General features: G+C 32.0%; 2 protein-coding genes and 1 long non-coding RNA gene across 6 annotated transcripts; 2 read left to right on the forward strand and 1 right to left on the reverse strand.

Annotated features, from left to right (window-relative positions):
* Positions 1-4181: 4181 nt before the first annotated feature.
* Positions 4182-32689, reverse strand: LOC132732399 (oxysterol-binding protein 1-like). Of its 4 annotated transcripts, none has more exons than XM_060718813.1 (13): positions 32477-32689; positions 30994-31229; positions 20382-20562; positions 18278-18374; positions 17835-17958; positions 17211-17234; positions 13518-13712; positions 12901-13146; positions 9897-10014; positions 8743-8942; positions 7736-7902; positions 7117-7337; positions 4182-4961 (listed from the first exon to the last, which is right to left on the reverse strand). In XM_060718813.1, exons 1-13 carry the CDS (start codon positions 32667-32669, stop codon positions 4816-4818), a joined length of 2148 nt encoding a protein of 715 aa, XP_060574796.1. In that variant the 5' UTR covers positions 32670-32689; the 3' UTR covers positions 4182-4815. The 4 variants fall into 4 exon arrangements, with proteins under 4 accessions (XP_060574796.1, XP_060574795.1, XP_060574799.1 ...); XM_060718812.1 differs by lacking the exon at positions 9897-10014 and adding an exon at positions 11174-11291 and having other exon boundaries at positions 4184-4961; XM_060718816.1 differs by lacking the exons at positions 9897-10014; positions 30994-31229; positions 32477-32689 and adding exons at positions 11174-11291; positions 26020-26132 and having other exon boundaries at positions 4184-4961.
* Positions 32690-43924: 11235 nt separating this feature from the next.
* Positions 43925-46385, forward strand: LOC132732400 (uncharacterized). Its single transcript, XR_009626030.1, has 3 exons — positions 43925-44075; positions 45812-45934; positions 46346-46385. It is a non-coding gene; the product is annotated as an uncharacterized LOC132732400 (long non-coding RNA).
* Positions 46386-50692: 4307 nt separating this feature from the next.
* LOC132732401 (carbonic anhydrase-related protein 10-like) lies at positions 50693-54889 on the forward strand (the record flags this gene model as incomplete). The annotated part of the gene is made up of 3 exons (XM_060718817.1): positions 50693-50834; positions 54171-54337; positions 54794-54889. Coding segments are annotated over exons 1-3 (405 nt in total), but the record flags the coding sequence as incomplete, so codon positions are not given.
* Positions 54890-57848: the final 2959 nt, after the last annotated feature.

Consider the following 57848-nt stretch of genomic DNA (forward strand, 5'->3'; position numbering starts at 1 on the left):
ATTTAAATTGTGTTTACAATCAAATCAATCGATCGATCGATCAACCAACCAACCAATCAATCACAGCATCATGTTAAATAACATAAAATCATTTACTCATGTTTATATAAGGATACATTTATATTATAATATACATTGTATATTAAAGCCATCTATGAGACCGCATGCAAACCACTTTTTTCTACAGTCCCCCAATTTGAAAATGAAAACTGTTTTCCAGGTATACCTTAATGCAAAAAAAAAAAAAAAAAAAAAATTTATAAACATAAAATTCTATGCTTAGAATAGGGGCATAACTTTTTACCAAAATGTTCCCTTTTTTGGATTACCTGCTGTTTAACACATAGTCTAGAAAGTCTACAGAAAAAAATCTTTGACACTTCTGTAAATTGAACCTTAACATAACTTAAATAAAATGCCGATGCAAATAAGGGGTTATGACAATAACGCAATCTCTTTTTCCAATTTTTTTAAACAGTCAAGCTAAAGCTGATATGAATTAGTCTGTCAACAAATTTTTACATAAACAGAGATGATCGTGCATATTAAATCACAAACTTGTTTGCATATGTTGCACCTACTGTATTTTATTTTAAAATGAAATTATGAATTTATACATCGAGATTGGTTTATCATGCATCCAAGCTCAAAAACTCCATGACAATATACATTAAATACAGACTTATTGACCCCTTACCTGCTATATTCTAATAATGGACTTGCCCCGTTTTGAATTTTGGACAGTCCAATAAAATTCAAAGGGATTTCAACAACAAAATACACAAAAAATTTACAAAATGTGCAGGCTGGCATGGCTCTTTTAGTAACTGTTGGCACAGGCTATCACTTTAATTCATGCAGGTTAAAGTCTAAAAAAGTGACTAGTTATGTAACAGTTTATTTTACCCCTTTTCACGCCTTTTTTGTGTCTCAAAAATATTTTTTTTTTAATGATATCAATATTTCATGTTCAATTTTTGGTACCAGTGAAGAAAAAAAGCTTGTTACAAGAGCCCCACAGAGGCTTTTTAAGTTTCAATGATAGCCAATTTCTCTACAAAGGGCACATAACTATGAGGATAGTTATCAAAAAATAAACTTGCCTTTTGTGCAAACCTAACATAACACTAAACATATTAAGTTTTTTGAAATTATTTTGCAGAAATAAATTGACTACATACAAAGCCGTACCAAATTACACTAAAAAAATTAGATCTATAACAAGGACAAAAGCTTTGCTTTAAAATCATTTTTTTTAACAAAAACAAAGTGTACATGTTTGTTTACAAAAAAGACAAGATATAAACATGTTAAAAGGGGAGATAATTCAATTTGTGAGCATTATTAAGACTATTAATATCATTAAGTCATAAACTTTGTTACAACACTAATATTACAAAACATTTATTTTCATTGGTCAAACTCTGAATTAGGAATTATAAACAAGCCAATCAGATCACTAGAATTCGAAGCCAGAATTTAAACCTGATTTTCAACAAAACCTGGGAACCTGAGCTCAACAGTAGAAAAATCATGTTTTGCATTGTAACAACCTTTCAAAATCAAAGCATTAGAAATACAATGCAAGTAAAAAAAAACTTGTTCTACACTTTATTACTTTTTACCTTCTGAATTTGTGTAATTGATTAGCCCAGCTTTTAATTTGGAACAGTCCATCCAATATTCAAGGGATTTCCATACAAAAATTCAGCTTCAAAACAGCATAGAGCCTGACCTGACTACATGGATGAGCACGCTGGCCTGGCTCTATACTGGTGGCAAAGGCATCTCACCTTCTGTTCCAGCAGGTAAAAGGTTAGATACAATTTAGAAGACATTCATTCTCAATTTGCATTGCTGTGATTAGGAAATATCGAACATCTTTCTAACTCTTATCTCCTGAAACCTAAAGTGATTAAGCCCTTACCATCATTATAGAGCCAGGCCAATGACTATCTCTTACTCTAAAGTTAATCAACCTCCGAGAAATTGTTATTTATTTAAATACTAATCGTTTCCAGAGCGAGTTGCAAAAATGGAAGCTGGAGAAAACCATTTCAGAAATGCAGCAGTTTTAGGGTTAAATGATGTTTTATAAAATAATACTGAGCATACTAATACAATCTGCAACTTCTTCATAGGTGTACATAAAGTACAAGTGATAAAATAACTTGCTCACAATTTCCTTAATCTGATTACTTGTTAACAATGTCTCTGCTCACAATTTCCTTACTGGAAGCCCAAAAGACCAACCAAAATTGCTTTAAACAGCTGTGAATACTGAAGAACTGATTTAAGATGTTGAACAAAGAAATCATCAACAAATATTTGCTCAATTATGGATTAAAGGGTGACTCTAAAGTTCTACTACCTGGGACAGGAAGGTAAAAATAAGTTGGCATAAATAAGCTAATGAAACGAAAACCCAAGGAAAATCATGTGTACATTATCTTCAACGGTATAGAATCAGCACTGTGAACCAAGAAATAAAGCTATTATATACAGAATACATTTCAAATATTTACAATTGAACATAAATCATCGTATTTCTAAATAAATACTAATTAACAATGCCAGTTAGGTACTTCAAATACAAAGTACAAACATTTTTTATTCACATGTGTGATTTTTTCAAGTGTAGCATTATGTTTTCTTGCCTGCCTTTACATAGCTCTGGTCTTCAGAATAAAATACTGTACTGTATGTCTATACTCTATTAATGTGTGCAATATAATGTTGTCAAAATTTCTTTCTTTTTTTTGCCTAAAAAGGGTTGTTGTTTATTATTCATATATTCATGGATTTGCATCCTCACGTTATTCAAAATTGTTGCAGAATAAAATAAAATTTAACCAATGTTACATATCTATTCAAGATAATTAGGAATTTGCTAAAGATGGATTCATGAATTTTTTTAGAAAAATTAAACTAACTAAAAATAATTGGGTCTACAATACAATTAGTCATGGTAAAATTACAAAAAACATAACAAATTTAATCACTAATTGCTCTGGAAAATCTAAAAAAGACACACGTGTAGAATAGATTTGGATATGTGATTATAAGTAACATTTCTTTTAAAATAATGATATAATTATGATATTGCTTTCAGGGTTCCTGATACTGATTAACATTTTTCTTTATTTAACTTTGTAAACTTTAACCGTTACCCTGCCGAAACTGAAATGTTTAGCTTTTGCCACAAGAATAGACTCAAGACCAGCCTGCACATCCATGCAGTTTGACCAGGCTCTATACTGTTGGCTATGTAACTTTTAAAAAGCTTTATAAATTTTTATCTTGATTTCCCCTAAATTGAAAATGGACATTTCCAAAGTAATGAAACCAGTTGGACAAGTCCATTTCAGCAGGTTAAAGATTAAAGTTAAAATGATAAAAATTTGTCTGAATATTTGTACATCAATATTCAAAACAATGCAACACTTAGTAACGGACAGCTATACATTACAATACATGCCTAAATCTTTGGTCATTCTGTAGTACAGTATAGTTCAAAATTCTCCAAACCCCTGTCATTTTATGAAACCAGGATCTAATCTTTTCTAAAGCTTTACAACAAAAGTTTAGTATAAACAACAGTTTCAAACCATATCATGTTATCAATTATACTGTATTTTGTTTCTGTCTACAATGAATATACTCTTCTCTGTGTTTTGGACCCAGGTTTGAAACAAAAATGACACAACAAATAAACCACATTTCCTCAACTTTAAAAGTAAGTTTTCTATAACAAAAACTTCTCTTAATTTACAAATTTCTTTCTTTTTCCCAAAACTTCCTGAAAGAATGATGATCTTCCTCAAGCCAAGTCAACAATATCTTGACATTCAAAAATTCTATATCTTGACATTTAAACTCCCTATAACTGTACCTTAACATTCATAAATATTATATCTTGGCATTCAAACTCTCTATAATCGTATCTTGACATTAAAAATCATTGATATCTTACACCTTAACTTTTATCTTGGCTTTTAAAAATGCAATAACTTTATCTTGACACTCAATGTGCACTTGTATTTTATGATATTTATGGTTGCATTTATAAACTAAAATTTAACCCTTTCACACCTTGACAATGACTAATGGATTTACCTTGCTCTGATTTTTGGGTAAGTCCATTGTTAGTTTTTAGGTATTTCAATGTCAGACCACTAAAAGTGATCAGACAACAGTATAAAATCTAACAATACTGCATTTGATGTACCAGCTGTCCTAACTATATAATGGTAGCATAGGTTAAACATTGTCAAACTAAGTATTCAGAATACAGAACTAAAGACTGTAAGTTTACATACCAAAATAAACAGTTTCACTGACTCAACACAGAAGAATCCAAGCAATTATCTATCAAAAGATCACAAATCTTTGTAGATTCAAAGTTTTAAAGATTAATTTTAACTGTATAATTTTATTCTCCATTTCAGACAAATATATGAATATTTATTTTCAAAGATTTAATTTTAGTTTACAAATGCAACCATGAAATTCTTAACAAACATTATCAATTCTGATATTCAAAATTTGAATCAACATAATTCTATAAATGTCCAAAGTGCAGTAATTACTTCTATATCATCGTGCTTGCATGAACAAGTGATCTTGTTCCTATCAAAAAAGGTCCTTCCAGCGTCCACACCTATCCTCCCCCTCCCACATATATATTGCCTGTACGCCCTTAAGAAAGAAGGCGGGAAAGGAGGGGATCGGAAAGGATTCGGGGGCTAACAAAATCACATAATAAATAACAAATCGCGTTCATAAGTTTATATCAGCATAGAGGAATCTGATTTATCACAGATATATATCCGGACATCCCGTCCATTCCGAGTTCTCTTTACACGTCCAGTATTTGTCCGTCGACTTAAATATCATTTCTCCTGTGATCTCGTCCTTCTCTCTCTTGAACCACATTGGTCTATGACAAGGTGGCTCTTCACCTATAACAAAAAACAAACCATTACAAATCATTGTAAACCTAAAACTCCATAAAATATTTATCAGCTGTTGGAGGGAAATAAATTAATATCTAGGTGTTTTATTGTTTTCTTTTTTGGTTGTGATTTACATCACACCAACACATTGTATATTATATTGATTCTTTCCCGCCTTTCCGATAATAAAGGGTCAAAGGTGCTCCTCTGTGCATTATTTCAGGCATAAATGGTCATCCAAGTAGAACAAGGGATGTTTCTTAGCTATCTGGACATCTTCCACCCATCAAAGAATCCAAAGTCCCTGTCGTGATTCAAACCCACAACAATAAATGGCAAATAGTTTGATGTTAATGACATTAACCAGACTGGCATGAACGCCCCCAGCTAGCCAGATGAAGCAATTTGCCAAAGCATTTAAATCTATTGTAAATAATGATAAATATTAAATCTTTTGACTAACAAGAGGGCCATGATGGCCCTGAGGTCGCTCACCTGTATATAGGCCCCCATAGCAGGGCAAGTTTAAACCCCAGGGCTTTTATTTGAACAAACTTGGAAGACACTCATTAGAAGATGTTTCACAATGTTAAGCTTTTACTACACACATGTAATGAAAAACAATGATCTCATCCCCCCCCCCCCCCCCAATTTTCACCCAAGGGCTTTTATTTGAACAAACTTGGTAGACATCCATAAGAAGATATTTCATGCTAAACATCTAAGCTCTAGTTCATTGGGTTTTTTAAAAGAAGATTTTTAAGTTTTTACTACACACATATAGTTAAAAACAATGACACCCCTGGGGCGGGGCCAGTTTTGACCCCGGGGTTTTTATTTGAACAAACTTTGTAGACACTTATTAGAAGATGTTTCATGCTTAATATCTAACTCTAGCTATTTGGGTTTTTTCAAAGAAGATTTTTTAAGTTTTTACTATATGCATATAGGGAAAATCAAGACCCCCCGGGGCGGGGCCAATTTTGACCCCAGGGCTATTATTTGAACAAACTTTGTAGACACTCACTAGAAGATGTTTCATGCTTAATATCTAAACTCTAGCTATTTGGGTTTTTTCAAAGAAGATTATTTAAGTTTTTGCTATACACATATAAGGAAAATCAATGACCCCCCGGGGCGGGGCCAATTTTGACCCCAGGGCTTTTATTTGAACAAACTTGGTAGACATTCATTAGAAGATGTTTCATGCTGAATATCTTAGCTCTAGCTCTTTGAGTTCTTTCAAAGAAGATTTTGTAAGTTTTTACTATATGCATATAGGGAAAATCAATGACCCCCTGGGGCGGGGCCAATTTTGACCCCAGGGCTTTTATTTGAACAAACTTGGTACACACTCATTAGAAGATGTTTCATGCTGAATATCTTAGCTCTAGCTCTTTGGGTTCTTTAAAAGAAGAATTTTTAAGTTTTAACTATATGCATATAGGGAAAATCAATGACCCCCTGGGGTGGGGCCAATTTTGACCCCAGGGCTTTTATTTGAACAAACTTGGTACACACTCATTAGAAGGTGTTTCATGCTGAAAATCTTAGCTCTAGCTCTTTGGGTTCTTTAAAAGAAGAATTATTAAGTTTTTACTATATGCATATAGGGAAAATCAATGACCCCCTTGGGCGGGGCCAATTTTGACCCCAGGGATTTTATTTAAACAAACTTGGTAGACACTCACTAGAAGATGTTCCATGCCAAATATCTAAGCTCTAGCTCTTAGGGTTTTTTAAAAGAAGATATTTAAAGTTTTTTCTTTCGGTTGCCATGGCAACCAGAGTTCTGCATGGAATTAAATTCTTTGAACAATTTTTAAAGGTGACCACCAAAGGAACATTCCTGTGAAGTTTGGATGAAATTGGCTTAGTGGTTTATGAGGAGATGTCATTTAAAGTAAAAGTTTACGGACGGACGACGGACGGACGACGGACGCCGGACGAAAAGCGATCACAAAAGCTCACCCTGTCACTTTGTGACAGGTGAGCTAATAAAACCATATGGCAGGTCGCTGAAAATACAGTTTAACTTGCACTAAACCCATTAATACACTACATCCCTTCACCCCTACCACAACCCTCTGCCCCTACCACATCCCTCTGCCCCCATTACAACTCTTCACCCCTACCACATCCCTCCACCCTCGGTACTGACCTCTCTTTAGACAATCCTCGGCCTCGGCCTCCATCTTTTTTCTCTTTGCTCTCTGTTTCTCCTCCAGTTGAACTTTGACCCTGTTAGCCTCGTCCCAGTTTCCGTCCTCCATGAGTCTCTCGTCGGGTCGTCTCCGTGAATCTGTCGGCGCTACATCGTCCTCTGGCTCGTTCAATTGTATTGCAAGTTGTGTAAAAAAGTACATCTTATCTGACCCTGGCCTGAGTTTAAAAAGAAAGGAAGATATGTGACCATGATTAGATATGTGTTTAATTATAAGAGACCTGACATCAATTATGATCCTGAATACATGTACAATATTTATTTTTACAGTGTAGAAATATTTCTTACCAATTTTGATCCAGAATTCCTGAATACATCTATATTTTTCACAGTGTAAAAATTTCAAGAAATATAATGTGTTGAAAATACAACACATGTTCATAACTAACAGAGGTATGGTGGATTTTCTAGGAGACAGACATATTTGCAAACTTGCTTAATGAACATTAAAAGTATATCACCTGTCCTGCTAATTTTTGGGGCATGAAAAGTAAAAGATCCGTTAGAAAATACTGTTAATTCAGAAGCATGAAAAATAAAGATCAATTATACTAACGGAGGTAACACCCGTGTCCATAAAACTCTTTTAGGGCCTGTTTGAAACACAGGTCTTTTAGATGACTCGTCGACTTGTAAAACTTGAGCAATTTCCATCTGTGTATCCCAAGTTCCTGTTATAACCCACTTAGCTGCATCACTAGAATCCGTTACCACTCCTGTTACCTGTAACACAATATTGTTACAAAGATTGAACATGTGTTACCTAAACAGAAGTTATGAAAATTGTTACCATTTTGAATGTGTTACTGCAAAAGCGTTTTTATTCATGGGGAACTAATATTCCAGGTTTTCGTGGCTAGGTCAACAAGAAGATCCAACGAAACTTCATTTCGTCTGCTGTAAAAATGATTTTGCATCCTATTATTTACATTTTACCTTTGGAGGAAAAAACCAACAGTCCACAAATTTAAGAACCCACGAAAATGTTCTTTGTGTCAAAACCACAAAATTTCATGCCCACGACAATATGTGAATTCACAGTAATTGTCACAGACAGTTTTAACAAATGTTTATGCTTATTTAAATTGTCACAAATACTGCATACAATGCCTTGAGCAGAAAGTTGCTACAAATACTAAATCATGTTTCCTTGAGGTAATTTTTTTCTACAAATATTGAACATTTATACTTAGGGAGACAAACACTCAATAAGACAACCCAGTATGATAAACAATCAGTATGATAAACGGTAAAACCAGTTCCATACCTTTCTTGGTTTATCTCAAAGTAGCTATTTGGCTAATACTTGAGGTAAACTTACTGAATATCTTCTCCATTACACAAAAACATTTATACTTAGAGAAATAAACAATTAGTATGATAAAACAGTATGACAAACAATCAGTATGATAAACCAATTTGATAAACACCCAGTATGATAAACCAATTTGATAAACACCCAGTATAATAAACCAATACAGAAACATTTATACTTAGAGAGATAAACAATTAGTATGATTAACCAGTATGATAAACACTCAGTATCATAAACCATTTTCGTACCTTTCTGGGTTTATCTCTGGAGAAGTAGCTATATGGGTAATACTTGAGGTGACAGTTATCACCAGTTTTATGATTTTTAATGTCCATTTCACCATGATGATCTACCCATAGTTTACCCACTATTATATTATGCACAGTTGTTGTCACTTTACGCCATGTGTAGTGATTACCAGATTTTTCAAAGACGAGATGTGCGATACCTGTTAACCAAAACAAAACAAAAAACATTTTTAATTTTAGATTATTTGTTTGTCTCTTGTTCTTTTACTCCAATTTTAAATTACTTTTTCCAATTTCTAGGCAACAATACACCATTGATGTAACATATTTTTTTCCATTTCTAGGCAGCCGATCCACCTAACCAGTTTTTTCTCTGGATAACTAACCAGTAATTACCAATTTCTCCTAAAATGACTATTAATCACAAATAATTTCTGAAGTGAAATTATATTATATTATCTAATATGCTTGTTTTCAGGAATAAGAATTAAGAAATAATATCTCCAAAACTTTGATTTTATTGCTCAATAAAATCACTGTTTGGAATTAGGATGCGTGGTATTTTAACACGAGGACGTGACCCGAGTGATATAATGATGCGCATCCGAACGAGAAACAGTGATTTTATCAAGCAATGAAATCAACGATTTGAATATATTATTTCGATTCTAACACGACATCAACAAATACATGCTGCCATACCTGATATTAAGCTAAATTGCGCCCGATTTGTTTCCGTACTTATTGTCAGCACGGCACATTTTTAGTGGTTACGTCACGTGTATAATGATTACATCACATGTCTAAATATAGAACATGAAACAATGATTTTATAGCATAATAACACACACATTCGGTTCTTCTACGTTCAATAGGGAAAATGCAGGTCGTGTTAGAATAAATGATATAACATAGTTAGTAATGGTCCGCTCTTTTGTCATTCACATAAACTCCTCATAAATTACTCAGTAAATAGTGGGAATAAAAGCCGACAGAGTATACTCAATTTAATTTGTGAACAAACAGTAATTAACATCATCACAACAAAAATATGAATGGGTAAACTAGTTCCTTTTGGAACCAGTTTATGTTTACAAACCATAACATTCATTGAATCCAATGTACAGGTAAAAGGGAGACAACTTAAATGTTACCTGTAGGGACAATATTGAGATAAGCTCCCCTGAATTTACTTCCCATAGTAAACTCCTGCCACAGTGTCCATTTCCTACCCTGTGTATGTACAGAGGTAGTGGGCGGGTGATGACTAACCTGCACATGTTAAGTTAGCTTGTCACTTTCTGATTTCACCATGACAATAAACATTATATGAACCGCACCATGACAAAACCAACATAATGGGTTTGCGACCAGCATGGATCCAGACCAGCCTGCGCATCTGCGCAGTCTGATCAGGATCCATGCTGTTCGCTTACATACTCTTTAACAAGTAGAGAAACTGATAGCGAACAGCATGGATCCTGATCAGACTGCGCGGATGCACAGGCTGGTCTGAATCCATGCTGGTCACAAATCCATTATGTTGGTTTTGTCATGGCACGGCTCATATATATTTATATACGATATAAATATTGGCAAATAACCATATATAACTAAAGAAAAGTAGTGATCTAAAAGAAAATGAGGAACCAATTTCAGGAACTCTTCCCCACCCCATCCCCTCCCACCTAATTTGTTTATCCCCCACTGATTGTGAAAAATGTATACAAAAGGTAGGATTTATATAGAGGTAAGAAATGGACACTATATGGAGGAATATATATTGAGGATGGTATAAAAGCAATCATAGAATATTCAAGCTCAATATAATAAAATTTTTCCACAAGACATTTTCATAATATACAAATTCATACAAATTCATACATAGTAAATATTATCAACTTGTGAGATATTTTTTTATTCTCAATCTATGACTTTTTAAGAAAAGATTTTTGTGGGGTTTTTCCTTTTCTAGTAACATAACAAAAGGATTTATTGCAGAATCTCTGTATATGAAAATGTCTGTAAAAAAGTAACAGTATTACACATGCATTATAAGACATATTTGTGACACCTAAAAATTTAAATGCTTCAATTTTTGCATCTTTTTTTAACCTATACATATGATTTTTTTAAAATAAACAAATGTTTTTTCCAAATCGTTTTAAATAAGCTCAACAATCATTTGTAATACAACGCTCCCTTAATTCATATTTGCTATAAAGTAGCTGACTTTCTTTACAAACTAAATTTGTACAAATATTTTTGTATAATTCTATAAAACAATTTTCTTTCATGGCAACAGATGAGCCTTTATACTCTATCCAAAAAACTAAAATTTCTTAATCTCTTGTCACAAATACATCTTCATCAGGTTTGACACCACTAAAATTGCCCACACATATCACTCAGTGACACTATAACCACATACCCGTAGGTATAATTTGAAGATATTTTCCTCTAAATTTACTGCCCATTGTGAATTCCTGCCACAATCTCCAGTTTTTACCCTCCGTACAGAGGGCAGCAGTAGGCGGATGGTGACTAACCTGTAAACAATACGTGTATCATGATTATATATATAGGTTGGCATGAATTGGGTGAAATATGAAAGGATTAATTAGGAAAATCAGTAATATGGGAATGTCTGGTTATCATTTTGGCATTATTTTGGAGAGTATGTGAAACTATATATTCTGTTGGAATCTTGTTGGCTGAATAATAAATGATACCATCATATAATTTTAGTCGTCAATCTTATCATATTTAACTTTCACTAAAAGACTGATCCCAAAAACAGTTTTAGATCTTTTACATCACCTTTTCAATCTTTCTAATCATGGCATACGTTGAATAATGGTGGCAAATGTTAAAAAATGGTAGCTACCATAAATAATGGTGGCATACCTAAAATAATGCTGGCATATCCTAAATGCCACTAATATAGACATTATTTCAGTCATAAAGTGGTCACAACAGTAAAATCAAAGATCATCTATAAGCTAAGTGGATGGCTACCTCACAATGTACATCTAATTTCCCTGGCAGGACTTGAATCCACATAAGTGACTAGAAAGTACTGGTAAGCCTGAAACTCTTAACTTCCTGAATTTGTGTACAGCTTTGCCCTACTTTTAATTTGGAACGGAAAAGGGTTATTTAAAAATATGACGATAGAGCTACTTAAAGTAATGAGCCTAGTCAGGCTACAGGGAAGTGCAGGCTGGCCTGGCTCTATACTGGTGGCATAGGCTAATCACTTTTGGTTCAAGCAGGTTTAGGGTTGAAAAAAGTAGCCACACAGGCTAATCTCTATAGAACAGTCTAGCAAAAATTCTGGTGGAGAAACGTGGATGTGCATTTAAGCTGGGAAAACAGGGGGGATAAATTCTCACAATATTTGCAAATGTAAAGTTGTAAACATGCAGGTACTTGTATGTTATACTGTTCTGCCCTGTCCCCCTACCCATCCAATGAGCATTTGAAACTCTACAGCATTAGTCAGCTCTCTTTCTTTTTATCATCTTAAAAGACTAAATATTGCCATTCTTAGACTTGTTATCCTGATAACTTTATCCTACTTAAGAAAAATTTAAAATTCTTTAACATTGTATGGCATATAAATTATCTAAGGTTTTTGAAAATGAATAAAATCTTTCCTAAAGTTTTGTTTTATTTTAACAGAAACAGCATATTTATGTAAATCTATTAATGATCACCTTTCATTTTTCTTTATTTAAATAACTTTTTAACAGGCAACAGGGAAAAAAAACATTGAATTTAATTTTAACTTCAACCTTACTCATTATCCCTTAACCTACAAATGTAATAACCTTGGCAACCAGTATAGAGCCTGGTCAGCCTGCACATCTGTACACTCTGACCAGGCTCTATACCATTGCTTTAAATTTCTATCTCCATATCCCTTAAAACTGATAATGAACAGTCCCAAAAAATGGAAGTTGGTACAGTCTATTTAAGAAATTAAGAGGGGTCAGTGTGAAACTTATAACTGCCTAATTTTAGTATATAACACAACGTTATTCAAATCCCTAAAATTAACACTGGACCTTACGAAATATCAAAACACGGCAAATTCATACAAAAAAATCAAAACTATAGAAGTTGAAAATCAAAATCAAAACGATTCATCGTTACCTGTTCCGCTAATGAACGCCAGCCTAAATCATCCGTTCTATCACATTCATATGTTTCACCGAGTAATGGATTAAAAGGTTTAGTAGTTCTATTTATAGTAGTTGAATATGAGGATATAGTAAACACTGTGACATATGCTAACTGTTCCGTGGAATCTTCGCACTCCGCCGCCTCGTCTAACAACGACGCGTACTCAAAATCTTCCGTAATTCTTTGTAACATGGATAAAGGTTCACTGAAATTCACCTGAAAAACAACAGATGAAATCGTGTAATATACTAGTACACCAGTGATAGATCTTTATGAACAAAACTAAACAATTCATGACATTCTGAACAAAAAAACCCATTGCTCTGTTATTTAACAAAGAAAAATTTCATCTCAACTTTACAACAGAATCCATTCAAAATTATCAGAATTTGATTAGCTAATAATATATTCCAGAATTTGAAAATTGACCAATACAAAACTCTCATTTTCTAGAATGGTCCTTTCCCTCTGTGTGTTTTTGTTTCCGATATCAGCACATTGATATAGAATTGAAACCCTCCCTACTGGCATTGAAATTTCACTTTGTGCAACATACTTTCATTAATATTTTACTAAGTATAACTTACTGGCATTGGAATTTTACTAAGTTCTTTTCCTATACAGTTTTTCATGATGCCCCACAAGTTAAGACTGTAATTAGGTTTTGGAGATATGATAAGACGCCTCTGTCGTTTAGGTATCAATGCTGTGCTAGCTGGTTTCTGTGCTTCCCGACTATTGTCTGAGTTATTTATTCGGGTAGCTTTCTTCTTCATCTTTTTCTGCAATTTAAAACGTATAACGCTATATGGAAAGAAATATCTTTATGAAATTCAAAATCAGTAAAATTATGTTGTTTTAGTAATCTTATGGTTGATTCTCTAAAGACTCATTACAATTACATAGAAGGACTCTTGTAATTTAACACATATGAATACAGGTCATAAACTGAAATACAGTTAAAACTGAGTTAAAAACCACCTCTAAATTAAGATCTGCTTAGGCATCATCACAGTCTCTCTTGCAGAATTAATGACTCCAACTTTGAAGCCATTGGCTGCAACTTTTTCTGACTAGCAAATTTGTTGGCACAAACTAAAATTGACCCAAAAGGAACCCTGGATCACCCCGTAAATTAAAAGACCTTTTTCCAACAACTGTTCATTGGTTTCATAGAACTGAGTAACCCCTATATAAAGACCATTTGTCTATAAAGGCTATGTTTGGATTTCCTCTTCAAGTGTCCTTTGTTCTCAGGTTTGACTGCAAAATGTTTAAGATTATTATGCTGCTTTTTAAGTTTGGGAAGCTGCAGTCCCTATATTTGGCAAAGTTGATATGGTTATTTCCTTTAAAAAAAACACGACACTTTGTATTCATACAGTGTAAACTTAGTGTACATAACATATCAACAAATCTTCTCTGTGTGTACTCCAAACTTGTTTATTTTACATTTAAATAGAAACTCAGCGTATAGCAATTCTCCGTATTTTCAAATGTCAAATTTGCGCATAATATATCTTTAATTAATATGATACTAGGATTTCATATTTCTTCCATGCTCTTTCAGTCAGAATGTCAGAAATAAACACCAGACTTGAAGTTTTTGCTGTCTTACATATTATGACAACTTTTAAGCATTTAGGTTTAGATTATTTTGATAATGTCATACATAATAAGCTTGACTGGTTTCATATACATATCTTTTAACCAGCACATGAGTTGTTTCACATTATATTCATAAAAGAATTGTTGCAGACGGCAGAAATTTACAGATTAGATATTAGGGTAGACACTATTATCAGCCATTGTTTAATATCAATCATACTACAAAATTCCAAAATGCATTCATATATTAAACACAGTTTCATTACATAAAGAATTAAAGGAACTCCACTGCGGTCGAAAAACCTAAAAACCTGAAATTTTAATAATTTCTTACAATTAGATCAGCTGGTGCACTCAAAACAGAAAGATATAATATATACAAAATAATAATAGATATTTTAAGAAATAACTTGAAAATTGTATTTTTGTGCTATTCTAAGTCAGATTTGAGTAGTTTTTACAATTGGAATAATTATTCTGGAAAAACAGATTGAGCAAATAATCTGAAATTTAGCAAACAAGTTATTAATCTAGACCTACATCAAATCGGACATTAATCCCGAAAAATTATTTCCAGTCTGATCATGTAAAAAAACCTAAGTGGAGTCCCTTTAATGCATAACAAAATAGTTAGAAATTAACTTTATAAAGATGTTAATATACACAGTTTTATTAACCCCTTTACATACTGGACATGAAAGTGAATGGCCATTGCCACCAGTATTGTCAAGCCAGACTTTACACCCCTGTAGTCTGACCAGACTCAATGCTGTTGGCAGAATTATTTTTTTATTCTGATAATGAAATTCTCCACTCATGGACTGTTTCATATACAAAGAAGGTAAAGTTCATTTTAAAATTTAGCATGGTAAGGTAAACTTCATTTTATAATTTAGTATGGCCAGATAAAGTTCATTATAAAATTTAGTATGGTAAGGTTAAAGTTTATTTCAAAATTTAGCATGATTAGGTAAAGTTCATTATAAAATTTAGCATGTTTGGGTAAAGTTCATTATAATATTTGGCATGGTAAGGTAAAGTTCATTTTAAAATTTAGCAAAAAGGTTTAGCTTAGGTTTAATTAATTATATTAATCTAAGTTTCCTGGATATTATCCATAATTTTGTCATAATTATGAAGAAGCTTGGTTGTGACCCAAGTAGGGCTCAAACCCATGATCCCTGGTTTGAGAGGTAGACACCTTAACCACAAGCTGCAACTAAATATACCCATGCCACCAGTGCAGACCAAGATCAGCTGACACACCCCTGCCATTTGATCATGGTCTGCACTGTTCCCTATTCAGTCAATACATGTCTTGAAATTTTCCCTAAAAATTATTAATGGTTTAGTCCAGATTGACAAGTCCATTTATAATATTTAGGTTGGTAAGGGTTAATTTTAATGATTAAACTTAAAAATCTCAATGTTTAAAATAATTATGATCTATTAAGTAAATTCAGTGGTTAAACATCATAAGAAAAATTCACATGATGACTACACAATATTATCTGCTTAAATTAGAATTTAATTGCTAATGAAATTTTCAACAATGAAAATTGCTTAAATTCTAAGACAAATCAATAAATTACTGAAACGTAATCTGCACACATAACACAATCTCATTCTTGACAAAGTAAAAACACAAAGTTAACACAAACTATCGCAAATTAACACAAATTATCAGTGAAAATTGAGAAACACTAGACAGACTTAACTTTGAACATAGACAAAAAAATGTCCACTTTTCCTGTTTGAAGGTAGCTCAAGTTTCAAAACGAAAAACAAAACACAATGATAAACAAAACAGTTGAAGAAAAAATAAAGCTTATTTTAAATTATAATCGGAATCACACGCAGACTGGCTCTATTTAGCCGTAACAACCACACCAGCTTGTATGTTTACGTAGCCTCACTAAGCTCTGTAACTGCTAGCTGGCGGTCTGACCAACGAGTAAAACGATATTGCACCTTCATTCAGAAAACAACAGACTGTTCAAATGTCAATGCAAAACATGCCTTTAGCCCTTACCAGCATGAATATAAAGCTATTAGCCCTCGCCACTACTATTGGCCAGCAATAAATAAGCCAGAAAGACATACTAGGCTGGCCTGCATGAGCGTGCAGTTTGACAAGGCTCTACCCTGCTGGTAACATTTTTTTCTTAAATATTTTACACTGAAATACTACAAACAAGCTGTTCCAAAATCAAAGCAGGGAAAATGTATTTTTTAAACCTCACGGTTAGTTCATTACGCACATTCACCAGGGTAAGTTTTCTTTGTTGTTTTTTTTTTGCACCAGTTTTAATAAAATTCTGGTTATACATTATCATGGATACATAACAGATGTTCTGGATTCTATTCCAGCATTAAAACCTGTTTCTCCACAAGTAAGTGGCAGATTCCCCACAAACATTATTCATGAATAGCAGAGGAGGAGGAAGATTGACATAAGACAGGGAAGTGTCTATCAAAACATCTGGGTAGAAAAAAAAAAAACATATGCTTTTAAGACTTATCCTATTAAGACGCGAACTTGGAAATTCAATGGCCAGCCAACCAGAGCTGTAAGGATGGATTTCTGTAGGTTAAGGGTTAAACAGGAAGTTCAGATGGTTTATGGTATGAGAAGAAACATTTAAAGCATGTTATTATAAAAACATTTATACCCAATGACATGCGGAATGCGAATGCTGAAATAAAAACTTGTTTGTGAATTCTAAATGCACATGAAAAAGCCTAAAATGATAAAACTTAAACAAAGAAAATATATAAACACAAATATTGATGCACAATGGAACATGTTCATACAATATTATTGGTAAATCATTTGGTTCTTGGATTAGGTTCATAAGGAGTTTTGACAGACGTAAAGATGTGAATTTGAAAAGTATTGAAACATCTGGTTTCATATGGAATAAATCCATCTAACTTTAACTGTGTATACAATTTGGCACTCTTAGTATTATTCTAAAATATAAATCTCTCCGATTCAGTGACTAAAGAAGACCATTTCTACTTATAGCTCACAAGGACGTTACTTGTACCGATAACTTTAAAATCGGTTTTATGCCTCATTGATACAGTTACTGTCATTTATTGACTGTCAAGTACAATGCATTTGGTTGACCTCAGGTGCACCTTCATGCACGACTGAACACGAATAAAACCGCCAACATTTCCGGATTCAAAAATTGCTTCAAGAATCTTTCATGCAATCAACAGCATACTGAACGCAATAAAATCATAAACATTATTTCAACAATATTAAACAGTTAAAACAGAGAACGTACAATTTTGGTCTGGTATAAACCGATTGTTTGTTCCGGTGCATCAGTATCATCTATGTCCGACTCTGTACTGTACTGCTCGCCATCATACAACTTCGTCTCAAAGCTAAGATCACTGTCTGTACGTCTGTAATTTTACATTAGAAAATTCTTTTAATTCAAATCAAGGTATCACATCACCAATGGCAACATTTCCTGCATGCTTGTTAAACAGGAACAAAGCAATTAGCTTGTACATCATTATCTGACTTTTTGACAACAGTTGCTGTTACATATTCTATTGAAATCATAGAAAATCAGAATTGTTCTTGTTTCTAGACTGTATGCGAAAGGACCTATTTTCCCTAAAACTTATTAATGGTTTTATCCAGAATAAAAGATGGGCAAGTCCATTTTAGATATTTAGTAAGGTAAGAGTTACAGGGAATATTGTAATATCCATTTACCTGTGCGACGGGGTCTGTGTTCCAGGAAATGTAATGACTTCCTGGTAATCTAGGGCATCTTCAAAATCATCTTCGTCTGACCCAGATACCACAGTACCTGTTATAAATATACAAGTATATTTCCATAATATCAATATTAATTACAAATTTGAAATACTGCCAGGTATACACAAAACATTGATTAGTTTTGCAGAGTTCTAAAATTGTACTTATTTGATCTGTCGTAATACAAATTTGTCAGTTTTACACAACACTGGAGCAGATGACACAACACTTCAAAATTCTAAAGTTACAATGTACAAAGTTTTCCACTGAAAATTGCTGTTTTATTGAATGATTATTACTTTGCTTAAAACAATTTCATAATAAAATAGAGTAAAACTCTTCTGCACTGGAATCTTCAATTAAATAACACAAGAAAGAACAGAAACAATTATTACACTTTCAAATTAACCAACTTAAACAGGCAATAAAACAAATGCTAAAGGAACGTCTCTCTTTGAAAAATACATAAAAATCACAAGTTACAGGCTCAGAAATTTTTACCATCAAAACCTGCACAATATGCAGATAAAACTGAGAATCCTTTTACAATTGATGATCATGTAGGAGAATAAATAAAACAGCTGCTTGATTTTGTAGAAGCCACAGTCCACCCCCCCACCCTCAAATTGAAGTCTTTTATTACCATGTCTTACATTACATAACTTAATTTTCATCTTCTGTGAAGATGTTTCTATGTTATACAAGTCAGTTTATACTGAGACTGTAATTCTGTACTCTGAGCACACACACATATATATACGAGAAAACTTAAAGGTACATTATGCCTCAGAAACAAATGAATGTTTACTTCGCTAGAAAGGGCAAAACATGTATTTTTATAATGTTTCAATATTGGTTTTAGAGATCTTTAAATGCTTGTTACATGAAGAAAGTGGCAATAAATGTGAAATAATTTGTTGTAAAAGTAGCAAAATGTAAACAAGGAAGTATTTTGACTTGCATAAACATTTACTATAGTTATACTTAATGCTGACAAGCAACAGATGAAAAAGATGGTTCAGGTAATTGGCCAATGAGTATCTTTCTGGATACTTTAAAAGTACACCAAAATTAAAAAGCTTTGTGATAAATAAAAATAAAAGCATTTCTGAGGCACAATGTACCTTTAATTGTTACAAAGTAAGTAATAGGGTGAAGGTCATAATTATGTCAACATTCAAGAATTTCAAGTGGTAAAAAGATTTCTGTTGTGCATCTTTCAGGACAAGTGGGATATCATCGTAGAATTATATAAACTGGCCTACATGTACCGAAAGTTATCTTGATAGCTTACTCAACACAAATTAAGTCAAAGATCTTAAAACTTGATTAACCAGGCTTAAATATGGCAAAAAACCAGGCTTAAATATGGCAAATACCAGGCTTTAATATGGCAAAAAAAGAAATGTTTAACTTTTGAACTGATGAAATCAAAGATAATTTGCCTTTGCCAACAGTATAGAGGCTCTGAACCAGGTCAGTCTGCACAGATGTTCAGTCTTACAAGTTTTACACTGTTGGCTGAAAAACTTCAAATTTTCTCATTGATATCCCAAAAATTGATAATGTCCATAAAGCTGAATTACATGTAGTCTATTAAAGGAACACTACTCAAATTAATAAGCTTAAACATTTTAAGTTCTTGCAGATTTTCAACCGGGGTACTTGAAACATAAAATAATGCACAAGATTATATTAAGAAATACATTCAGAATTAAATGGAAAAATTGATTGTAAATACAATTCTTAGCCTGATTTGAGTACAAAAATCTCAAAAAGGTCATGTTAAACAAAAAGGTCATGTTAAAAAACCTCAGTAAAGTCCCTTTAATAAATTCAGTGGTTAAATGGTTGAAAAAATGGTTGGAAAACAAAACAAAAATCAACAACAACAAAAAAAACACCACAACACTTATATAAACCACCATACTAGTATTCCTATGGCCATTAGCTGATGCAAGTTAGCAAACTAAAGACCTCTGCCAAACAGGTACCCCCATACGGGAAAACATTTCTGTCTAAAACAAAATTTATTTAAAGAAGGATTATATCAACATACCTAGATTCTCCCCTGTTACAGGTAGCATAGATTTTTTCGCCTGAATTTCCAGCGTGTTCTGATCTTTGGCAAGTTGTTCTAGAAGCTCCTGTAGCTTTAATTTCTGGTTATACTCGTGTTCTAACATTTTGTACCATCTCTTTCCATCAGTCTGGGCAAGCTCGAGAAATTCTGCACATGCCTGAAATATAACAAACATACATGTAAACGTTCCATTAAAACTGACTTTAAATGTTACTATACTAAATATCTTGAGCAGACTTGCCTTTCTTGCATTCTGGATGAAAACTCACAAACTTCATTAGCAGGCTTCGCGAAAGTTGCCGGACCGTCGGACATGTCCGGCAAAAATCAGGCCGGTCTGATATTTTTTTTTTTGAGTTCCGGACCTTATATCCGGTACGAATACCGGGGTATATTTAAGACCAATCAAGACCGAGTTTTCTCCCTTGAATAAAAAAATGTAAAACGAGTTTTGATTCGCTGTTTCACTATAAGTGTCCAATCAAATTCTAGATACATACGACTTTCAATGACCTTGTACTCGGAAGAAAATGTTGGTGTTACTGCATTATTACGATTGCGCTACGCCAGGCAAAAAACGTAAATTATCTAATGAAGAAAGAAAAGGGAAACAAAAGGAATACGAGTCCAGGTGCCTGCCGAGAAAATTTGTGGGTAAATGGAAAAATGGCCGCGGACCATCAATCTGGATAAACTGATGTTTTATTTAAGAGAATAAAATTGTGTTGCAAATCTTTAAAAGTTGCTATGTCTTTAAAAAAAACAAACACAAAGGTATTACGATATACATAATATATATTATATTTGGGGAAAAAAAAATCGGTCAGACAAAAGTTCTTTCGGTCAGACAAGAATTGAAAGTTTGTTTGACTGAATGTCAGGCAAATTTTTCAGCAGTTTCGCGAAGCCTGCATTAGTATCGTCCACTGATTACACATTAAAGGCACACACATTCTTTTGTTTTGGTAACCATTGTGTCACTTTCCATTGAATGACACACAATTGCCAGATTTAAAGGTTCCTTCTCATTGACATATAAACACATCTAAGTATTTCTAAATTCTAAATTAATTTATACCATGTTCATACAGTCATGTATTGAAAAGCTGAATTCTACTTTAACAGGTGTAAAGTGGAGTGATTTGTATCTGCATTTACAATAACTTACAATTCACAAACAGGTACACAACCCCCCCCCCCCCTCTCCCACAGTTTACAATATTTTTAATTTTGCTGCTCTGGGCATTCTTTAACTTTTTTTCTATTTGAAATATGCAGCCACCAATTTAAACTAGAACTGCCACTATCATGGCGTGAATACCCCCGCATACCACTTTGTCAGAATCAACAGTGGCCATTTAGAGCTCAAGGACAACCTCCCTGCCAAATCTGAGGTTACTAAGCCAGTGCATTGCTAAAGTTATGTATTCTACATGCTTCAAATGTGAAAATGTCAAAATCAATACATTGCGGACAGGACATTCTTTAGCAATTGAGAAGAAAAGCCTTTTTTTGTCAAGGTCCCTGTGACCTTGACCTTTGACCTCAAAATCAATAGGGGTCACCTTATTGTCATGATCAACATCCATGCAAAATATGAAGACTGTGAGTCAAAGGAATCTTAAGTTAATGGGTGGACAAACTTTTTAAAGTCGAAGACCCTATGACCTTGGCCTTTGATCCAGTGACCTCAAAATCAAAAGGGGTCATCTACTAATCATGATCGACATTCATGCCAAATATGAAGACTGTGGGTCAAAGGATTTTCAAGTTATTGGGCAGACAAACTTTTTGAAGTCAAAGTCCCTGTGACCTTGACCTTTGACCTAGTGACCTCAAAATCAATAGGGGTCATCTACTAATCATGACTAACCTCCATGCGAAATATGAAGACTGTGGGTCATAGGAATCTTAAGTTATAGAGCGGACAAGCTTTTTGAAGTCAAAGCCCCTGTGACCTTGACCTTTGACCTGGTGACCTCAAAGTCAATAGGGGTCATCTACTTATCATGACTAGCCTCCATGCCAAATATGAAGACTGTTGGTCAAAGGAATCTTAAGTTATTGGGCGGACAAGCTTTTTGAAGTCAAGGCCCCTGTGACCTTGACCTTTGACCTGGTGACCTCAAAGTCAATAGGGGTCATCTACTAATCAGGACTAACCTCCATGCCAAATATGAAGACTATGGGTCATAGGAATCTTAAGTTATTGGGCGGACAAGCTTTTTAAAGTCAAGGCCCCTGTGACCTTGACCTTTGACCTAGTGACCTCAAAATCAATAGGGGTCATCTACTAATCATGACTAACCTCCATGCCAAATATGACGACTGTAGGTCAAAGGAATCTTAAGTTATTGGGCGGACAAGCTTTTTGAAGTCAAGGCATCTGTGAACTTGACCTTTGACCTCAAAATCAATAGGGGTCATCTACTAATCATGACTAACCTCCATGCCAAATATGAAGACTGAGGGTCAAAGGAATCTTAAGTTATTGGGCGGACAAGAAAAAACCGACGGACAGCCGGACGGACGGCCGGACAGACGGCCGGACAAGCTGATTCCAGTATACCCCCTTACAACTTTGTTGTGCGGGGGTATAAAAATTAGAACAGTCTGTACTACAGAATGCCATTAACCGACATCTCTAAAGGTGTCTTATAAAGTTACAGTTATGTCAAATAACACACAGTACAATTTTCAATATAAACAAGAAGATGAATTATAAATGACATTTCTGCTGGGCAAGAAACTATTTTCTCCATGTTTTACTAGATTTAAATCTTGCTAGCAAATATCAGATGTAGACAGTATATAAGTATAACATGTATTACAAGACCATAATAAACATTCCTGTAAAATTTCTGTATAAAATTCCTGTAAAATTCTTGTATAAAATTTTCAATATTTTCTCTATTTCAAATATCATATAGCAAGGCATGTAAATGTGTCTTGTTAATAAAAATAAACTTGTACAATTTATCAGACTACCACTGACATTATTAGTTTTTGTTCTGTTTTAAATCACCCACTGTAAAGGTCATATGGTAACTTTCTGAGATTATTCTAGAAGGAAGGTGTCAATATCTTGTTCCTTCATAATTTGAAAGCAAAAGCTGGTATCTAAGTTAAGTCACCGACTTTCCAAAATTTGAATGGTATTGTTTCACACTAATAAGGAATCTTCCCAATATGTGACCAGTCCCAGCAACTATCATAGACTGCACTGTTTGCTTTTCAGTCAGTATATTATATAAAATTTCCCTTAAAAGGAATCATCTTACAAAATGATATGTACATGTATATAAATGTATATACATTAGTCAAATGTGAAACATCACACTTTCTTCAAAACATATTACATTTTAGAAACATTTACAACATAGTTTGTGACTGCCCAAAACAAATGCTTTTACAATTAGTCACATTTTAACACATATGTTCATTAAATAAACAACCTACAGCTATTACACATGTAACAAAATTTATCCTCGCCCTAAAATGTTAAACGTTAGTATCATAGTTTCACAAAATTTGACTTCTAATCACATAATATCGAATAAAACAATTATCTCTGACAGTTTAACAAAAAACTTGATTTAAACCTCAAAAATTGTTTTGTTTTAAGTTAGCTTTTAGGTTACACCTACAATATAAAGACCATTATAATCAGGACTGTCAAATTTAACTGACCAAATAAAACTTTCCTGCAAGTTACTTAAGAAACATTAAATGATCATCCCAATATGACCATAAATTGTTACCTTCTGTTCTGTTTAAAATGAATAGCTTCCTCATATAAGAATTCCAAGTCCCTAAAGTGATTTTCTATTTTATATGACAAATGTCTATAAAAGGCCTCTTCCCAATTGAAATTTTCTTTAAAATCATGCAGTTTTCCCAAAATTCTGAACTTACCCCAGGTTTTACATTTCCCAAATTAGCAATTATAGTGATAATTTCCCCTAAAATCAAGAGGCCTTACCCAATTAAGTGAGAAAAACCACTACCCTAATGGGATTCAAACACACTGTGGTGAGACCAAAGTGTTTGGAAGTCAATGACCTTGACCCATTTTGCTCCAGAATCAATCTCAAATGTAAAATGTTGAGTAAAATATAAAAGTAACAAAACTTTGACTTCCATTTCAACTCAATCTTGAGCAGACTAGCCAAAAGTAGTATAGACTGATTTAAAGAAAGAAAACAGCTGACATATTAAGATATAAATAATTCATAACCTTACATTATATAATGGTCACAAGACTTTTAAGAACAATTACGAAATAATCCGTATCAAACAATCCAGAATAACATTCACTCCGTGCACTTTGTACCTCTCATACCATCATACCATCGTAGTGTCCACAAAGTTAAAAATAGTAACGTAATGCTTGACACAGTTTTTATCACATCACTAGATTAATTTTCCCTGTACCAGTGTAAGATAAACTTTCCATACTGTGAAGTTAATTAATAATCCTACATAAAATCTTAACTTAAATTTTGCTATATTAAACCCCACCCCCTTTTTTTTCCAGAACAATACATTCCTAATAATTTTCTTTTAATTACTTATTATTATTTATTTAGCTTATTTATTTCTTTTTTTCCATGTAAATGTTAGTCTCAACTTTGCTATAAAATTTGCTTTTCTAAGGCTGGGCCTAAACAGCCCCTGTTACGCTACACTAAAAATTGAAATCATATAATTACAAGTTATGCCTTTGACTTATTATTATTTAATGCCTCTCATTTGCATAAGAAGTAGCACAGTTGTTTTAACAGTTTTGTCATATTTTTCCCACTCATTTAAGTCAGTTCCTGTGAGACCTGTTCTAAAGTTTGTTGGACATTGTATGTTTAAATCTAACATGCATGTTGTCTGCTTATGATAATTGAAACATTCTGGGCTAAAAAAATATATCAAAGGGAAGTAACTCCTTAATTCTTAACCTACATAATTTGTGTAATATACTTGCCCTGTCATGAATTTAGAACAGTCCATCTAAATTTGTATAGACATAATCTCAGGCTAGCCTGGTTCTATACTAGTTGCAAAGGCTTAGATCATCTTCAGTTTCAGAATGTTAAGGGGATAAATCATGTGTGCAGAAAAATAAAGCATGTCAGACAATGTAAACCTTATAGACTGCTAGTTTTAGAAGATTTTAGGGTTTCAGTATTGACACGGTTTTCTAGCCAAGTTTGTTTCTTTTCTTCCAAGCCCCCCCCCCCCCAAAAAAAATATTTTTTTTTTTAGATATATTATACTGAATAATGCTCCCAAAATGGCTGCAACTTTTTTGCAAGGGAGGTAAATACTGTTAAAGCTCATTTATCATCACCACAGACACTCAAATACATGTACCTTCTTAGCTAAGTTTATAAAGTGTTCAAAATTTAATATAAAGGAAAATACTAAACCAATAGCAATTATAATACATGTTGGCAGAAATTCAAAATTGATCAAATGAAAAAACCAAGGCAAACAACAATCTCATTATTGAACTTTAACAATACAAATTTCAGTAGCAATATATGTAGTTTAAACAACACATTTAAATGAAACCAGAATACATGAAAAAAGTTAACATATGTGTAAACTGTAATCATACCAGTATATACATGATATATGCCTGTCATAGGCCCAAGTAGGTACCGACAATATCATGTCTTATCCCAATAGCGATACATCCGTTACAAGCACCACGATACATCCATACATAACGTAGGCCGTAGCTGTGATGTGATCAATGAAATATATCTGCATTATACTCCTGAATTATACAACCATTAACAGTAAACCCCCCCCCCCCCTATTCCACAATCAATACAACCATCAGAAAACTAGAAAAATGCAGGAGGACAATTGGGTTAATATTTTTTTTGTACGCTCTTGGGATACTTCTAGCATGACTTTGTTTTTTTATTGGTTTCCGAAGTAATTTCAGGGAAATTTTTATGTCAAAATGGAGATGTGTGCCAAGTTCTTTATAGAACTACATTGGTATTGGAATATTTGGAGCAAGTCTTTCTAGTTCACCCTGAAATGCTAAATTCCTTAAATGGACTTGTCTAGCTTCCATTTTTGGAACTGTCCATTACCACTTTTGGAGGTGTTATGATGAAAATTTGGTCAACAAAAACTATAGTGACTGGTCAGACTGCAGAGCTGTATAGGCCTGGCTGTAAAATGATGGCAAACACTATACATATCCAGTTTCAGCAGGAAGATGTGAAAATTAATTTCTAAAGAACAATTTTCACACTTTTAAATGGAAAATTATTAACTAAATTACATGTTGAACTGAACATTATCTGTGCTTGATTCATTATTAAATCAAAGTAAATTATTATGACCTCAAGAACCCTTTTCACTACTGACTTTGAATACTTGACTACTTGACTTACCCTTTTTCGAATTTGGATCAGTCCACAAACAGATTGAGAGATTTCAGGGTCAAAACATTAAAGATCAGTAGCCAAAAGAAAAATAACGTAAATATGTTTGTTTAATTATCGCCACTCAAAAGATTGTCAGATTAGGACTATCTTTAAGTGTTTTGATAGCCACTCTGTCCTTAATTGTTGTTAAACTTAAACCTCTGTCCTTAATTGTTGTTAAACTTAAACCTCTGATTTGTATTTATAATATTTAGAGGCGATAAAAATTAAATTCACCTAGAATCTTGTAAGTAAATTTATAAAACTGATGTATTGTTTGACATATAGTTCCGAGGTATTGTTTGACATAATTTTATAGTTCCTCCTTACACCCTTTCAACAGAAATTATTTTAGTTTGATTGCTTAAAAAGTTACATCAGATTACTGAACGCCATCGGATCTGTTCCTAGAACCAACCAGTACTATGCAATGAGAATATATATAGTTTCTTGCTCCAGGAAACAACCGGGTTTGAACCACATACTGCCAGCAATCCACTGATTACTATAGTCCCTCGTATTAACCACTCAACCACAATACCACAACCAATATTTACATAGCATATTTCCATGAATGTACATGTACCTTATATTATCTTCATATACCATGTATACAGTATATACATGTACAACAATAGTAACAATAAGTATGAATCACATGACGTTGATTGTTACATTGTTATATAAACTATTAGAGTTTTCTTCTTTTTTTAATATAATACAAATTTAATATCTAAAAATGGCCCATTAATGTAATTTTGGCTTTTCTGATGGAGTTGCCTGGCCTTATAATAAATATCAAGTGATACAAAACTTTGCATGTGTTACTATATACAAAATTTGTTTTAGTTTGATTGTGTAAGAAGCTTAAAGACATGCTCTAGAACCAGTTCCTGGAACCAACCAGTACCAAGCAATGAGTGTAGTTTCTTGCTCAAGGAAACAACAGCTTGCTCCTACCATTTTAGGTTTGAATCCACGGAGATAGCAAACCTTATATAACTAGTCCAACGCTTTAACCACTCAGCCATACTGCTTAACGTGCATGTGTTGTCTTTTTATGTCAGGGATTTTTTCAGGATTTTGGGAACATGACCCATACCCATGGAATTGGGAATTTCATCAGTGTATACTGTGTTTTGTTAAAAGTTGGGTAAATATGCACAACTGAAATTTTGCAATGTTTATTAAATGAATGCAAACAATCACTGTCTACGATGGCATCTTCAAACATTTAAGCACTATTACAGTGAAGAAACCCTTATTTTCAAAGATTTTAGAATTTTATTCAATATTTTTATTTTGTAACTTTCAGTTGGGAATTTTTTCCTGTAGATTGGGAAAGTAATATACTATTTTGAATTGGGATTATGACCCAATAACGGCTATAAAATAAGACAAAACAAATCCCTGTATGTACATGTAGGCTTACATGAAATTGTCCAAGAAATGTTATAAAAAATTTGCCTCAGGATCACTTTTTAATATAATCATTTCCTAGAATTGTTTAATATTTTATCTATACATGTATGCAATGACAATTCATTTAATATCCTATATTATAGAGGATTGTACATAAAAAACAGAATACAATCATTACAATATACATGTATTAACTATTTTGTCACCTTAGTGCACTTACAGGTTAATTTGTTACTGTACTAACATGATGATTTGTTCATTTTCATTATGCTATGTCTGCAGGAGGTATTTTCCTATATTGACTAAATCTAGTCCGAAGATAACATATAATATTGATCAAATGAAACCTTACCCCACTAAATATCTTAAAAGGACTTGTCTATCTTTCAATCTGGACAAAACCATTCATCTTTTATAGGGAATAGCACAATGTACATTGTACTTAGTGAATAGTGAGTGAACAGTGCAGACCATGATGATCAGACAGCACATATGTGACAGCTGATCTTGGTCTGCACTAGTTGCTAGGCCACGAGCTGATTGAAGGTTAATATAATTATGTACTGAATAATAACTTACTCATCAATATGAATATTTACAGATATTGAACAACAAATTGTTTGAAACAAATGTTTCTTTTGTAAACAAAATAAACCTTGCAAATCAGTGTCTTTTCTAGGATTCGAAAAACAAGAGGGATTTTTATAGAAAAGTGAGATATTTCATTTTGTTGATCTTTTTCCTTCTTTCTTTATGTACTAAAATTTCCCCACTGCCTCTGAAAAATTAGGGGAGAATTCTCAAAAATATGAGTGAATCCCCTATCCCCCCTCCAAGAATGGTTACTGCAAACATGCAAAAGGGAAATAAGAAGCAAGTATTAGTAAGCAATTATCGGACACTTAGAAAATAATTATTCAAGTGAATCAGGCTACTGATTTCATTTATATGTATATCTATGAATGACTTTTCAAAGGCAAGGTCAAGGCCTATTTTTACATTATCGGCATATCAAAGGTCTAATAGCATAAAAACATATAAAATTTGAAACTCTGATAGAGATCAACTGAAGAATTCAATTTTTCAAAATCTTTTTCAAACAATTAAGTTGACTTATAGGGTAATCCTTTACATCGTTGAATCAGTTGAGAAAAGATTGTTGGAAATAAGAGGGACTTCAACAAAAAAAAAAAACTGTAATAGCCCAGGAAAGTTGTTTCTATGTAATGGTCTATGTACTTTACTTGAAGAAAATCCATTACTTTTATAGAAGATATTAATATGACAAAATAATATGAATAGATGCTATTCTTAAAATGTTTTGCTGTGCAATTTATTCCAAATGCCACCCTGACCATATAACAAGTTGTTTTTGTATGTTTTTAGTTTACATTTACATAAATCAATGTTTTTAAATCACACACAGCACTTTATTTTGAATAATTCAATTCAAATTTGCAACTTCATTCAAAGTATGGAAGAAATCTGTATTAAATGCAGATCTTGTTTCTACAGAAACTGTAATGAATAAACTATCAGATGCAATTTTTATGACATTTTGTCCTTAATAATTCTTTACCTTAAACAAAATTACAACTAGTATAGAGTCTGTAGACTACATACTATATAATAATGACAATTTGTTTATTTGTAATATAATGGTAAGGTTATCCAGCCTAAAATACAATCAGGCTTTCATATTTTCAATTTTTCAATATTTGTACACTGATCACCCCTTGAAAACTATAAATGGACTGTTCCAAATTCAAATGTGGACAAATCCATTTCACAAATTCAGCAGGTTTAAGGATTAAATAAACATATATATTATTTTCCAAATAAATATTTTACAACAAAATCCACCAGTATGATTCAAGTTAAGTTATACATCAGTATGAGTAATATAGAACATATTTCATAATGATTGTATCATTTGAGAGATGACAGCAATTTTCATGTCCTACATGTAACATATAATGGGCAAAATTTTAACTATCAAAAACACATTTCAAAAAGAAAACAAAAAACATCATAATATTTAGACGATCTTTTTCAACATAGGCCACAAAAAGAGCATAAATCTGCAGCATTCTTTTAAAGCAGCACTCTTCCAGATTCATATAAGTGTGGTTTGTTCTGTCCCCAAGCTTAGCTTAATAGGACGAGCACGGGGTTTGAAATCCAATAGTTTGATTCTCAGGCAAGGTGAAATTACTCTGTGAGGGTAAATTCAGAGAAAAAGCTACGCTACAACTTCTTAGCAAATCTTAGTCTGTGACCTTAAATTATCATTTTACAGACACAAATGAAAGTTCCAGTGAATACCTTCAGTAGATGTGCAAAATTTGCATGCAATACCTTAACCACCAAAAGTAATTGGTTTTTTTAGTTAATTTTTAAATAACACAAAAATTTCAGAATTCAGTGACATCTCTATAGAGTGGCCCTCTGTATACTACAGCAATAACACCTCATGATAGCAATAACCTCTTGACACCCGACAGTAAACTTTCTTCCTAAAGGAAGACTTTACCCCTGAGGTCAAGGTCACTGTTACTAAAAATAGAAAAATGGTTTCTAGAAATTACCTTTTTAGGGCAACACCTCCCAGTCACAACCAAGCTTTTTGTTGTCCAAACAGTGTAGTTCTGCAGAGGTGGTACTGTAAATCTATGCTAAAGTTATTGGTCTTGATACAGTGACATTAAAAAGACTGAACTTACATTAATCATTGCATTTGAAGTAATCCTGAACATTGTTGCTCTCTCGTTGATAACCTTTATCTTGCTCGAGACATCTGGTGCTCCCTCCACCTGCTCCAGTTCGGTTAGAGCCCTCTGTAAGGCACTACCATGTTTGCCGATTAAATCATTACATGTGTTCAGGTCCTCCAGTTTGGAGTTGAGTGATTTAATGGTGGTCTGTATGTCATGCTTGTCTGGCTCCTCCTCATCACTATCTATAAATAGAATTGATCCATAAATATAATTGATCTATAAATAGAATGATTCTATAAATAGAATGAATCTAAAAAAAAATAGCATTAATCTATATATAGAATTAACAACAAAGAATTGCCTAGAAATAGCATATACATAAATAAAATAGTTCAGTTTGTCAGCTAAAACCTGTATCAGAAGGTCAATGACATTACTGCATTGTATTTGCAGTAAAAATAAACAAAGATAACAAGTTACAAGTTTTAAAGATATCTTATTTCTAAATCAAAACATAAATAAGACATTAACTATAGTTAATATATTTTCAATGATACTGGTTGAAATAAGGAAATATCGTCAAGGATAAATATCACAAAGAGTACTTGAAAACAGATTATATCTTAGTCAATACATGTATCTAATTCTAAATCATTATTGTTTATACTGCATGACCAATTTATATTGAAAAGTTATTTTCTTCTATGTGCTAGAGGTGGGTATAACGTTTATATTTAAATTCAAATTTAAAAAGCTGTCATTGATTCTGTGCAAAGCATATCGACCAAATATTGATTTCAGTTTAGAAATATTGATGTTACATTGAATTTGATAATATGTTAATTACTTATAATTACTTGTATTTATAATTTACTTTTATACCTCAGTGACCTGTTTAAATATTTCAGTAAAATGCATGACAGTTTATGTACTGTTCATACAATTATGATGTGTATGTTTATAATGTATGTTTATGAATGACGATCGCATAGTATTTTCTGGCTATTTTTCATCACTGCAATGAAATATGTCCATTTTGTAACCACAGCATGGTTTTAAACATGTAGTTTTGGCTGGGCACCCGTTTCCTTATGTACATGTACCTAAGACAAATTTTCATAATTTCTCGGCATTTCATAAATTAGTCAAAACTATCGATTTTTTAAAGTATATATCGATGAATAATTGACAGAAATATATCAACAGTACATCAATTTTATATTTTATTAATGAAGGCTCTACAAATTCAGTGAATTTCCTGCTAATATAACAGACTCCGATAAAAAGCCTCTTCCCAATTTAAATTTTCTTTAAAATCATGCAGTTTTCTGAAAAATCTAAACCTTAACCTGTTTTTTTTTACTTCCCAAATTGGCAATTTGAGCGGTATTTTTTCAAAAAATCAAGAGGCTAAGGCCTCTTCCCAATTAAGTGAGAAAAATCACTGAAATTATATAATCTGAGAATAGAATGATTAGTTCAAACATACCCGGTTCTAGCATTCTTATTGCATCAGCTTTCGCCAACTCTAGCGCAGTCACCCATTTCTGCCGATCTACTTCTGACGTTGCTTTAAGATGAAAGGTGTGGTTACCACCACTAGATATGACTATTGTACACGAATCAGATGTTGTGATAAATGCTGTGGCTAGATTTATAGTTCCTCGGCACGTATGTGTCATCTCGGCTTGATTCCTGTAATAAAATATTTACGATATATGAGCTGCGTCACGACAAAACCAACATAGTGCGTTTGCAAACCAGCATGGATCCAGACCAGCCTGCGCATCCGCGCAGTCTGATCAGGATCCATGCTATTCGCTTACCAACTCTATTACTGTAAAGTAGAAAAACTGATAGCGAACAGGATGGATCCTGATCAGACTGTGCAGATGCGCAGGCTGGTCTTGACCCATGCTGGTCGCAAACCCACAATGTTGGTTTTGTCATGACGCAGCTCAAATGATGTTGCATCAAAACACATGTCCTTCGTTAATTTACAGGGTCTAAAAAGTTTAAGGTGTATTTGATAAATGATATTAATAGATGCCGATGATATGCATTTGTATTGATAGGGTAGATGGAAATTTCATTCCGAAGACAGTTCGCACCAAGACAGTTCAATCCAATAAATTAAACAACTTTTAATTAAATAAAATTTCTATATATATATATGTTTAATGGTATTTTGATTAATAAATGGCCATATGATATAAGATATTCCATTGAATTTAAAGGGGATTTCAGAGTCTTTCACAGGGTTACCGCTTATTCGGTCGCTCAGCAACGGCGCTAAATGCAACAATATATTAATTCTAGCGTATAAAATCTTTAACTGGCGAATTTTACAGGCCCCGACAAGATAAAAAAATATCCGACAACTAGTACACTGAAAAGTCAATTATCAGCCTCATTGGCCATAATATGAAATAATTTGTTTGTTAATCAAACTGTTATCCTCAAAATGTGTGACACTTCGATAACATGTCAGGATGAAAGTGTCAATATGTTAACAGGAACAATTTACGTCTTTAATCCCCTGACTTAGATCACTTTTAATTACACCTATTAAATAAATGATATACCGTACTTCATTGTTAAAAAGTACTTGGTATCTATTTCATTTTATTTTCATTGATTTTTAGATAAAGTTTATTTATAGTAATGTTGTTCTTTTTTCTTTTGTATTTGCAGAATGCAGTGGAAGCTGGAAAGATCTTGCCTCAGTCAAGTCAGTGAGAGTGATTTTAAAGAGAGAACTGCTATAGGCAAAACAGAACCTCCCAACCTCATTACTGACTTACAATAATGCTTTTGATTACATTTATGTTGTCATGTTTTTATTTGAATGGAATTTGAAATTCATGTATTTATATGTCTATTTTACATAATAAACAGCTGTAATAAATAAAATATTATAAATACATGTATGTGTTTGTAATCACAATGATATATAACTAATAAATTCTAGCATATCTTAACAAAGATAGTCATGTCTCCCTTTCAGAATTATTGGCTCCAACTTTAAACGCCATTGGCTGGAACTTTTTCTGTTTGGTGAATTTGGTGGCGCAAACTAAAATTGACCCAGAGGGAAGCCTGTTTCAATCTGTCTGCTAAAGGAATTCGAAATACTAATTAAAAAGAACAAAATTTACTTTTCTTGAGCTGATATCATCCAGTCTTTTTTATTATTTCTATTTCTACATCATATTGCTTTAAAATTGTTTACGCTCACTCTAAGCAGGTATACATTGTACACATTAAAGAGACAACTATGAGATACAATCCGGGAACCAGTCCCTAGCTCTTATAAAATAGACCCCTTGGTTCTTTTACATGCCCTGTGTATAGCACTGATACATGCGAGGATTACCTGGATTTCTTACCAGTACACCTCTAGGTAGGTGGGAAACACTGAAAGTGTCTCTGAAAAATCCCAAGGGTGTAACCCAGGATCGAACCAGGGACCTCAGGAATGATAATCAGTGATAATCGCGCCACCTCTATTTATAAAATAACTAAACATTTTTAGAAGGTTTTGTAAAGTTCATTAAAAATAACATTTTCTCCATAATAAAAATGAAAAAACGAAACACTAAAAGATTACTGTAAATCTAATTTTCATTTCAAATTTAAGTATGTAGATATGTGTTAACTTTTCTGTCAAACATCAGAATAAAATAATTGGGAGTGAAACATCTAAACAATTAACAAAGTGGGAGTGAAATGTCTAGGTGTGAACCGTCTTGGGAGTGAAACATCTCAATTGTGAAATGTCTATGGTGTTAAATGTCTGGCATTTGGCTGTCAGTAGTCCTAATTATAAGACCTATACGTAACCTATTTCATATTTATCATTCATTAATCTGATATTTTACATTTTTCATTTTCCATGTTACGTTAGGTCTTAACAGATCTTTGCAAAATCGTGTAGCAAAAAAATTGACATTAGCACACTGGCCATAGCTTTCGCAGAAGCGGTGGGTCTACCGGTGCGGCGATGATTCGTCGCAGAAGCGGTGGAAAAACATGGCTGTCGGATAGTTTTTTGCTGGTGTCGGTAAGTTTATGACTTATTTGTACGTTATGTTTTTATGTTCTACTGATAACAGCTAGTGAGACTGGAGCCCACATATGTACTTTTCCAGCTTATTACACGCATGGGGTGCAAATCATGACCAGTTATGCAAACACTTCTGTACAGTTTGACGAGGGGACGCCAATTTTGCCTAATTTTGTTTATAACACTACATATGTACTCAAAACTACCCCTAGATACACTGGCATCGCATCGTATGTATGATAATTACACAAAACAACCATATTTTGGAACTTTTGGAAATTGATATTACCATTTTGATAAAAGAATTGACAAAAAATGATTACAACGCAGACGGCGGTGGATTCGATTGCAACGCAGTGCGGTGGGCCCGATATCATTTAGGTCTTTTTTTAACGTTAAAGTCACTGACACTTAGGAGTTGAGCTCCAAACACCAAAAAAATACAAATGAAATATATATTTGTTAATCCTAACACACATAGTTGTTATCAATGAAGTAAATATACGCTTTTTTGCATCATGTACCTTTAATAAATATGTTTTTATAAAACAATCCCTGTTTTAGATACTAGTTTAACTCACACACCCGTGCCGATTTTGCGACTCCATAAATATGGTATCGCACGGCCGTGCATATATTTTGACGTGACGTCATTAGCGTTATGCGAACATAGTGTAAAGACGCGCTAAATGTTAGCGTTATACTATAGGCGCGTCAATGAAAAATGACTCTTATTTCACTTTTAACGGTCTCTATTTTGGGTATGTGATAAATAGAGGATATTAGTCCAAGAGATGGCGGGGTTTTATTGCAATTTACCGTATCACCAAAAGAAACATTATCATTATCAAACATATTGTTTGTAGTTTCTAAAAACCCATTTCTTAAGTTACGCAGCCCGGGCAAAAGTACAAAAATTCAAGATGGCCGCCAATATGGCCGCCATAAATTACAAAATACCATATAATTTTTGTTTCTTGACTTTTTACATACAGATTTTGTACAAAGTAGTTTTGATTGCACAATATCAGGAAAAATATGGGTAATTTATGTCATTATTAAGCAAAAATGACAATTATATGACAAACTTAAAAATTATCACTATCAATTTACCAAAAAAGTGGTAAAAAATAGCATTTTTTGACAATATGATGACTTTCGTTTTTCCGTATTAAAATAATATATATGGAATTGCATTGAAATTGTGTGTATTTTATCAATTTAACATAGCTTGACAAGTTAAGCATAAAAAATCATTATCTGAGTATTAATGATGTAAGAGTAGAACTTCAAAAGTGGGTGGGGTAAAAATACCGAAAAATATTTAAAATTACAATGTTCCCAAATCATGCCTTTACATTATAATTTCAGTTTAATGTATAGGAAATTGTGTTTTAATCTTAAGGTATTTGTCATTTGAACATTTCTTGATAAGTTAAGCATAAAAATTCATTACCTGATTATTTATCACAGATGAGTACAGCTTCAAAAGTGGGTGGGGTAAAATAACCGAGAAAGAAAGAGGGAAAAAAGAAGAAAAAAATCAAAATTATTAAGCTTCTAAAACTTGCCTTTACTTTACAATTATAGTGTAGTTATCATGTAATTGAATTTTGTGATAAAAAATATAAAGATTGTTTTACATTAAGGAAGAAAGAAACATCATGTCATCGCAATTTAAAATTATCACAAAAAATGATACCGAAACACATTTTTGAGATTTTGTTGCCTTAAGATATACCGTAGAATGAAATTACGTCAAAGTTGTCTGTCTTTTATCAGTTGATTATAGCTTGACAAGTCATTAAAAGTATTTACCTTATCATATATCTTAGAATAGAGAAAACAGAATCCCTAAAGAAAGCCCAACACTGCAAAATTGAAATTGTTGCGGCTCGGTTTGATTAAGCCTGTTCAAGGACGGTACTGGAACGTGCAAGTTACCGTCCACACCCCTAGCACCGGCTTAAGCAGAATTCAACATCTAAACACAAAGATGGTGAAATTTTGAATTTAGAAACATCCACATATGTGTTTCATACGGCGGTTATCATGGATTGAACCTCCAATGTGACACAGTAGTGTCATTCCATGAAAAGCGGCGTATGGTCCCCAAGTACAAGAAGCTGCGTGAGTTTTAAAACTCGGTGGGGAAAAAATAACACCATTCAATATAATGTTCATCAACTTGCTTTCTTTGTTCTGTAATATATGTTTTACAATTATGTGATGGCATTTTATATGTTTTGAAAACAAAAATATTGTACGGATAAATACTTTTTGAAAATATTTTTTATAATGTTCTTCCAGCAAAATTTGTAAAAAAAGATATTCGATCTCATTACATTTTAATTTAAACTTTAGTTTTGGTTGACACATCATCAATATTATTTTAACTTTGACTACTATATTATCTAACATGAAAGAAAAGAGAAATGGTAATTTTATTGATGAAAGGAGCATTTATTAATTAATGTTGTGCAAATATCATACTGAATAAAATCACAGTCATAGAAAATTGCAATAGTGGATAGCAAAAGGTATTTAAGCCTTAATGGACACATTAATTAAACTTAAAACACAATTTAAATACATATATTAATATAAGTATACATTGTAGATGCATTAATACATTCTGCACAAAAGAAAACAGTCAATTTTCAATACTTAAAATAAAAGCAGCATTTTATGCCCTCCCCTACAAAAAATTGAGAGGAATTATTATTTGTACAGTGCCATCTTCCATATTCCTTACTTTGAGTGTGGTCCATATCTTTGCATATTTTGCATAAATTGTGCACTGATGGTCATGTCATGTCAATAATTATGTCAATTCTGGATGGATTTTTGAAATAACTTAATAAAAATGTTTTTGACATTTTACCGATGTGTCACATTCAAAAATCAAGTCACACTTGTACTTCCATATTCATAATATGATTAATAGCTGGAGTTGTCTTTCCAACGACATTGTCATTCATGGATGATTTTTTTTACAATTATGCATAACTTTTTTTTTTACATTGATCTGATGTGTATCACGCTAAAACAAGATGTGTTGCTCAAAGTCACCTCTAATTTTTCATTCTATGCGTTGATACTCTTTTCTGGTCACACAGATGTGTTGCATTTTAGCGAACAAGAAATATTCAAGTCTTTGGCTCAAAGGTTAAGGTCATAATTGTCATAATTTGTACATAAATTTGTAAATCTTTGATAGATTTTGGAAATTATATGCGTAAATATGCTGCTTATTAAATGGATCATCATCATCATCATTATCTCCAGATCTCAAATATCATCTTCATCATTTATAAAGCATCATGTCAGGTAATATTTGATTTCCTTTCAACCACTTCATTTCATATTGTACGACCTCAAGATGTAAACTATAATTATGACAATATTTCCAAATATATACAATATAATCTGAGAGCTTAGGTTTCTTGCTATGCAGGTAATATGCAAGTACACTTTTTATAGATAGATTTAGAGCATGATAACAACAACAAAAGAAGGTTAATGAATGTCATATAATTAAGTCAATCGTTATGTCCATCTGTAGTATGCCTGCCTAGCTCAATGAGAGAGCATTAGATAAGTAATCAAGGAGTCACTTGCTTGGTCCTCAGACAAAGTAAATTTCTCTTTGAAAATAGATCTCTCATCGCTTATTCAAATATCATATGAGATAAACAGGGGTCACTTGCTAAGACATTTGCTACTTAACTATCAAGGAAATCCGGTTAGGTAGATCGAAAGCCGAAATAAGACCAAAACATTTGTTATAGAACGCCAAATTTATGTTTCGCCCATTGTTTTCTTATTAGGGCACACACATTCTGTTACTCGTGGGACCATACGCCACTTTTCATGTACTTGCTGAAAAGAGTCACATTGCCATGCCTCCAGATAACACATCAGCGAATGTTTCAAAATTCAAATTTTTCTACTTCATGCTAAAGGTTGAATTATCCTTGAGGAGGTGCTTGGGGCTGTGGACGGTAGTTTGCACTATCCAGTACCATCCATAAACATGCTCAATAAAACCAAGTCTGCAACATTTTCAATTTTACTGTTTATTGGAAGTTCTTAGGGATTGTATTTTTTCCTTATTCACACCTGCAACTTATGCCAGACTTGCATTGTTTAGAATAAATATGCTCAAAATCGTACAAGCAGATAGAATGAAAAACGAAAGCTTTAAGAATACACAATATGGCACACTTACGCTCGGTTCGATTACTAGTATGTCTATTTTTTGGACAGCAGTGATATATGCAAGCTTCTAACAACGTCCTCCATGCAAAATTCAGTATTCAAACAAAAATGTTGTGAAATTATACTAGTGAAACTTAAAATTCTAAACATCCATAGACAAGTTCATAAGACGGTAATCAAAGGATCTTCAATGTAACCATTGCGCCACTCCATGAAAAACAGTGAATGGACCCAAGTAAAATAATTCGTGTAGCCTTAGTATGAAAATTATGTTGAACTAAATAGTTAAAAAAATATATAGGGTTATGAAGACTTAATATCAGAAAAAAGCCACCAAAGGAGAAATCTTAAGTCAGGCAACACATCCTTAAGGGTTGATATTCAGTATTCACGAAATAATACTAGAACCACCCAACGGGAAAAGAAGTCAAAAAAAGAAACTAAAACTATGCAACACAGCAATGTTATTGTGCTGAACGATTTTCAATGATCAAAAATATAACATCCCAGATTGATCAAACTGCCAGCAGCTGATGCATCATTGTTGCCATCTACACAGTCAGTGCTCAGTCTGATTTTGAAACACTCCCAAAGTACTGACATTTAAAATCTTATTTCTGCTGAATAGTGAGACAACACATAGCATAGCTAATGGATCTAAAGGAAACAGCTACTATGTACTTATAAATGTAAATTACAACTAAATGCTGGTCGGTAACCGTTGCTTTGTGTGAAAATTGTTGCTTTTAAAATCGACTTTTGTAAAGAATGTATTAGTGTATAATTTCAAGATGTATGTATTCCTGTGACAAGTATTGATAGCTTAAACATGTTTTAAATATCTGGATGTTTTGTGTGCAGTAACATTTACAACTTTTGCTAAACTTATTCATATATGATTGCCAATTTTATAAATGACAATACTTCTTACCTTTGTCAAATTTAAATATGATGATGTGTTTTTATATCAAATTTCACAACTTCACTCTCACAAAATGCATCACAGATACATCATGGTTCTTGATTAATATATAAGTGTGTCTTTTGATGTTTTAATGCACTTTTTCTTAATTGTAATTATGATGCAAAATTTCTTTACCTTTATCAAAGGCACATTATGCCTCAAAAACAAATAACTTTAATAAAGGTTTATTAAGAGAATGTTAGATGTTTGTAACCTTAATAAAATAGCTATAAATCTAAAATACTTTGTAGTAAATGTAGCAAAATGAAAGCAAAGTAGTATTTTAACTTCCTTCCATACAAAATACTAATTCACAACAACTATACTTATTGCCAAAATGTAGCAGATAAAATAGTTCAGGTGACTGGCCAGTGAGTAACGATATGGATAACATAAAACTATATACCAAACTTTTAAAAAAAAATCTTAGAGAAAGGAAGATAAAAGCTTTTTTGAGGCATAATGGGCCTTTAAGAAAAACATAATCAATGACAGGTGTTATAAACATGTAACAAAATTCATAAAATTACAATTTTTTTTGTAGAAAGGACGTAATAAAAAACTGTTTCTGCCCGTAAGAGTACGTTGTATAAGCATCATGATGTGTTCAGGTTTTAAGTTCATTTTATCTAGTGCTACTCGAATCGCGACAATTTCAATTAAAGCACACTTACATCTATTTAATGTTACAAAGATGAAACAAAAGTTACCAAAATACAAGTATGTTGTTTTTATACATTTTTGTGTGAATTAATTATGATAAATAAAACATTTAAATGATGTTTTTTCTTAATTGATTAAAGAATTTTATATACTTAAATTTGAAAAATACTTGTATTTGCTAAACAGCCTTTTTTTTAAACATAAAATAAACATCTTTTTGAGTACACATATACAAGATATACACTATAGATAAACACAGTATAAATACATAACGTCATTAAAACTGATGTATTTTAGTAAGGACCATACTAACTTGACCAACAATAGGGAGTACAGCTTTCCAAACTTTTTTATTCAAAAATATTCAGTAAGAATTTTGTAGATTTCACAAAAATATCTGCAATAAACGTGTTTTACCAAAATATGACTATGCTAGGTACATTGATAACATAATTTATTGATAATAATTATCAGAAAATGACAAAACATGACTATTAAACAATAAAAAGTAAAAGCATGTTCTATTAGCACTTTTTAATTTTGAAAGTGTTTTATCGGACCCATTTTTTAACTCTATCCCTCTGCAATACATTATCTTGTAATGATTTTTATGCCAAAGTAATAAAGCTTTAATCAGCTTAAACAACTCTAGCACAAATCTACTTTGTGTCAAAAAGATATACTAAAAGGCAACAAAATGCAAAAACTGTGTTTTTTTACCTGTTAAATTTTTGGTTAATTGTGATAATCTTAAAGGTTGCTATGACATGATGTTTCTTTTCTTCTTAAATGTATTACATATTTATATATCTTACCACAAAATTCAATTGATATATGGTTATTGCACTAAAATTGTAACATAAGGGCAAGTTTTGGGAGCTTATTAATTTTGATCACGCTTTCTTGGGTTTTTTTTTTACCCCACCCACTTTTGAAGCTGTACTCTTTTGTTATAAATGCATCAGGTAATGAATTTTTATGCTTAACGTATCAAAAAAAAGGTTCAAATGATAAAGAACATACAATTAAAACACAATTTCCTATACATTAAACTGAAATTATAAAGTAAAGGCAAGTTTTGGGGACATTGTAATTTTAATTTTTTTTTTCGGTAATTTTACCCCACCCACTTTTGAAGATCTACTCTTACGGCATAAATGCCCAGAAAATGATTTTTTTATGCTTAACTTGTCTAGCTATATTAAATTTATAAAGTACAGACACTTTCAATGCATTTTTGTTTATATTGTGTAAATACGGAAAAACGAAAGTCATCATATTGTCAAAAAATGCTATTTTTTAACACTTTTTTGGTAAGTTGATAGTGATAATTTTAAAGTTTGTCATATAATTGTCATTTTTGCTTAATTATGACATAAATTAGCCATATTTTATCTGATATTGTGCAATTGAAACTACTTTGTACAAAATTCGTATGTAAAAAAATCAAGAAACAAAAATTATATGGTATTTTGCAATTTATGGCGGCCATATTGGCGGCCATCTTGAATTTTTGTACTTTTGCCCGGGCTGCGTAACTTAAGAAATGGGTTTTTAGAAACTATAAACAATATACTTTATAATGGCAATGTTTCTTTTGGTGATACGGTAAATTGCAATAAAACCCTACCATCTCTTGGACTATATATCTTTAGATGTTTTTACAAAAATTGCTCGCACTCTAAGAATTACCTTTTCCCCCTTAATAAGCCATTGAAGAATAAAGAATATCAAGGGCACACGCATCATTAAGCAGCATAAAACAAAAGATAATCTATGAGGGGAATGATCTTATATAAGCTATATAACTGTCCAAATGCTTTTAAAATTGTAACAGCATATGGTTCTTTATTTTTGGGAAAAAATCAAAATTCGCGATTCTGCCTAATTATTTGAAACCCAAAGGCTTTACCCGTGTGACATCAAGTTCCGATTAGGGAAACGCACATCTGACAAGAAACGATTACTTCTCAAGATTAAATAGAGCTAACCTTTTCCGTATGGCTGAGATTAAAGACTACTTTACGAGAAAGACGTGGTTATGACTCCATTAAGAAATGGGCTAGCGGATCGATTCAACATGCGCGTTTAATGTACATCCGGTGGGGATCGTTTATGTCAGACTTGATCTTTATTTCACCCATAAAATGTTGGATCTTTAACACTAAGCGTGTTTTATAAAGACAAACATGTCGAATTTGATGTAATTTATTCTTTATATAAAAGCTACATCATTCGACTTTCATTCTAATTCCAAGATTAAGCCAGACTGTTGCATATTCAAAACCGATTATATCAAAAATGCATATTCCGTCGTTTGAAAGGTTCCGTAGTTAAATAAAGGACAAAAAGTCAACATTTTTCGTGTTTGGATTCAAAGGCATTAACAAATGTTACATGTTTTACATCTTAACCAAACATTTTCAGCTACAGGGATCTCGAGTATTTCAGTTGTTTACAATGTTGTAAATTTTTGACAAAATAATCCACAACATAATGTTAAATGACTATAGTTTTAAGTATTATACAAACGTGTACTTGTTATATGAAACTGCATTGTTTTGTGTGTGTGTGTGTGCTGTTTTTTTTCTTTTTCATTCATTTCTTTAACAAGTTTCTGTTATCACTTACTGTTTTAATGTTTAAGTAATTTAATTTTCAAAACAAAGATTCTGAATTTAGCAATTATCTTATATTTTTCAAGGTTTGTTCTTCATTATGAAATATTTGGATAATAAGTTAACAAATTTGCCGATATTTCTGAATTTTAGTTATATCTTATTGTTTAATTCGGTTCAAATGTGCATGGACGGTGGCCTACACTGTCAACCACGAACATACTCAGTTATACCAAATAATATGATAAACAGAATCAACAAGGAATGGCAGCGTTCAATGAACGCAACCCTACACGAACCAGCAACAAGAACTAAGCCATCGATTTGTTTTGCCTCGTTAAACCTGAAATGTTCACTGAAATAGGGTAATAATCTGCATTATTTTAACTTGTTTTATTCAGATGAGCAGAGATGTATAAGTGGCATACCGTTACAAGTATTATTACCACAAACATCACAATATATCACCTATGAGGGTTCCTTAACACAACCACAATGTCAAGAAACTGTAACATGGGTTATTTTTAACAAACCAATATATATAACTGAACGTCAAGTGAGTTATCTATGTGTTATAGAAAATTAAAAGTTCATTGTTACGGAACTAAGTATTGGTATGTTTCTAAAATCAAAATTTTATCGGTATGTTTCTAAACTCAAAATTTCACAATTACCATGATGAAATATTCAAATCTGGAAAAAACTTTGATCCTTCTGAAGCAATTTTCTTGCATAGCAGACTGGCGTTCCCGTGAGTTTTACCCATGCCGGAAATTTCATTTGGCATGGGGGTGCCTGATGAGACGCGTGCCAAACACAACGTCATTTTAAAGCACTTTATGAATGAACCGCGTTAAAATGACGTCGTTTTAGAAGGGAAATATGTGCTTAGGATGACGTCATGTCGCCGTTGTTATTTAAGTTGTAAGTTCATACGCTATTGTTAGAAAAAAGTTATGAATGAAATGACTTTAATTTCCATGAAAATATATCAAATTGAGGTAAACCATTTTAAATATGAAATAATATGGCAGAATATGCAAGAAAAAATATCTGACATATGTTTGCGGTTCGGACCGGAATATTCGTCTCTCGGGAACCCGCCAAATGTGCCGTTCCCCTCGGGACGGATATTCCTGTCCAAACCGTAACATATCACAGATATTATTAATCACAACGAAATTACATGAAAATTGAAGACTTTGTTTGAGTGAGTCTGTCAATGAGCGATTATGAAAAAGTGCAACATACCTCACACCCCTATCACCGGCTTGACCGGTACTCAATTTTCAGCACTTAAAACTGCTGGAATCATTAAACCCGAAGGTCAAAAAATATAACAAAACTTTAGTGAGGTATGAGGTAACTTTTCACAGTTACCACACAGCACTTGACACCTACTGTTGTAAAGTTTAAAAGTCTGGAAAAATTGTGATCCCTCGGAAACATTAATCACAACAAAATAACATGAAAATTGCAGACTCGGTTTGATTGAAATAGAGAAAAACAGAATCCCTAAAGAAAGCACAACATGGAAAATTGTAAATTGTTGCAGGCTCGGTTTGATTGCGCCTGTTCATGGACGGTACTGGAAAGTGCAAGTTTACCGTCCACCCCCCCTTAGCACCTGCTTAAGCAAAATTCAACATTTAAAACCCCCAAAATTTTGGTAAATTTTTTTAAATTTTAAAAAAACACCCGGTAGATTTTCATACGGCGGTTTTTAATGGAACCTTAGGGAACCCTTAAATGTAAACCCAGTATTTTCATTCCATAAAAGGGGGCCCGTATGGCCCCAAGAAAAAAGAATTTGTGGGGCCCTAAACGAAAAAAAACCCAAAGGGGGGCCCGGGAAAAAAGGGAATTTTTCAAAAGGGTTTATCTGGAAATGTTTTTAAACCCGGTTTGCTATGGGGTTTTGGGACGGTAACTTGCATTTCCCAAAGTACCGTTCATAAACAGGCTCAAGCAAATGTTTTTCAGTTTTATAGTTTTGGTCGTTTTTTAGGGATTCCGTTTTTCTCTTTTTTAGTATGGAACATTTTTATCTGTTTCACCTGCAATATATATAATAATAATTATGCAACAATGAATTTTAATATCAATTCTTTAAAAGAGTACAACATTGACAAAGAGACTTTTCCTTTTTCATGTTATATCTATAAAATCATTATAATGAAACTACCGTATACCTCAAAGGAAGCTGAGCCTTATGTTACTTAACAACCTTAATGTGTATATTTTATAACTGTATGACCCAATACACGAATAAGTATTGTTTCTATGTTCCAGCTTCTTCTACTGCGCAATATAAATAAAGAGAGCGGAAAACATTTACTGCTTTTTGGAAATATCCGTCCGTCACAACCTGTCAACAACCGATTGGTGCGAACTAATATAAGCTACAAGCCTAGGGTAAACTACTTTTCTTTTTAATATGTATCTTCTTTTATAAAGTGCAATGGTTATTCAACACAAGTTACTTAATAAAAGACCATAACGTTTTGAAAAAAAAAAATTTAAATATTTTTTTCTTAAAATAAGATAAAGTGACTGTTAAGGGTTAGATATCTGCCTAATCAGCAAAGTGTTTTATTAATTGATTGTTTGCATCACTTATATATTAACATCAGGCTCCTTTGAAAACAACATCAAAATGTGGTCGCATTTTTATAAAAGTGTTGTATTTTTTGTTGGTATTTTTTTTTTGGGGGGGGGGGGTGGAAGGTGTTTTTATTATTATTATTATTATTATCATCATCATCATCATATGAAAAGGTATAATTAATCATATGTCAAACCAGAAGATATTTTTCAATTTTCCAGACTAAAGCGTGTTCTATGGCAAAAGAAGTATTCTATGAAGGTAAATATATATCAGTATTAATTTTGCAGCGTAGTTAATGTTTTATTAATTTTATATCTAGGTTTGACAACAATATTGTAAGCCTAAATTACATTTATTTAGATACCATATTGCCTCATCTTAGTTAGTGATGATTAAAGTATACTTATATTATTTCATTTAAGTTAAGATAAACAATTACATAAGCGGTATGTTCCTTTTTTTCGACTGTCACAATAAGAATTGCTCGTCCTTATAGTCCTACTTCCTTTATCTTAAAAGAAAAAGTATTCATGTCACCAAAGAGTATACATGTATTTTAGCACAACCATATATGTTAATTTTATTTTTTATTTTACGGTATGGTATGACTTTGTCCTTTAAATAGCTTTAATCTTCCCCCGCCTACCACGTTTCCAATGCTACAGTGTTATGCTACTTTAAGGTATTTTAATACTGCTCAATTATGACTATTTCATAGTAAACTAAATTGTCATCTTTATAAATGTTTTCATATTGTACTATCATTTAATTCTTTTCAGTTTAAAATTACAATAAAACCCAGGAAAGGGAAGATGAAAACTATTTGTGTTGGAAAAGAGCCGCCATTTTAAATGTTGATATGTAGGCAATACAGATTCGCTTTTCTTACTGAAAACCGGATTTCCTACGAAAAATTGGAATAAAATTTCTCGAACTGTCAAGCGAGAAAATCAATTGTCGACGAAAATTATCTTACTGGGGAAAGTGGCCAAAGACTCTGAATGCGATGCTTCTGAAACTTGCCAGCAATAAATGGAGGAGTTAACTAGTACCTCTCCCTTCATTGAATAAAGTTTGAATAACTTAAAGTAAAACCTTAAAAAAGCATAAAGGTTGTCTGCGGGCCAAAGATTTTGTTAGCTTAAAATAGTCCTTGATTAAATGAATACAATTAAATATGTCATCTGCCAAAATTCTTGGAAACCAAATTGAACCTAGAGATAATGCAACATGTTCTATTAACTTTATGATGATTTATGTAAATGAGATTGCATGTTATGAATACATTGTATAGCAATATATTTATGAAAACAGTTCATATTAGCTTATATAAATATATTGATACCTTTAAAGCAATAGTGTTCAGTATTAAGATGAATGTGTTTTTTACACTTTAGAAATATATTAAAATGCCTATATTAATGTTTTCATATACATTGTAGGACTAATGTAGTCTTGAAAGGAAATATGTTCATTATATAAAACATAAAAGTTATTTTTTGTTGTTGTTGTTTCTTTTAAATGCATTTAGCATTGTATGTTTACCATAGTTAATTCTGTTTAGTTGAAGTGAAAACATTATTGATTTAAGTCTGCTTATAAAGAAAGCTTGTACCGTATTTAAACCACTCCTGAGTCCGTTTCCTGCCACAAAACAGTACTTGTGTAATATAAGAACATGGTAGTCAGCCCGTTATAGCTCGAACTCACTATCCTTTGGTGAGGGAAGAGAACCAGATCCCTTAACTACGAGTTTAATGTTTTTGTTACCCGTTAAGACATCAGATAAATTAAAAAATCCAAAATGTGCTTACTGAAATGTGTATCCTACTCATTTCCTTTAATTACAGCACACAATACGCTAAGGCAATTGAGTCTAAAATGCTATCATTTTATTTTTACATTTTTTTTTAATTTTTCAAAAGAGTTACTCAATAGCCATTTAGCCGAACCATATTTTACCTTTTTTCGTTTGCGTATTGTTAATTAGTATAGTTATAGTGATTTAGTATTATACAACAAATTAGAACTCATGTTTGCCTTTTCCAGAGAAATGAAAAGTATTGATTATCATGCATAATGTTATTTTAACACATATATACTTAAAAATGCTCGATTGTGTTTCTTCTGTTAATTTGCATCGTTTAATATCTCTAACAGAACAAGTCACAATACCAATTTGATATAGATGACTATAAATATAATACCTAAATAAATGTTCTGATCAATATTGCAGCTATTCTTAAATTTGTATCTACAACAATATGTATATTTCATTAATTTCTTTAAACAAAATCAACATTGAAAACACATAACGTCTTACAAGAGAACATTATAACCTGATTGATACCAGTTTTGGCACCATTTGTTTACTCAGACTGGAATTGCAAATTAGCTCTTTATTACAAATGACTACATGAAGTTGTCGAAGATTGTTCAAAGTAAACATGAGCTGCCTTTTTTTAATCTTAGCATCAGATAAATTGTTTGCAGAAGCTTATACATTTATTATTTTTATCCACAGATAGGAGAAAAACATGGTTAGTCATTTGTTATTTGACAATACAGGATAAAAAGAAGAGATGTTCTTAATTATCACAATATGACTCATATAACTGGAATCGCAAACCTGGTCAGAGTCCTAGACAGCAAACTATATCGAATTTTACTTTGTAAGCGATAATCTATTTTCATTTCAATAAATAACCTTATAAATGCACTTATTTCAAAATTTCGAAGAAAATAAAATAAGACAGTTACTTCTCTTTGAGACAACATTGCTTTAATGTAAAATTGGTAAATATCAGGTAGTGTTTTGTACCAATTAAGATTAGAGTTATTTTCGAATGAACATCTTGGTTTACATGTAATAAATACCATATTTATGTTGTAAATTGTTTCCCCTACAACAAAATATTTCCCAAGTATTTAACAACTGTAAAGAAGGGGATTTATCAGCTCTTTGCAAGTTTTCTGATAAAGAGTCATTTACTATGATCATACATCTGAATGTCACTTAAATCAGTTGTTATTATAATTGTATGTTTTTGGTATTGATTATGTATGAACTCATCTGAGACAGTTTTTTATACTTAACATCAAAACTCTCATAAGCGCTTATCCATTCATATCAAAAGTCAATTTTTGAACAGTACGTATTTTGTTTCACAACCTTCAAGTACATATAAATATGAACACATATTCACCTTTTCATATTTTGCACGCACACTTGATGAAAAGTCTGTCTTCACTGATCTTAGGAATCTGTAAAAAAGAATGAAAATAAAATATTAAAGTAAATATCAACATAGGAGAGCAACGTTCACAAATCTTAGCCCTAACAATATCCAATAAAAATGGCAGATATACAAGACATATAGAAGTGATGTGGGGCATTGCCTAAGAATGGTTTGAAACACTACGGGTAGCTGAAACACTACGGGTTTATGAAATGTCAATTATAGAGCCTCCCACTGGGCCATTTATCTGCAATCAAAAGAGAAACGCGTAGTCTCCGACTATAAATTAGTCTAATACTAAACATGAGGTATATTTCAATATACTTGAGTTATGGCCTCTTTTAGAAAGGGACTTGCATTTGTCATCCGTAAGTGCAATGACAGTACTTAATAGGTCATTCATAAATGCAATAATAACATATTTATATACTGTTTGTTTAATTATCTTTTTGAACACTGATATATCGTCATTCTTGAGGTTCAGGCGTTGCATAATCGATACAAAAGGAGATACATTCCAATTATAGAATTAAAAGATAATATATATATATATATATAAAAACGACCGCACAAAAAAGTACATCTTGATAAATATATCTTATATTTAAAAAACATTGTTTCTATTGTGATAAATTAATGTCGTGATTGAATTGGTGTTTCGAAGAGTTTAATCGTCCTAACTTTTATAACAAGACATAATATAACATCTTTAAAAACTTGATGGAGATTTTTAACATTTAGTTAACGGTATGACAATAGATGAGTGTATGTTTGTAAAATAAAAGTCCTGAATAATGTGAGATTTAGAAGAGACGCCTCGTATAAAAACATCTTTGTTTAAACATATACAAATGTACATGTAGATTTTATATGTGTAGATTTTCATTGCATGTTCATTCATTTCCAAGTACATTAATTCATACAGAGGAGTTTTTATAAGATTAAATGCACAAACATACAAGATACAAATATGAAGTTCAAGCTTTTCTTATTTCTTTTGAACCCTGGGAAATAATAATGCTCAATGTCTCAAATAATTTAGATATAAATTACTGTATTCTAGTAATAAATTTGGCTGAAGAGGGAGGGGTTCAGTCTACGCCATTGTTAAGGGGCATAGTTTTGTTAATATTACTAAAAAGGGAGAAAATAACTGATGCCATTCTGTGCAAGAACTTACCTTAAGTAAATGATTTAGTTTACAAAGCAATGGCTCGTGAAAATGTTTTTTTATCAACACCAATGTCAAAGTAATGTAATGTGTTCTTGCCGATAAAGGCAGGTAAAAGTGATTTACAGCTGTTTCAAATTTTAAAGCAATAAACAATGCCAACGGTTTATGTAAACGCCAGTGTGGCTTGGGGTATTCTTAAAAGGGGTAAATATAAAGTTTTGATTAAGTTTAGTGATGCTAAACTACGCCGAACTATGTCGAACACTTGCGTACGCAAGGCATATCGTTCAACAAGTAAGTTTTACAATTTTACAAAATGTCATATATACATGCCTACGTCTGAAAAGTGAAATGTATTATTTTCTTTGTAATTCAAGTTTAAAATCTGCATGTTGAACTTTCTATATTCGGCATATTTTTCTCGAATATATTGATTTGCGTTGTTTATACTGATGTTTGTTAACAAACAGTCAGTTATAAAGTTATGATATGATAACAAAATCATTGAAACTACTGTAAGCTACATCCGAAGGCTGGTTTTAATTATTTATGGAAACAGTCATTTACTTTCAACACAAGATATAAGTCCAAGGTATATAATACATTCAACGCATAGATACGTATGTCCATAAAATAATTGTTATAGACAAAATTATTTTGCCTGGGCTGTCAGCTGGTAAAAAAATCTGAATCGAAATCTTTTAAGGGTATTTCTGTTTTTGTGTAAATGTTTTCTTTCTTTTTTTCTTGTAAAATTGAAATAAAATATCTCAAATTTGTTACAATAAATCAAATACTGGGTTTTATTATCAACAAATTGTTTCATGGTGTTTTCATATCTATTTTCCCAGCTTTATAAGACATAAACTATTAATTTGCTATACATACAATGCAAACATTAATGTGTTTTCAAAAGTTAGAAAAAAAATCTTCAGTACCAGATTAAAGTATCATGAAAACAAAACGCAAGTTTGAACTATCTGGAATAGCATTTTTACTTCGTTTTAATTGACAATGAAATAAATATATGCCCTCCTTAAAGATAATTTGCAATTTTGTCCTTGAATTTCACAGCCATTTGAAAAATCAATGGTAGATCTACACTAATTGGCTTACGTTTAACACCATAGCTGGTAACTCATATTCAGGAGAAAATGAGTCAGGAACTCATGTGAGAAAAACGTTGTCTTTTATGTCCTATACATTGAAATAAGCTAGCACTGTAAGAATTTAGCTCCTTATTTAATTCCTGATTGCCTTTGATGTCATGTAACTACAATAGATTACAGTGTCAACTGGGTACATTAGGATACAGTTTATAGAATAAATTTGTGAAAATGTTTTTTAAGTAAACTGTAAATAAAAGAAGCGTGTAATATTCTCGTTCACTCTTCTGTTTAAGCAGATTTATTAGTCTTCACATTGACTGAAGGGTAACTCTATAATAGTGACATTGAACATTGACACAACTTCATTTCATTTCACGTTCAAAAAATTTATTAAACATACATGCCACTAGCCCATACGTAAATTACAGAATACTATGAAATTACAATCAATTATCGCATTCAAAAAAATTAAAACCTTTGTTAATATGAACATTGAATGTATATATGCATTTAACAATTCGATCATAATACATGTATAATATGTCAACGACGACCAAAAAGTATTTTTTTTTCGTTTTTAAATGAAAATGTGTTGTTGGCTTTATTTCGAAAACCCCAACAGGTGAGATCGTAAAAACCCGACTTTAACGGCTTAACTGGGAAAGAAGATTTAAGTCCCCTACATAACTATTTCAGGAAAGGAACAGATACCTGAGTACAACCATCGATATTTCGTAAGCTTGCTTGATAGCTTCCTTACATGAAAGTACCCACCAAAGTACCTGTCGGGATTTGAACCCACGGCGGTAAGGGACAAATGATTTGAAGTCAACGAACTTAACCACCTGGCCACAGACGCCCTCGTTTTCATAATCTGGAATTTCATGTAATATCATGATACGGTACTTACATATTTTTAATGATGTACACCGCTTTTAAAATATTCCCTGTAGATCTTAGTCCTTTGTTAATTTTGAAGAACAAAATAGATTAATTTGATTCACTGTTTATCATTTCATCATAACTTAGATATATCTTCTTAGAATCAGGATGAATAATTAAGTTAACAGCTTATCAAACAAGTCGAACGGTAGCAGTGGTATCAAAAGTATATTTCACTGTAACGTTTGTCAAATACTAAATAATCAATTACGAATCATGGCGTCGGTTTTTAAACTTTTGTTGATTGTGCTGTAAAGAATATTTTTAATATTTAAGTTAATGAAATAATTAAATAAAAGTCTAGCAAAGTTATATACATATATAAACATCCTCTAAAACCATTATTTTAAAGTTATAATACTCATGTTTGCTTTTTTCAAGAAGAACAAATGTATTCGTTTCTGGGGCCAATTCCATGGATATATTTCTCGTATTCAAAAATTAACCTGCTAAATGCCGTATGAAGAAAAAAAATCATTTAATTGATTAAAAATTGCTGAAGTAACTATTTCATGTTCAAAATCTAGCAGTTCTTGAATAATGTTTTGTATAAGAAACATTGTGAAAAACTATATTATAAGTATATTATACGATATGATAAAAAAGTATATTAAACGATATGATACAATTATATCATGAAAATCATATCATGAACGTTTTAAGATACACAAGACATGATAATGTTTGACTTTTTTATGGTGACTATCAAATATCTTTGATCAAATAACAACCCTCTAGAGGAGTAAAGTGTATAATTATCTATACACAAATATTATGTGACTTACATATAATTGTCCTTATATCGTAAATTTAAAAGATAAACAAATTGAGTTAAAACAATCACTATTTTCACTAAACACAAATATTTATATTCATTTACAGGTTAAAGGATAATTACATTCTTAATACAAGTAAACAAGGTTAAACGAATCTGATTAGACGTTAGGCATGAATTTGTTGAAACTAATGAGTAAAGATTGCTTTGTCAACAACTAGGTTTACCTTCAACTCAACCAAACATGTTTCCATTCTGCCGCATATGTTCAAATATGTTCCTGTATAATATTTACCAACGAACTATAGCAAGAAATTTAATTATTCACCATTGAAGCCAACAAATCAAAGTTAACATTTGTTACATAAATGACAAACTCATACAATGTTTACATGATTTCTTTTAGCTTTTGTTTTGTCCGATTAGTTTGGTAACAGAGATGATTATTTTGTTAACTTTAATTAAAGAAAAACTCGCAATGTGCATGTACAAAATTAATACTTACAAATGAGGTACTGCATTACAAGCTATATGTGAAATTCTAATCCACTTTGTACTTTAAATCAATCAAACTTGACATTTATCAGGTGTTTTTATTTCTATAATATCTTTTCATAATTAATGGCATAAAAACTAAAATTACTTTTACTACTGTACTTCTAAATCAAACATATTTTAATTCCAGTAATAATAATAATGTAATTACTTTCTATACATAAGACTACAGTATAAAAATTTGGCATGAATCTTTAAGCATATTATATTTTATGTGCCTTTAGATAAATGGAAATCTAACCAATACAGGGAATGATGTAACACTGTTCGTGGAGGAGGTGCTCATTCCTCACCTTAATGTGACATCAGGACCACTTCAGTATAACTATCACTTGCACCAGATGAAGCTACATTTTGGACATGACGAAACTAGTGGATCCGAACATACCATTAATGGTCTTTCATTTCCAGCAGAGGTAAGCCTAATTTTGAGAGTTCTTTTCGTCATTATCTTTTCGAAACATATTCATCAGATACTAAAAAGCAGCGTTACTTTTGGTTTATACAGATATACAGAATTTGTTTTAGTTCGATTGTGTAGAAAGCTTATAGACACCTCGAATCTGTTCATGGAACCAACCAGTTCAGCAATACTTGTAAAATTTCCTGCTCAAGGAAACAACGGCTTGCCCCTGATGGGCATTGAACTCACACGGATAGCAATCCTCATATAATTAGTCAGCTGCCTGCGTTAACCACATAGCCAGTTGGCAACCTTTCAGTTTCAAAAGAAAACAAGTTTACGTATTATATATGTTTTTTCCAAAAGTCTTGAATGTTTAAGGCATTATTGTGGTGCTGAAGTGTGATTGTTTAGCTTTGCTTTTTTATGGTTTATTCTATTCTTAAATGTGTTGGTTGTTTACTTGCAGTTGCAGATAATCGCATTTAACGCTAATTTATATCTAAATTACTCACACGCATTGTCTTCCCCGAACGGTTTGGCTGCGTTTTCAATTTTTCTTGAGGTATGTATTAATAGTTTTAAACCATGGCTAAATTAATGCATTTGTAGAAAAATGTTATAATTATAAATTATCATATATCAGTTAAGATGTATTTTAAGATTGGCAAGTTTGTTGCTCGGCGTTTGAATTTAGCAAATTAATGAAAGTGCCTTTGAATTTAAAACATGATAAATAGCTCACTGTAGTTCTATGTATCACTTTTTCTGAGCATATTATTAAAGTTTACATCTAAAATCACTGGCACTTTTTTCTGTAAATATTAATAGTTATTCAAACGATTTGAACTATCCAAGGAGCACATTCAATTGCCCACACATGACCATTTGTCATACTATTCAAAGCTTGAAATTGTGTCTAAACATGATTTATCAAATGTTTCTAACCAACGCATTCTAAAACAATGTTTGATCATATTGAACACACATTCTTCATACATTTCACAAATGTTTACTTAAACCAAGTGATAGGGAATAATTTAATTGTGATATTCAAAAGGGAAATTATAGCTTGTTTAATTTATTAAAATTGATGGAATACAATAATATAATATAATTAATATATTTATTTACATTCCCTTGAAAATTGCAACTTCGCCATCGGCGTTCATTGCTTAATTAATAGAAAATGATTTTTCTATTCATTTCCATTTGCATTGCTAAAAAGTCGATTTTAAAGAACAAAACATATGTTCTTGACTGTTACGATATTCTTATATGAAGAAGTTTTAAGTTAAGGTTTCAATTAGCATTTCTAATTCATATGGCATCAAATAAACTATCGATTACTTCCCTACCATGACATTGATCGTTTTAAGAACTTTGTTTTTATATATATTAAGAACGGTTTTGGGGAATAAAAATTAAATTAAATAAAAAGGGCTCAAGTTTTATTTTTCCCAGTGGGGGTAGAAATTAAAAAAAAAGGGTTTTGGATGAGAAGGTAGTTTTTTCCTAATGGGATATATTATTTATACGGGGTGGGAGAAAAACCAAACGAAGCTTTTCACAATGATCATTTGATCCCTTTAAAAGGGAAAATTTCCGTAAAAAGGTAATTTCATATCCCGAGGGTTTTATAAAACCATGGTTTTTAAATTTTTTCCCGGGGGAAAGGGTTTTCATGGGTTTTTTTCTAAAGATTTTATTTGTTTTACCTGTGGGGAAAAAATTTCTGAAAAAAAGGGTTTTTTTAAACCTGAGTTTTTTAAATTTAAAACCCAATTAAAAATGTTGTATAAAATTTTTCAAAAATTTTGGTGTATGGTTAAGTGAGTGCTTGTCAGTTTAATGATGTATTACTACGTCGTATTTTGTCTCTGCTTAATGCGCTGTTTTGCAATGTTGTAAAGTTCATATTTGACGTTACTAATCTGACCTTGCTGAAATTAAATTAATAATAGCTGTTGACCTTATGGTGATCTATGAACGATCCAGTGTCCAGAAATGTTGATATGGCTATTTTATCTTCTGCAAATTATATTACATAACGCCTAATTTTGATTTATTCGATATAAGTTATATATTCAATGTATCATAAGCCTCATGTAAATAGAAATATGTAAGCATCAGTTCGGGGAAAAAACAAATCATGTTTACACTTGTGAATTAAAAATTGATATTATACATCTTTAGATGTTTTTACAAAAATTGCTCGCACTCTAAGACTTGCCTTTTTCCCCTAATTTTGCCAAATTTTAAGAATTTAAGGGAAAAACAAGGGCAAAAGGCCCTCATTAAACAGCTTTAAAAAAAAAAATAATTTTATGGGGGGGAAAAAGAATTTTTTTTAAGCTATAATAACTGCCCAAAGCTTTTTAAAAATTTTTAAAAGCAAATGGTTTTTTATTTTGGGGGAAAAAACAAAATTTTCCCATTCTGCCCCAATTAATTTTAAAACCCCAAAGGTTTTTCCCCTGGGGACCCTCAAGTTCCGGGTTTGGGAAACCCCACATTTACAAGAAAAAGATTACTTCCCTTTAAGAAATTAAAAAGGCTAACCCCTTTTTTTTAGGCTGAAAAATTAAAAACTACTTTACAGAAAGGGCGTGGTTATGACTCCCTTAGAAATGGGCCCCAGGATGAAATTTAAAATTTCGCGTTTTTAAAGTACATCCGGGGGGGTTTGTTTTTTTGGTCAGACTTGAATCTTTTTTTCACCCCTAAAATGTTTTGGGTCCCTTTTAAAACTTTAAACGGGGTGTTTTTTAAAAAACAAACATGTCCCAAAATTTGATGTAATTTTTTCTTTAATAAAAACTACATCATTTGACTTTCCCTTCTTAAATTTCCCAAAATTAAGCCAAAACTGTTTCCCCTATTAAAACCCATTTTAAACAAAAATCCCTTTTTTCCTCCCTTTTAAAGTTTCCGTAGTTTTTTTTATAAAGGGAAAAATCAACTTTTCGTGGGGTGGATTTTAAAAAGGGATAAACAAATGTTTCAAAAAATTTTTTTATCTTAAGCAAACTTTCCAGTGCGGGATCTCGATAATTTTTTTATTTAAAAATGCTTTCTAAATTTTTTTACAAAATAATCAAGTCAAATTCTTTTTTTAAAACAACATAATGTTAGATGACTATAATTTAAGTGTTATACATACGTGTACTTGTTATTAGCAACTGCATTGTTTTGTGTGTGTGCTGTTTTTCTTTTAATTTCTTTTTTAATTCATTTCTTTAACAAGTTTCTGTTATCACTTACTGTTTTAATGTTTAAGTAATTTAATTTTCAAAACAAAGATTCTGAATTTAGCAATTATCTTATCTTTTTTCAAGGTTTGTTCTTCATTATGAAATATTTGGATAATAAGTTTAACAAATTTGCCGATATTTCTGAATTTTAGTTTATATCTTATTGTTTAATTCGGTTCAAATGTGCATGGACGGTGGCCTACACTGTCAACCACGAACATACTCAGTTATACCAAATAATATGATAAACAAATCAACAAGGAATGGCGT

Source organism: Ruditapes philippinarum, unplaced genomic scaffold, assembly GCF_026571515.1.
Source record: "Ruditapes philippinarum isolate M1 unplaced genomic scaffold, ASM2657151v2 ctg7632_1_1_1_1, whole genome shotgun sequence".
Classification (NCBI taxonomy): Eukaryota; Metazoa; Mollusca; class Bivalvia; order Venerida; family Veneridae; genus Ruditapes; species Ruditapes philippinarum.

Coding starts and splice junctions, on each gene's coding strand:
- LOC132732399 (XM_060718813.1), bottom strand. CDS start 32,669: ATGACACATACGTGCCGAGGAACTATAAATCTAGCCACAGCATTTATC. Junction 17,959..18,277: donor ACACAGACCCCGTCGCACAG/GTAAATGGATAT, acceptor GTAAAATTACAG/ACGTACAGACAGTGATCTTA. Junction 7,338..7,735: donor TGGACACGGGTGTTACCTCC/GTTAGTATAATT, acceptor TTTTAAACTCAG/GCCAGGGTCAGATAAGATGT.